At 35.7% G+C, this 72089-nt stretch overlaps 4 protein-coding genes across 10 annotated transcripts in view; 3 read left to right on the forward strand and 1 right to left on the reverse strand.

Annotated features, from left to right (window-relative positions):
* Positions 1-10702, forward strand: part of LOC131927753 (N-acetylneuraminate lyase) — a gene marked incomplete at its 5' end in the record, with an annotated part of 14872 nt that extends 4170 nt beyond the window's left edge. The window contains 6 exons of the mRNA XM_059283548.1: positions 2549-2606; positions 5819-5894; positions 6230-6322; positions 7764-7909; positions 8283-8448; positions 10137-10702. Of these exons, the coding sequence (XP_059139531.1) occupies positions 2549-2606; positions 5819-5894; positions 6230-6322; positions 7764-7909; positions 8283-8448; positions 10137-10282 (685 nt within the window). The remainder of the gene's footprint in view (positions 1-2548; positions 2607-5818; positions 5895-6229; positions 6323-7763; positions 7910-8282; positions 8449-10136) is intronic.
* Positions 10703-11917: 1215 nt separating this feature from the next.
* Positions 11918-19564, forward strand: LOC131927757 (sorting nexin-16-like). 2 transcript variants are annotated; one of them, XM_059283552.1, is made up of 8 exons: positions 11918-11976; positions 14339-14971; positions 15268-15357; positions 15614-15762; positions 16365-16434; positions 17355-17491; positions 17997-18125; positions 18539-19564. In XM_059283552.1, the coding sequence occupies exons 2-8, from the start codon at positions 14411-14413 to the stop codon at positions 18585-18587; spliced, it is 1185 nt and encodes a 394-aa protein (XP_059139535.1). In that variant the 5' UTR covers positions 11918-11976; positions 14339-14410; the 3' UTR covers positions 18588-19564. The 2 variants fall into 2 exon arrangements, with proteins under 2 accessions (XP_059139535.1, XP_059139534.1); XM_059283551.1 differs by lacking the exon at positions 11918-11976 and adding an exon at positions 12457-12618.
* A 17803-nt stretch (positions 19565-37367) lies between these two features.
* LOC131927755 (RNA-binding protein 12B-like) lies at positions 37368-44300 on the reverse strand. The gene is made up of 2 exons (XM_059283549.1): positions 44098-44300; positions 37368-38220 (listed from the first exon to the last, which is right to left on the reverse strand). Exons 1-2 carry the CDS (start codon positions 44298-44300, stop codon positions 37368-37370), a joined length of 1056 nt encoding a protein of 351 aa, XP_059139532.1.
* LOC131927760 (uncharacterized) lies at positions 42212-58637 on the forward strand. 6 transcript variants are annotated; one of them, XM_059283555.1, is made up of 4 exons: positions 42212-42248; positions 45053-45525; positions 54871-54999; positions 56405-58637. In XM_059283555.1, exons 2-4 carry the CDS (start codon positions 45465-45467, stop codon positions 56689-56691), a joined length of 477 nt encoding a protein of 158 aa, XP_059139538.1. In that variant the 5' UTR covers positions 42212-42248; positions 45053-45464; the 3' UTR covers positions 56692-58637. The 6 variants fall into 6 exon arrangements, with proteins under 6 accessions (XP_059139538.1, XP_059139542.1, XP_059139540.1 ...); XM_059283559.1 differs by lacking the exon at positions 42212-42248 and adding an exon at positions 42266-42337; XM_059283557.1 differs by lacking the exon at positions 42212-42248 and adding an exon at positions 42410-42456.
* The last annotated feature ends 13452 nt before the right edge of the window (positions 58638-72089 follow it).

A 72089-nucleotide genomic window follows, 5' to 3' on the forward strand; every position in this document is an offset into this window, starting at 1 on the left:
TCTAAATTTTAATGAGTTCGAAGATTTGAAATTAATTAATTTTTGGAAAATAGTGCTTGCTTAAAATACTTCCTCTATGCTAGACGTGAATTGATATACAGCCACAACCTAAGAAATATTAGCCAATCGTTAGCGAGCTTGCTAGCCAGCAGAAACGAAGCCAAAACTTGAGAGTATTGATAGCTTGCCAAATTCTGTATTCATGCGTTCTTTATGTATAATAATACTAGCTTTTGTCAGGCTTTTCTTTCCGATAGCAAGCTGATTGGTTTAAAATGCAAAAGCCCTTGATGTAAACAAGGTTTAGATTATTTGGATACATTAGATACATTATATATTCTAGTCAAAATAAAACAAGCATAACAATAGCAAAGTAATATTTTGAATATACAGAAATATATATTTATTACAACAGGACAAATCAAGTGTTTTACCGTGGTGGTGTTGTGGGGGGGGGGGGGGGTGTTTGAAATTTATACAAAGACTAAATTGCAATATATAGAGCTGGTGTTTCAATTAATGTACATTATTTTAGTATCTAGTTTCAGTTAAATAAAATATGTGAAGGGCTACCATCCCTCCCGGGGCAAATTTTTTTTTTGTTTCTGGCAATTCTTGATTAATTAAGTTATCATATAGAGTAGCATCTCGCTAAATTGACAGTGGAATCTGCAGAGGAAATAGTATATGAGTCAGCATAGTGGTCAGTACAGGAGTCAGCCAGTATATCACGTGTAGGAGTCAGCTGCTGCAGCATATGTAGGAGTCAGTGAATACATTACGGCGCTAAAATATTTAATTGGCCCAATTTTGACAAAATCAAGTCATTGACAGTCATTTCTGACTGGAAAGTTTCTGACTGGAAAGTCAAGTCATTGACAGTCATTTCTGACTGGAAAGTCAAGTCATTGACAGTCATTTCTGACTGGAAAGTCAAGTCAGTGACAGTCATTTCTGACTGGAAAGTCAAGTCATTGACAGTCATTTCTGACTGGAAAGTCAAGTCATTGACAGTCATTTCTGACTGGAAAGTCAAGTCATTGACAGTCATTTCTGACTGGAAAGTCAAGTCAGTGACAGTAATTTCTGACTGGAAAGTCAAGTCATTGACAGTCATTTCTGACTGGAAAGTCAAGCCATTGACAGTCATTTCTGACTGGAAAGTCAAGTCATTGACAGTCATTTCTTACTGGCAATTCAAGTCATTGACAGTCATTTCTGACTGGAAAGTCAAGTCAGTGACAGTCATTTCTGACTGGAAAGTCAAGTCATTGACAGTCATTTCTGACTGGCAATTCAAGTCAGTGACAGTCATGCCTGACTGACAAATCTAATGTTTTTAACTTGATTGCTGTTATACGTAAGTTCTCTTAAATAGGCGTCACATGTCACCCAGCTGAATGGCAATGAATAGTCTCTAACTGTTTCGTTGGACTCGGTTGAAAGTTTTTTTATATAGGGGGTCGCACCGCACTTTTTTCAGCCGTGTTGTTTTTTTTACAAGCGGTAGAATGTCTCCAAGACCGTTTCATCAAATGAAATCTAGATTTGGCTCGCTTATGTATTTTTAAAACTGTCAGTGTTTGCTAGCAAAGGTATAGGAACATATTATGCGAGTGTAAACTGGAGTGATATATAAAAATTACTACTTTATTAAACAACAGTACTATTTACATTAAACCTATCAATCTATTTCTCTGCCACGTTGGTTGGTGCTTAATACATACATAACACACACACACACACACACACACAAACACACAAACACACAGACAGACAGACACACAAACACACAGACAGACAGACACAAACACACACACAGAGACAGACACACACACACAGAGACAGACACACACACACACACTCACACACAGACACACACTACGTTTACAATAGAAAGACTTGTTTAATTGACCCGGTCATGTATATATTAAATGAATTGTTCCCTTCTCTAGCTTGTACGCGCACAAGGATATGACTTATTTAAACGGCCGTGCACACATCAAAATGACTTTTTTTCATTGACCAGGCCTCCACTATACAACATGCCGTTTTATTGATCTTGTACACATTAAAATGACTTGTTACATTGATAATAGAGAAATAAAATGACTTATTTAATTGATCATATATACATTAAAATAATGTAGTCATTACAATCTTGACTTATTTCATTGATCATATAGGCTAAACATTAAAATGACTTGTTTCATTGATCAATAGGTTAAACATTAAAATGACTTGTTTCATTGATCATAGAGAAATAAAATGATCATATAGGCTAAACACTAAATGACTTATTTCATTGATAATATAGACATTAAACGACTTGTTTCATTGATCATATAGGCTAAACACTTAAATGACTTGTTTCATTGATCATATACACATTTAAATAACTTGTTTCATTGATCATATACAAATTAAAATGACTTGTGTAATCGATCATATACAAATTAAAATGACTTGTGCAATTGATCATACACGCATTAAAATGACTTGTTTGATTGATCATATAGACATTAAAATTACTTGTTTCATTGGCCAGGTTGTCTTCGGTGATTGTACATGTCGGCACGGGCAATCTAAGGGACACAATCCAACTGGTAATTACCACTTATTATAGAATATTATTAGTGGTGTTGTTGTAAATCATTACGTCAAGGTAAACATTAATTGTTGAGTAAATAATGGCGACTCTATACAACAACGTTTTTATCGATGGGTAACGTCGATAACATAAAACAGTCATCAAATATCACTCGTATAAAACAAACTAAAATTACGACAAAGTAACAAATATATAATCTCTAGATGACAGAACAGGACTTTATTTCAGAGGAAAAGCCAAAAGTTCCAATTTAAAAAATTTACCAGATTGATTAGACTTCTGAACATACACTGTCTATTTCGAATTTTAATTTTGACTAGGGTAAAAAAAAAAAAAAAAAAAAAAAATTTACCAGATTTAAAAGAGCCAATAACATTTTCATTTCTTTATTATGAAATAAATAACTTTAAATATGAAATAATATTTATTCATATAAAAACGTACTTATGTTTCGCACAAAAAATATTAAAGTATTTTAGCTAGTTCTGCTAGAATAATACAATCAATCATCAAAATTATATAACTAATTATTGAATTATATTTACAATAATTTTGCCTTGCATGCCGTTTGAAAGTTTGGTTAAATCTGGCAACTTGCTGTTTTCAGTTTCAAGCACACCTCTAAATTTTTATTTGTTAGTTGCCTTCTTTCTTTACTTTTTTTTTTTATTCATGCAAGAAAACGCTTGCTCGCATGAATATGTTGACCCGAAAATCGTCAGCACTCCACATGCAAACTTCTTCCCCTTAAGTGCTTAAACTCTCGCCATTTCTTTTAGAGCTGTCCACTTGTGCAGCGTAACGTGTTTGTTTTACTGGACCTCCAACTATTTTTACTTGCACTTGAGTTCTACGAATTTACCGCTCCACAAATGTGTCGTTTTCAAATCCAGCTATTTCATTTGAAGAGAACCAGCATCAATTACAAACAGCTCAAAGCTAATCTCATTTGTTTTTGAGAGAATCTACTATGAACGTCAGAGTACTTGCATAATAACTTGCATGTTTTTAAATGCTCAAATCTCTCAGTGAACCCATCCTTCATTTTGTTTATTTTAATACTGAAGTAATTAATGTTAATAGTTGCATTGGTTTCATCACATTTTATAAAGATTTTTCGAAATTAAGTAATTTACCGCTCTACGTATCTTCAACAAAAAATATTTTATCTAAAAAAAATTGGGATCAGAGTTTCTTCCAGGCATCACTTCGGGAGCACACCCCCACCCTCCGAAGAGGGTCGACCCTATATAATTTATATAGAAAATACTTTTAAAAGTGTCTCTCCACCCCCCCCCCCCCCCCCACATTTCTGGAAGAAACACTGTTCGAGATGGACAATTTAATAGGAATTCCATTGAAACAGGGAGTAACTAAACATTCTAATAGAACAGCAAGTGATAATTGTTTATATTTATTCTTATATCGTTTTCAGAAAAAAAAAATGAGTTTTGAAAATAAAATAAAATAAGTATTAATATTTGTGCATGGAGCTGAAGAGCCGCATATTGCCATCGAAAGAGCCGCATGCGGCTCGCGAGCCGCAGGTTGCCGACCCCTGATTTAAGACAATATGCCGTGGCTTAACCAGAGTTTCTTCCAGACATCTCTTCGGGAGTCCGCCCCCCACCATAGAAAGTCTACCGCCCCCCCCCCCCAGTGTCCGCCCACCCGGAAAATGTCCGCTCCCCCCACCCCTCCGCAAATAATAAATGTGCCCCCATGGAGAAAAAAGTCTGGAAGAAACACAGGTGTTAACGATGATAAATTTTAATGCAGCATTACGCAACCAATAAAAGGAAAATTTTAATTATTTTATATTTTTTTTTATTGTTTACATAAAATTAAAAGCTTTGTATTAATGTTTTTCATAGACCTACAGGATTTGGTTTCAGCGTTGATTATCTAAGAATAGTAAATATATCTTCTTCGTTCTTTGTTGTAATGTTAAACGGGATTTCATCCAACACTTAAATATTACGTGTCAACATGTATGCGACATATGGCCGTTGGCTCCGATTTCATCCTGCTTTTCTTTCTGGATTTTTGGATTTGCTTCCATATCCTTTGTCCACCCAAGAACAAACTACAACAAAGTAGTTGTTTGATTTTGAAGTTTTCTCTCCTAGATGGGCTGCTGTCCTCAGCTAACGAGCCTCATCTGTCCGGAGATTGACACTTTAAAACATTACTAGTTGAATACATTCGTCACATTTTTGGCACTCATTGGTTAGTTGGTTAGGAGTCAATTTGTTTCTTTCTAAAACAACAGAACTCTCTAGGTTGTTGTCTAGATCAGGGTACAAATCCGTACCGTTTATAACTTTTCCCATACATTAGTTTTATCTGGTCCTATTTAGCATGGTCTCTGGGCTCTAAGATTTGTGAACATTTAAAACAGCCGTGAACACCAGATCATCTGACTGATTAACTAAGTCACTAAGTGATAAAGAAACCTCAAGTTATCTTAAAAAAGAAACAAAGAAAGACAACTGCACTTAAACAGACTGCCTGTGAAATTTATCAAGATGGCCTCCCTTGTTATGTAACACATTTATATTATTTAAATTTTTTTTTTTTCAAATTGAAAATGTAACGTAATTTTTTAAAAAAAATTAAGCAATTGCACCTGTAATTACAAAAAATAAGTTTTTAAAAACTTATTTTCGATGGATAGATCTATACATTTTTCAAACTCCAAGTAGTGATAGTACACCATCTCGGCAATACTAGAAAATTGAGGTGATTTTTTTTTCAAACATACAAATTTATGACCATACATCTTTTTAGATCAGAGTTTCTTTCAGGCATTTATACGGGGACTAGGGAGGGGGCACTGCCCACCCGATGTACGTCCACAGCTCCTCTGAAGAAATAGAGAAAATATATAATACATAATTACATTATTCTATGTAATTTATAAAGAAAATAAATATTCAACATAGTGTCTTCGGCCCCCCACCCCGCGCGAAAATGTTAGTGTGTGACCCCTACCCATTCCCCTCGGAGAAAAACCAGTTTTTTTTTCAAGAGTAGCACGGTTTAGATAACATGGATCCTGCGGTATCCACACCCGTTGGTGGAGGGCAGTAAAGAATATAGAGCCCTACACATTTTTATAGAAAATATATACTTGAACCACCCAACACACTTTTAAGAGTATATTCGCGTGTCTTTTTCATGACATTGTATTTGTATCTATTTCAGGCGCGACATGCAGGGGAGGTGAAAGCAACAGCCATTGCCTGTATGTCGCCGACGTATTTCCGGCCCCAAACCGAAGGTGTGAACTATGTATAGATCTAGTATTAACTGAAATTTTTAAAATGAAGATTTGAATGATAGGCATAATAGAGTATACACGTATAAAAATGTATTGAAATTCTTTTTTTTAAATAAATAAAGGATTTTATTTTGAAACACTAGATTTGAAACACGGGATTCAACATATTTTTAACAGTTATTGATTTTTTGAATTGGTTTCACCTCTGGTATTACATGGTACTAACCCCCCTCCTCCTCCTCCTTGCGTTATAACCGTTTCATAACTTTTTATAGACTGGTTTCTCCACCTATTCAACAACTCACACTGCAATATTTTTGTTTCCATGGTTACAGAAATCATGGTGACATACATGGAGCAAGTCGCAGCCGCCGCCCCCGACACGCCCTTCTACTACTACTGTATCAACTTCATGAGCGGGGTCAACCGTAAGTCATGCGCGGCTGGTCAGTGCTGTCTCATGTGATAGCAGCTGTATGTGTACGTCCTTACTATATCGCGGCTTGAGAGTGTAAGTTAGTAAAGTACCCTTTAGACGCAGGGCAGGTGAAGTAGAGCTCACCTGTTTCTGTGACCAAGAGAAAGTGTGGTCAGCACAATGCTCAACCGTTGTTACTCTCTTTAACGTGAGTCAGGTACCCGTCAGAGCTGAGTGAACTCAGGCTCGTTCTACTGACGCGAAACTGTGATAGACAGTGCTGTATGTTGATATTTTCGATATTCTACTGATCATCTATTTGATTCCACATTTAGTTGATTTATAATTCCTTCCAAATATCAGAATATCTCAACTTTAATCACCGATCTATCCATGTACATCCACTCCTATAACTTATTAATCGATCTCCAATACATAATTTAAAACACACTATAAATAAAAATTCATCAGCTCATTAGATTATCCAGCCAACTATTCAAGCACACAGCCAACCACAAACATAACCGCACAACCAGCCTTAAGCATAACCACACAACAGCCATCGACATACTCATCCTTGGTCTCAAACCCCCATCCTCCTCTATACTATCAACCCATCATTTATTCCACCATCCACCTAGTTACTACTCTTTCTCCCATCCACCCTCTCGTCAATATCCACCTACTCCTCTACCAAACCATCAACAACTCTCGATCAACACCATCAACCAACATTCACTAACCCAACCATCAACATTCATGCACCACTTCCACCCATTCATCTCCATCCACTCATCCATCCACCCCTTCCCCCACCCCATGATCCACCTATCCTTCTAACCATCCATTCATCTACATCCACATCCACCCCTTCCCCCACCCATGATCCACCATCCACCCATCCTTCTAACCATCCATTCATCTACATCCACATCCACCCCTTCCCCCACCCATGATCCTCCATCCACCCATCCTTCTAACCATCCATTCATCTACATCCACATCCACCCCTTCCCCCACGCATGATCCACCATCCACCTAACCACCCATACACCATCCACCCATCCACCATCTACCCACCCATGATCCACCCATCCACCCATCCTTCTAACCATCCATTCATCTACATCCACATCCACCCCTTCCCCCACCCATGATCCACCATCCACCCATCCTTCTAACCATCCATTCATCTACATCCACATCCACCCCTTCCCCCACCCATGATCCTCCATCCACCCATCCTTCTAACCATCCATTCATCTACATCCACATCCACCCCTTCCCCCACCCATGATCCACCATCCACCTAACCACCCATACACCATCCACCCATCCACCATCCACCCACCCATGATCCACCCATCCACCTACCCACCCATCCACCCACCCATGATCCACCCACCCACCTACCCACCCAACCAACTAACCACCCATCCACCCATCCCCAGTCAACACGGCCAGGATCCTACAACTGGCTGACGACCGTATCCCCACCCTCCGTGGCATCAAGATGTCATCACGTGAGCTCCCCTCCCTGTTGGACTGTACCCAGGTCTGTGGGGGCAAGTTTGACATCATGGTCGGCACTGACGAGGTTTGTCTCACCAAAGTTTATACGAAACTACAATACCACCAGTGTTTCTTCCAGACTTTTTTTTCTCCTGGAAGGGGGGGGGGGGACATTTTAGATTTTCGGGGGAGGGGGGCGGATTAAAATTTCCGGAGGGTGGTGGACACTGTTAAAAGTATATATTTTCTATATAAATTCCATTTCTTTCAGGGGGGGGGGGGGTGCGATAGACTTTCTTCTGAGAGGCTCCGCCCCCCCCCCCCCCCCCCTCTACCCCGAAGAGATGGCTGGAAGAAACTCTTATTATCACTTTACCCTAAAGTTAATTATAATTTATACCCCGGATGAACACCTTAAATAAGAACGTTTTTTAGACTAACCACATGCTTTGCAACAGCAACTCCTGCCTGCCTTGAGTTTAGGGGTTCGAACCCCAGTGTTGAATGGCTACTTGGGTTCGGTGTTCAAGAGGATGAGGTCAGCGTTTGACAGTGGCGACATGGACGGTGCCAGGAAGGAGCAGGTTTTAGCCAGGAAGATTTTCCTCGTCAGCACAAAGTATGGTAGGTTGTGTAGGCGTGACACTGGTTGTTATGGGCGGGACACTGGTTGTTATGGGCGGAGCGCTGGTTGTTATGGGCGGGACACTGGTTGTTATGGGTGGGACACTGGTTGTTATGGGCGGGACACTTGTTGTTATGGGCGGGAAACTGGTTGTTATGGGTGGGGCACTAGTTGTTATGGGCGGGAAACTGGTTGCTATGGGCGGGGAATAGTTGTCATTGGAGGGACACTGGTTGTTATGGGCGGGTCACTGGTTGTTATGGGTGGGGCACTAGTTGTTATGGGCGGGAAACTGGTTGTTATGGGCGGGGAATAGTTGTCATTGGTGGGACACTGGTTGTTATGGGCGGGTCACTGGTTGTTATGGGCGGGTCACTGGATGTTATGGGCGGGGCACTAGTTGCAAAGGGCGGGTCACTGGTTGCTATGGATGGGACACTGGTTGTTATGGGCGGGGCACTAGTTGCAAAGGGCGGGTCACTGGTTGCTATGGATGGGACACTGGTTGTTATGGGCGGGGCACTAGTTGTTATGGGCGGGTCACTGGTTGTTATGGGCGGGTCACTGGTTGTCTGGTTGTTATGGGATGGGCACAGGTTGTTATGGGCGGGGCACTAGTTGCTACGGGCGGGTCACTGGTTGCTATGGATGGGACACTGGTTGTTATGGGCGGGGCACTAGTTGCTACGGGCGGGTCACTGGTTGCTATGGATGGGACACTGGTTGTTATGGGCGGGGCACTAGTTGCTACGGGCGGGTCACTGGTTGCTATGGATGGGACACTGGTTGTTATGGGCGGGGCACTAGTTGCTACGGGCGGGTCACTGGTTGCTATGGATGGGACACTGGTTGTTATGGGCAGGTCACTGGTTGTTATGGGCGGGTCACTGGTTGCTATGGATGGGACACTGGTTGTTATGGGCGGGGCACTAGTTGCTACGGGCGGGTCACTGGTTGCTATGGATGGGACACTGGTTGTTATGGGCAGGTCACTGGTTGTTATGGGCGGGTCACTGGTTGTCTGGTTGTTATGGGATGGGCACTGGTTGTTATGGGCGGGGCACTAGTTGCTACGGGCGGGTCACTGGTTGCTATGGGTGGGACACTGGTTGTTATGGGCGGGACACTGGTTGTCTGGTTATTATGGGCTGGGCACTGGTTGTTATGTGTGTAGCAGTAGCTGTTACGGGCGATACACTAGTTAAACACATCTGTACACAAAATGTGATGTTTACTGTACATGGAGACACAATGTAGGCCTACTAAGAGTTGTAAATGGAGACACAATATAGTACGGGTAGGGACAAAAGCAGAGAAAGGTCCTGGGTATTATAGGGTTGGTGTTCCTCGCTTAATCAAAGCACGTAGATGTAATAGCTAGGAATTACAAAAAAAAAATTCATGTTTTTCTCTATATTTTACATATCCTACCCCCTTTACATACAGCATGTTCATCATGTTCAGACCTTGGCATATGAAGTGATAGCATTGTCAGCAATATGCCTAGCCACGTATTTGAACTCGAGACGCTTGGATTAGCAGTCTAGCCGTCCCTCATACAGCAAATTAGCTGGACCTAAATACTAATCTACTTTGTATTGAATTAGCTCTAGACTGCCAGTCTGTCTTGCTGCAATATATCTAGCGGTTACTCCAACAACCGGCCCGATACTTTCATTTGTTTCAGGCGGAGGTCCAGCATTCGTCAAGGCCGCCATGAAGTGTTTGGGGGTGGAGGCAGGTCCAGTGCGGCTCCCCCTGGTGGACATCCAAGAGGACCTCCTCCCCTCCATCAAGAGGGACCTAGAGGAGTGCGGCCTACCGGTCAAGTAACGACGAGATAGGCTGATGCAGGCTTCTACAATGATTGCTGTAAAATCTGCTGCATACAATTAAGTGTTTTTTGCCAGACTTTTTTCTCCGGGGAGGGGAGGGGGGGCACTTAAGAGATGCCTGGAAGAAACACTGACACAATTACCAGTTTTGTCTTAGCGAAATCATGGAGAAAAAAAGTATAATAATACTGCCAGTATTTAACAAATATCCAATACATTTTTATGTCGTATTTTTATGTCACTTAGACTTATTTTCATATTCACAGCGTATATATTATTACTGCATTATTATAATCAATAAAAATAATTATGTGTGTTTAAAAATAACTACACAATGTTTTTTAATTTCTTTTGTTTATTAGAGGTGTTAGACACGAATGCCTAAAGGTAAAGCGGGCACAATTTTATATGTAGGCTTGATCTACGCATTTATTTATTTTTTTAAATTTCAACTGTGCTATAATAGCAGTTTACGAGACTTGCTTTAGACTTGGCAAATAAACATATTTTTTAACAAAGGGCTGTTTGTCATGAAAACCCCAAAGCCTAACATAAGCCAACTAGATATATTATGCTGTTTCAGTTGATCTGAGGTCGTTTTGTACACCTGGGGCTGGGGGTTGGAGGGATCGGACTTTTATGACGGTGTGTAATAAGGGTAGGGGGCAGTAAATGTAACGTCATACCTTTGCATAACCCACTTAACGTTGACCTGCCTTAGTTTTGTGACGATGTGCAACAAATGCGAGAAGAGGGGGAGTAAAAGTGTACCCCCCCCCCTCAAAAAAAAGAGAAAAAAAGTGTGACGTCATTTGTGGACGACCTCTAATCCTTCGATTCTCCCACATATTACGTAAAACCCATGTTCTATAGTGGTTTGGCAAGGGGAGGGCGGGATGGGCGGCCGCCTCGGGCGCCGACCCTAAGGAGGCGCCAAAAGGGCAAGAAAAAAAATTAAAACGCTCAAGCTGGGGTATTGAATTATACACAGTTAAAGTTAAGAAAGTACAAGGCTATATGGCTTTACACAGAGATTTAAATGTTTTCTACATCAGTCGTGTGCCACAACTATAGAGAAACACTTTACGGGATGGGTAGTGACTGATAGAAAGCGCCAGTAACAACATTTCCAACTAGGAGGGGTGGGTGAGCTTTTCACCAAATTGAATAACTACATGTGTAATTGGACGGGGGTGGGGGGGGGGGGGGAATAAGAGGGAGCAAAATTGATACTGAATAGTTTTACCTGGGCGCAGGAATCGGTCGCTTTACCTCTGATGTTCGATATGTAAGGCTACAACTTAAGAATAAACAAAGACGCAAATTAGTTTATGCTAATTTAGAACTTGATTAGATAAATAAGGAAAATTCACATTGTCGTAAGCTTTTAGGCTACTAGATCTAGTAAATCATAAACTGATAGTGTGATTTGTAAACTTGCAAAAAAAAGCCTTCTGTAGGATGTTTGATTTAAACAAGCTAATTTTAAAATATGCATATTAGTTATATCAAAATTATAGTCCTACTTAGATCTAGTAGGCTACAGGCTTACTGATTCTTATGATCTGTGTAACATTATTGATGAAACCAGTGTGACCAGATGTTACCCATTGTGGCTTACGTGCGTATTTAATAAATAATAGGTCAACAGCTCCCGCTTACAATATACTTTAAATTATTTATGGAAAACAGGTAGGTTTATTTAATATAACCTTTATAGTAGGTTATCAGAAATGCAAATATAAGCATTAAAACTAGATCAATAATATTACACAGAAACGGTTTATAAAATTGCGAAGAATCGATAAAAACTGGCACATTGTCAGTATGAGATCTAGATCTAGATCTAGATCTAGATCTAGAACTAGATCTTAGATTTAGTTAGACTCAGCCTATAATAACATTCTACCAACGTAAAGCTCCACAATAAAAATAGAACCTTCTTTTGAAATATTTTATTTTAAAATTATTCTATACTAAACGAATATCAGCTGACAGTAAATATAATGGATGGACCTAGAACTAAATTAATCTCTTATTAAATAAGCAGATTTTAAACTAGGCCATGTTTTTTTTTTTTACTTTTGTACAATTAAAAAATTTTTAAACTGCGACCTGGTTCAGTAACTACAGCAGTACGTCTTATTTTAGTTGACTCATAGTCACGAAGAATAACAATAAACAAAAACGATTATGGCTGTGTTCTTCTAGAAACTAGATTCTAGATCTAGATGTCAGATGTAGATCGAGATTCTAGAATATATAGATCTAGATCTAGATCTAGTAATAAAGACTAGTACTAGATCTAGTAGTAGGCTCAATCTACAGTTTTAAGTAAATTTTAACTAGATCTATCATATCATGATCATGGCTATGGCCCACCATGGCTTGACAAAACTGGACTCTGCACCATATTAATTTTAAAATAATATTAATATTACAATACAAAACTATAATTTTTTTTTTTTAATAAACTAAAAGTTAAATCTGCTGGGTATAGTGCTGACCACACTACTTATACTATACTTCCATATGCTTAGGTCACAAAAACAGATGAACTCTATTTCACTGTGCCCCATTTACTTTCTCTATGAAGTATGAAGAAGGTAATCTATCGTTTTAGGTACGTAAAATCGCCCGCGACTAGTAATGTGAAAAACAGGTGACTCCTTACATTTTAATAATTATTTCACATTTTGAGGAGGATTTATGTTTTGAAAAATACAAAAATGTTTCCTTGTTTCATTTATGTACCTGTTTTTAAACAATTGAATTAAAACTTTTCAGTAATAAATGAACACCAGCGATGTTTCCAACAGATGCAACCATGCTCATTTACTATAGCAGCCATCTTGTTAAAGTTTTATTTTTATTGACATATAGTGCAAGATTCAGGCGGAAGTCACTCTATTTTACAAATGGCCGCTGTTTATATAGCAAATCTTGCTTGCAGGCACTGCTGTTTAAAGTTAATTTCTGGCCTATATTGATATATTTAGCCATTGATTTAGGTTTATTATTCATTTATCTATAATATTTGACACAAACATATCACAATATACTTCTATTACAGCCTTGACAATGAGGTAACGTTTTCGTACATTAATAGCCGCGGGCGATTTTACGTACCCAAAACGATAGATTACCATGAAGAAAGCCTTGACTTGTGTAATTGTGCAAAAAAAAAAAAATTGAGATTTTTGCAAATCTCAACATTTTACACCTAGTTTTGAAATCTTGTCTGTGTGTGTGTATGTATGTGTGTGTGTGTCTGTGTCTGTTTACTTGAGTACTGTTACAGCTAGGTTGATGAAAATTCCTGGATTATATTAAAATTGTAGATCCGTATCAACTTTTGAGCGATTACCGATAACCTGAAGTGGAACTTTTTCTACTTTCAATTTTTCAAAAGCCTATAACTTGATTTCAGATAGATAAATGAAATTTCACATGTAAGTAAAAGATATAATTCTCTGCCTTCTATCATATTTTGAGTAATTTACGTTGACCGGAAGTAGTAATTTTCATTATTTCAGATTTCTCAAGAAACGCATGAGAGTTTATAAAGTACTAAGATTTGCTTTTTTTTTCTACCAGATTATATTCTATTTTAAAAAGTTTAAGTAATTAAAAATCATATCTATATCCCGAGTTGCCATTCCCCGTAATGTTATATAAGAATATTTGAGAAAGTTTAGGGGAGATCACTCCTGGTTTATTCATCATTGTTATGATAATAAGTTTTAATAAGTAATTCAATTCAATTAGGTGTGTGCACAGATTGTTGAATTTTGAATTGATAAGCTTTATAATAGTAATATTAATATAAGTTCATTAACCAGCTGATAAATTAATTGCTTAGGAAAATAATAAGAATATAAAAGGTGTTTTACATACAGTCTAATTATCATTTTCTGAATAATGTAATTGTGAATAATTGTAATCATAAGTAAGCTTTCATTATACTTAAATATTGTATATGAACCTGTTATTTGACTGTTATTGTGTTTTGTAATAAGTTGAAATTTAAAGTTTAAATTAACTTCTCTTTTAGGCCAAGATGCTTTAAAATTTAACACAATTTATCCCTTGATATGAACTGTGTCACTTACTACTTTATGCAGCCATGAGTGAAGAAGGCTTTAGCATTAACACAAATGATACTGGAGAAATCTCTGCATCATTCAGCCCCAAAAAAATGCCACCAGAGAGCCCTGCCACACCCAGCCCTGAGTGTGAGTACACTGAATCTCAAAGTTTGGTCAGCGTGGGACAAGACAAACAGAATTTGTCAGTTTGGCAGGATGTAGATTTACGAGAAGGCCAGAATCTCACAGATAAAAGCAGCACCATTGTAAATGATGAATTTGGGGATCCAGTGTCGAGGTCAACACCTAAAATAAAACATTCCACTTCTGCTGTTCTGTCCACCTGCACATCAGACCGCGCCCCCTTGTTGAAAAGTCGGTCATCGACAACAGATTCATGCATTGGCTGTGATATTGAAACAGAGTCTGAGAATTCCTGTGGTTTCAGTGACCAGCTGGACGGGGAAGGTTCTGAGTGTGGTGGGTTAACTACTGTGGTCAAGGCGCTGGAAGCAAGCAAGGAATATCTCATGATGCCTGGGACAATTTTAGTGCCGATTGTAGGCCATGAGACAATGGAAGCTCGCTCGAAATTCACGGTAAATGAAAATATAAAACAACTAGATAATAAACATGTTAAGCCTTCATATTTTCTATATTTCAGCTTTGAATGCATGGAATTGTAGCATTTTTATGATTACAGTATTCTTAGCCATCTTTTATTTCTCCATTTTAAAATCATGAAATTGCAAAGAAATAATGTTCTGCAACATTTCATTTTTCGAAAAAGAAAACAAATAAAAATTTTATTTAAAAAAATGTGCTTACATTTTATTATTGTGATTTATCAGTTTTGAATTATAAAATTAATTTTTTTTGTTTTATATTACAAAAGGTTTTCAAAATCCATGTAACACTATCAGAAGATGATTTGGGCTGGTTTATTTTTAGAAGATATTCAGACTTTTGTCATTTAAATGATCAAGTAAGTGTCTCATTACATTCACTAGGGTGTTGTAAATTAAGCTGTTTTAAAACATCCTGAAAAAAAACACCTGTAATTGTAATAAGCTTGTTATTAAGTTTGATATTTCTTTTTTAAACTTTGTAAATTTATATTTGTGTTATTCCTTGGATTTATCAAAAGCAGAAGCTAATCAATTATAACTTTTGAGGAAATAATTTCAATATCATCTCCCTTAACAAATTGTATTATTAATAGGTTATCTTTTCTTTTACAGCTTGCTGTCCTCTTTCCTAACTTTCGTCTCGCTTTGCCCCCAAAGCGTTGGTTTCGCAGCAATTTTGATGCAGAATTTTTGGAGGAAAGGCAGCTAGGTTTACAAGCTTTTCTCAACAATGTCACTGGCCATAGGGATATAGTCAACAGGTGACATTTCATTTTTTAATTAAAGTATATCAAAACAGTGTGTTATGCATTTTAATTATGAGTGTAACACCCACATTGTTAGTTAGGAATCCAATACATTTAAAATTAGCTGAAATTTTTTTAACATTCCTGGAAAATGAAGCTTTTTAAGAAATGTTTTTTGTCTACAAATTATTTTAATATAGAATGATTAAAATTTCTACAATTCATCAGGGACTGTTCAGTAATCCTGCACTTCCCCTGAGATGAAATTTTAACCTTAAAAAGCCACATAATTCTCCATAGATTTGTATTATTAGCAAAATTTATTAGATTTGTGTTTAACTCATCAGTTAAAAAAGATATAATTATATCCTTAAATTTCCCCAATTTCATGTTAGCCTACAATATTAAGCTTACTTATAAATTCTTTATTTAATTTTCAAGCATTTAACAAAGATTTTTAAAAAATGTAACACAAATTGAATGTTATATAAAATAATTAAAAATATTTATCAAATAACTAATCAGTCTCACAAAATAATATTCAATTTAAACAAATATTTATCAAATAACCAATCTGAATAGGACACTTTTATTGAGTAAAAGAAACAATTTTTCAGTCAACCTGTCCGGGACTTCTTTTGTTTTGATGACCCACCTGGTCCCCATGATAGCCTGGAGGAGAGTCGGGTTAGTACATCTGATTTAGACATCTTAATTAAGTAGCTAATGAGTCACATCGTTTCTGGAGTGCGGAAAAGCTTACATATGATGGTATTTTTTAAATTTGAATATTTAAAAATTCACTATGTTGCATCAGCACTTAAATTAACTTATTGAGGCATAATTATTTTGATCCGAAAGAAATAAAGTCATACATCAACTAAAAAAAATAGCTAGTATTGTTCGACTAAATAATAAGTAATTTTCAATCTTAATTTTATTTTACAATTATGTACTGTTATAAATGGCCTTGGTTAGCTCTCAATTGTGACAGTAAAAAGTAACACCAACTCATCTAAGTTATCTTGCTGTTTGAATGACTGCTATTTAATAATTTTGTATTGCCATCTCCCTTTTGTCACTTTTGAATTAATTTTTATTGATGAATTTAATATCTTATAAGATTTAAAATACAATTTTTTTGCATTAACACAAAATTTTTTTCTCTGTACCATAGTCTTATTTAACAATCATATTCTGCTAGTTCCATGTTCAGTGAATGGTCCTCATATGTATTTTCTCTCACCCTAGTCTTAATGAACATTCATGTTCTGCTAGTTCCATGTTCAGTGCATGGTCCTCATGTATTTTCTCTCACCCTAGTCTTAATGAACATTCATGTTCTGCTAGTTCCATGTTCAGTGAATGGTCCTCTCATGTATTTTCTCTTTACCGTATTCTATTTAAACATTCATATTCTGCTAGTTCCATGTTCAGTGAATGGTCCTCTCATGTATTTTCTCTTTACCGTATTCTATTTAAACATTCATATTCTGCTAGTTCCATGTTCAGTGAATGGTCCTCTCATGTATTTTCTCTTTACCGTATTCTATTTAAACATTCATATTCTGCTAGTTCCATGTTCAGTGAATGGTCCTCTCTTGTAGGCACATTGTGAAAGCATGGAAGAGATGGTATACAGACTGCGTAAAGAACTGACAGAGAAAGACACAGAGATGAACTTACTGCAGGAGGAACTAGACCTGTACAAGAACCAGGTGGTGCTGTTGACAGGCCGAGTCAAGTTGGTTACATTTTTATTTTTTGTGGCGGTTTAGTTTATATCAGGCAGTCAAGTTGGTTACATTTTTTGGTGGTTTAGTTTATGTCAGGCAGTCAAGTTGGTTACATTTTTATTTTTTGTGGCGGTTTAGTTTATAACAAGCAGAGTCAAGTAGGTTACATTTTTATTTTTTGTGGCGGTTTAGTTTATAAAAGGCAGAGTCAAGTTGGTTAAATTTTTTGTGGTGGTTTAGTTTATAACAGGCAGTGTCAAATTGTTAGATTTTGTTATATATTTTGTTTATAAAAGGCAAGTCAAGTTGGTGGTTTAGTTTATAATATGCAAAGTCAAGTTGGTTACATTTTGATTTTTTCTTGAGTTGATTAGCCTGTTGTCGCTCTGGGCATTAGCTGCCTGCCACTGGTGTTACACAGTCAGGTTTGACTTTTGTTCTCAGTCTCAGATTCTATTTATGTGTGACTCTCTTTTTGTGCCCGCTCTACCTCAAAGTTTTCTTCCTTTCCAGTGAGCTAACCAAACTGTTGAGCAAAGAAAGAACCACTGAAAAGCGACGTGTATCAACTGGCACTCTACGTTATGAGTCGATATATAATTCTGGGGATTTTATCAAGCCAAGCAAAATTGATGAAGCAAAGTAAGTCAGGAGTTGTCCTTGCATTAATCATTATTGATATCCTATCGGTAAAAAAATAAATAAAAAAATAAACTAATAATCTATCTTTAATAAGTTAAAAATATGTAGATCTTTTGATATTTCCTTTGGCTGGCTTGTTTAAAAATATAAACTACATTAAATAGAATTATTAAATTGTCAGTAACTTTAAAAAAAATATGCTTATTATTTTTGTTACTAAATGATTAGTTTAGCAACCTGTTTAGATAAGGGTTATAGCTAATTTTTTATTGATGTATCAATTTAAATGGATAATATGCGTGATACAGCTTTAATAACAGTACTTGAATCCCAAACCATGTAGATCTATCATTGTTCTTTAAGCTAGATCTACAAATTAAATGATCCATTAATGCACTTTTTTCTACCTTCAGAAATGAAGATCTAGCCAGTGAAAGTCCACAAACCACAGAAGTCACCTAACTAACTTGACCTGACTACCACAACAGATTGTTATGACCTCGTGATGAACACAAGCGCCTACAGTTGTATTTTTTAAGATGCTTTAGACTAGTATACAATTTAGTGCCTTGTTTTACACAATCATTCGTCCTTTAAACAGAACATCAGCAACTGCACTAACAGTTTTTTATAGTGCTTTTGTTATGGTATGAAGTATAATAACAGCGTATTGTTTTATATTTTATAAAAAAGTAGTTTTGTTTTTTGGTTGTGACTTATACAAAGAAATTGATGTAGCCACTAACCACAGGATCCTTGAAAATAATTATTTTCTGAGAATTGGCAATATAAATATATACCTAAACTTACAGCTAAATGTATATTTACCGTATATTGTTATTTAAAATTTTTAATGATTTTTTTTACATATTAAGTATATTACCCATGAAAGATAAAAAAAAAAGCAATAGTTTAAAAAAGTAGTAATGATGAGTTTTATTCCCATTTAATATGTACAGCCAGTGTTCATTTAAAATATCTTCTTCAGAACAAAAATCTCTTTAATTGGATTTGATTTTAACTTGACTCTTGACCAATTAGGTGTCAAAAAAATTTTATTTTTATTTTTACATTTCTTGTCCACTTTTTAAAAATTTATATTTTCTATTGGGATTGTAAATTTACCTTTGGTAAGGTTTGGTTTTTGTATTTTTGTAAAAGGTTCAACCCCATCACTCCCGTTCTGTTTGTTTTCTAAAAGATTTGTTTGCTGCTTGATGTCCTTAGCTTTTTTATTATTTCTAGTCATACCAGATACATAACTAATGTACCCATGTTACTTTTTTTCTTCTAGTTATTAAGGTCTAATAATTGCTAACAGAAATTGTATTATTAAAAAAAAACTACTATATTTTTATTAACAATGCATTTACTATATAATAATTATATTCAGATATTAAATATTTTATCTAAATAACATAACTAGAAATGAGGTATAAAAACTAATGGATATAATAGCCTGAAGTTTGTCTCCACTGTGGGACCTACACATTTACAATCCTGAAAGGGATTGGTTCTTGTTAGTTCTTGTGATAGTTTTTTCTTCTCACAAAGCATTCAAATTAGTTGCAGTAGTTATATTGTAATTTATTTGTAGTTACTGATGACATATTAAAAAATTGTAACCCAAGTTTTTTTTAAAGATAACTTTAAGCTCATTCTTACTGGTTATCCTTCCATTTTATCCCAGGAGGCATAGAGAAGCAATCACATTTCTTTATAAGACTTTATGTAAGGGGAGACAACCAAAGCTAGGACCATGTCATTCCAGAAGCCCCAGCCTTTCAACTTCAGAATGATCTTTCTCCTCTTCTTAAACAGTTTAATGTTTTTTGAGGGTTTAAATCTGCAGTTATCATTTTGATTTGTACAAGCTGATCTACTCCACCTACATCTTCATATTTAGTCAGTTAAATTTTTTTTTTGTTTTTCTCTTAAAACTGGCATTGGTAACTGCTTTTAAGGCTATGCTCAGTACACTGCCTTGTTTTACAGAGGTCCCTTGCTGACTACAGTTTGAAATGCACCACTCTCCACAGGAAAGACACTGCATTGTTTTTTAAGCTTCATATTTTTTAGTTTTTTTCTGTCTTCTGCCAGTATATCACATTGTTTTTGTCATCTGCTAGTATTTCACATTAGTTCTGTCTATCTTAAATAAGGCGTGAAGCTGCCTTTTGAATATTTATTTTTTTAATTAACCTTTAACCCTAAACTTACATCACATGGCTAAAAAAATACAAACCAAGGTTATTTCACTTTTCTGTTGTTTTTTCCCGTACCTTGAGTTATCAATGATGCAATACTTGTTTTTGTTTTGTTTTATAAAGATATATGTACTGGTATTATTTTACAACTATAATAACTTTTTTTACATAATCAGATTTAACTTCATTTTACCTTTATTTTTTAACATTATTTTTTTGTGAAAACAAGTCTTCAAGACAACTTTTCTGGCATTATTTTTGTTTGCTCTGATGGAATTTATTTTATACAAATTTTTGTGTGTGAAAACATGGCAATGGCATTGAGTATTTTTATCTGGCATTGAGTATTTTTATCTGGCAATGAGTATTTTAAACATTTTAATGCAAGAAATCCTTTCACTTTTGCGTGTTCAGTATTTTAAAGTATGTGTTAACTTTTGATTTACTTGGAAGTATTTTTTTGTAATCTTTCCAGAACTTTACATTCTAGAAAAGTTTGAGAATTAAATTTTTTTTTATTGTATTTAATGTCCTTCTGCCAACCAATAATATTAAGAATCTAAAATTTAGGATCTTGAATTATTAATACACATATTGATTTCTGGGTGTGTTGTGAGGGATCAACCACATCTTGAATTTGAATTGTTTTAAAAGATGTACTTGTTATTTTTACAAGACTAAATGTGTTGTTTTTTGACTTGCTAAAAGTTTTTTGCACAAATTTTGAAACATGCTTAAGCTTCTTAATGACCTGCCCCCTTTAGTTTGATTATGTTTGATCATATTTGTTGTAGGGCTATAACAGGGTATTAATTATTCATTCAGTTGAATAATTATGGTGATATCAGATAATCATTAAGGTATATATAGTTTGTTAAACCGTAGACTAGAAAAGTAATGAGTGGGTGGAATAAACATCATAATGTGTTTAGTATTTAGCAAAAATTAGGAATGGAGTCTATTTAATTATTTTTTTTCATGATTTTTGAATTGCCTCAAAAGTTTGATACTATGAACTCCTTTATCAAACATCAAGATGTCTTAAAGAAAAAAACAACCTGCGTATTTTACTTCAAGGATATATAGTTTATAAAACACATACATTAATTTCATATTATTATTTATGAATTCAATTTCTGAACTGAGATTATTGAATTTAAATAAGCATAATACTACCCCAACCCCATTTTAAACTGCAGGATATTTCAATAGTAAAATGTGAGCAAGAACCCCCTCCCATATTTCATGAGGAACATGTTTTTACTGGTATAGAAGTCAGGGTTATTTTTAAAGTTTTTTTCTCAAATAGACATGAGAATATGAATTTTGTATGTTACAATTTTCTTCACCTATAGTTGGAGTATAGTCATAAAAAAAACATGCAAAAGATGAGTGTCTTGTTTGTTTTGTTTATATGTTGAACTACCAAAATATTTACTTATTCTATATTCTAAGTCTAAGTGATCGCTACTTGAAATGAAGAAAAATTACAACTGGAATCTTAAAGCAAAAGCACAGTTGAAGAAACTGTGAAACACAGAGAAGTTGAAAGGTTAGTGTAGAATAGTACAAAGAATGAAACAGCAAGAAGAGTAAACCTATGTATAAATAGAAAGGAAGGGACAAAATTAGAAGGCAGAAAGAGGTACATGCTACATACATCTTGGAACTCTAGCTCCAAACTCCTTCCCTCAACTCTATGATGTATGCAATTGTTAAGGACAAGTTTGCCAGCAGTTTTAAAATAACACGTAAATGCCTAAAATATCTGGCCAACGTTAGAAAATAGCTCGAGCTATTTGGTCTGGCATTGTTTATTTGCTTTCATGCCTGGAGAGCTACATACCAGCTGAGCGGCAAATCTCAAGAATTTCATTCTCTTAAAAACTTGAATCGGGTTCTAGATTCTACCCGTTTGTATTTCCTGCAGTCTTGAGAATGGAATCAGGGTGCATCCTACCCGAACGAAATGGAATGTATATAGAAAGAATAAGTTTTACCAGTGTCCGCCCCCCCCCCCCCTCCCCGGGGGAAAAAAGTCTGGAAGAAAGACTGAATGGAATAAGTAAAGCGATGCTTGTAGGATGACGACATTCAGCAAGTTGTTTACATTTTTTAAAGCTGTATGGAAATATTTCGATAAAAAATGTTTAAAACTAAAAGCAACAACGTAGTAGCAAACACAATACGGTAACGGTGTGTGTGTGTGTGGGGGGGGGGGGGGGGGTAATTTCTAGAAAAACAAAGATCATAGCAGTGGCGTAGTGAGGTCGGGTGTCACCCGGTGCGGCGCTTAATGGTGTCACCCCCAGAGGCATAGCAATCCTTCCCGGGGACAAACTTTCAATTTTCGATTTGCAACCCCCCCCCCTTCAAACTTTCGATTCGCACCCCCCCCCCCCCTCCCCCCAAACTATCGACTTGCACCTCTTAAAAGACTATTTAACACTCGAATTAATCACTTAATTAAGTGGGATTATCATTTTTCTCTATATATTTTGCTATTTTTTTGCCTTGGTGTCACCCCCCTAAATGGTGTCACCCGGTGCGGTCCGCACCCTCCGCCCCCCCCCCCTTGCTACGCCTCTGGATCCTAGGCAAAAAGGGAAGGGTGGGACGTCAGTGGTTAAAGATGTTTACGAAAGTATTGGATTATCTGTGGGCTTGCTATCAGGCATCAGAGTTTCTTCCAGGCATCTCTTCGGGGGGGCTTAGCCCCCCCCCCGAAAATTTTTTACCGCCCCCCCCGAACGAAATGAAATTTATATAATTTATATAGAAAATATATACTTTTAACAGTGTCCGCCCCCCCCCGAAGAAAGTTTACCGCCCCCCCCGAAAATTTCAAGTGCCCCCCCGGAGAAAAAAGTCTGGAAGAAACACTGTCAGGCATTAGAACTTCGATACCGTTTCGAAAAGGCGATGAAAATATTTCCATTCAAACAATTCCTTTGCTGATATGGTTACATTTCTGTCCACATTTCGTCGTGCGGTAGAATCTTGTCACATCTGGCAACTCACAGGGTCACAAAGGTCATTTGGAGAAATGAGTTATTCACAGTGATCGCCCCTTCGTGATAGATTGGTCACGTCACCAACAACTAACCACACGCCCTCCGCCAGTTTCCGGTCGCCTTTTTTGGCCCCTGGATTTGGGAGAGTTCACCGAATCTAAATATGGCGCCCTGCTCAAATCAATCTCACGTCGTGGTTTGCCAGTTATCCTTCGGGATTAGCCCCATGTGGTGTAAGCGATGCGCATGCGCCGTTAAACATTGGTATCACAGACACGAACTCTTTAGTTAAATAACGACCCGAGTGTCAATGAACTTGGTATTGAAGTACTGCAAGTGGGTGATGACATTGTTACTAGAACGAGTACTTGGTGGAGGTTGAACTTGGTAAGAAGTAGGCCTATCTTATTGAGCTACGATATTGGTAACTCACAATAAATGGACCTGAATTAGAAAAAAAATTGCTTGAATGGGTAACTAAATTAATTGATAAAATTAAAACATTGTTTGCTAACAATAAAATATAATAATATGCCAAATACAATCAATGTCTGGCTTGATAGTGTACACACTTGTATTAGTTGTTTAGGCCTAGCTATAGAATGACAAGTGCCTTTTAAAATCAAAGTGTAAAATATCCATGTTTTTAAAGGTATGAAATAACAAAAAGGTTTACCCATGAAAGAAGACATGCACTATGACAAAGATATGCTTTGGAAATTATTTCTCATGAAACAAAAATAACCACCAAATGAACTACAAATAATCTAATGACAGACAACAAAGTATTGAATGTGTCATTTGGAAAGTTTTTTTGAACAGGAAGTAAGATTTTTGTAACGTTTCGAACACAACCCAAACCCCTCCCACCTTTTTAAAAAATATATACAGCAGAGCACTTTTGTATTTTGGCACTTAACTTGCACCCTCACGCCTAAAAATACTAGGCAACTTCCTGTTGACTGAACTGCAGCAACAGATTGAAAATTTATTTCGTGGCATCGGACGCTCTCTAATTTTAGAAAGCCCTTTAGAGATTTTATTACATTCCTTGCCCTGTTTTGTCACATTTATAAAAAAAAACAACAACAACAACAAACAACTTTCAGTAGATTTCGAGGGTAGTCCTATGACCTGTACTTCGAGATTCCATTTGGACTGTCGCATACTCTCTACGTCATTCTCAGCATTAAAATAGTGTATCACAAGTTGTGTAACAAAACAAAACGTAACCCTAGTATTCTCAACAACTTAAATACTGTAACACAAGTTGTGTAGCAAAACAAAACGTAACCCTAGCATTCCCAGCATTAAAATAGTCTATCACAAGTTGTGTAACAAAACGTAACCCAACACACTTCCATTTCTTCACGGCCATTGTTGACATTCCAATATCCACAAACCAAACGGATTTCTAAGTATACAGGATTAAATACTTTCTTTAATGTTCAAGCGTAACTTACAACTTACAGCAATGAAAGCGAACGTTCTCGTTTAAGGAATTTTCCGTTTCTTTGGTTCCCCTTAATGTGGCGTTAGTTGTCGTTTAAAACTGGTGCAGTTTCCTGTCAGAGGCTAAACTTTATTTCCACTTGCACCCTTTCTGTGACCTTTTTCTAGTTGTCGTTCTTGTGTTTTGGTTCTGAACGTCATGAGACACATCGCAGGAAACATTATGAGATTGACTTCAGCTTTCAAGACACCAAGAGTTCCGAATGATGTATTCCAATTCACTGAGTAAAAGACTATTGTTTCTTAAAATAAACAATTAAAAAATATTCACTCTAAAAGCGAGTTGTTGCTTTAAATCAGGGGTCTCCAAACTACGGCCCGCGGGCCGGATGCGGCCCGCGAAGTCCTCTCATCCGGCCCGCGGAGATCTTTTTGTCCAAGAAAAAATCGTTTGTTGGTAATGGCTGAGGAAGTTTGCCCAGAAAAATCAAAGACATGCCTGGAAGAAACTGGCCCCGAACTGAAATTTGATAGCTAATGCGGCCCTCGGACTGAAAAGTTTGGAGACCCCTGCTGTTGCATTCAAATAAACAGCTCAATATCCCCGGACTTTGTGTAATCTTTTATACAATCTTTAGAGTCAAACAGTATTTATTAGGGCACACTACCAATTTATTCGCAAATTTCTGACCGATATCAGACCTTAAAATCGATAGAGCTCCCAATCTAAGTACGTCATCAAGTATTAAACTTGTTACTCTTTGATTCTAGAGAGCTGAGAGTCACAAAATTTACCTGATTTACCTGGAGCACCTAACATTAAAACGGTGTCACCTGACAGGGCAGTCGAATACAACCATCTGTTAGCGAGATAGGAGATCAATGATCAACATAAGCTTTACTGCGATGCTCTTTTCTTCTAGATTAAGCTTACTCTATTCTCCGCCTGTTTTCCTGGCATTGTATAGAATGCATAAGACTCTCCAAATTAGGTATTTGAAAGAGTTAGGTCGAATGGTAGAGCGACTGGCTACTAGCCCGAAGTCTCGAGTGCGGATCTTGTTTGGACTTGTGATTGCAGTACGTCCCTGAGTCCACTTAGCTCAAATGGGTACCTCACTTGAAACGGTGAGTAATGTAAAGGTGGCTGGGCATAGTGCTGACCGCACATATGCTGGGGTCAAGAGAAATTTTACTTATACGCATATATATATATATATATATATATATATATATATATATATATATATATATATATATATATATATATATATATATATATATATATATATATATATATATAGCCTATATGTCAACGCACAATCACGCTTCTTTTGAGGGGCAGCTGTTATGTTATTTTGAAAACATAACGGAAACGAATTATAAATTCTAAGTAGATAATTTCACACGTGCTTAATTAAATATATAATTATCAACTTCTCCATTTATTAAAATAATTCTTGAACAAAGTCGCACTAATGTAGGCTACCACACCGAGGAATTTCCTGAATGTTGTAAGAAGCATAATTTATGGCTGTTGAAACTGCTCCACCTTACTAGAGTGTACACGCTCTGATGACGAAATAATTTCGCACGCTGTGACGATTTCTATTGGATAATAAGTTACCTTGAGAACCTGGGTCAGCAGTCAGCTCATTATTTACGCGAAATATTTCCGGTTTTACGTCCGGCTGATCTTGGAATATTCATACTTAAATATTTTTTTTACTTTTAGATGACTCGAAAATAAAAAACAGATAGCGAGAAATGACTTATTGAGAAAATGTAAATTAAAAAAGCAACAGAACAAAACAACAGTAACAACTGGTCACATACAAACAAATATACATACAACTAAACGCAAACACATACACACACACGCATACACTAACACACTGACACCCCCCCCACCCCCATATATATATATATATATATATATATATATATATATATATATATATATATATATATATATATATATATATATATATATATATATATATATATATGCAATCACCCACTTAAATAAATTATGATGATTTAATCACAGGAGAAATTGAAAGCATTTTTTTAAAAATAATGCTTTTAACCCTGCATGGAAAATCCGTATCTTCCATTAGAAATTTCATTTATTGGGGGAAAAAACCCAAATCATATTTCAAAAGCCAGGAGTTCCTATGAATGTAAGAATAAACCCTCCGAAAATTTTTAATTGCGTTTCATTTAAAATTCATAATTTAGAGAATAATTACAAAATATATAGAGATAAAGAGTCAGAGGAGAAAACTTTCAGAATGAGCAGTCTTTGAGCAGTCTTTGCGGAGAATGAAAACAAAACGTGCAACTAGCAATGACAATGTTTTGAAAATTTTAGAACCACTGCTAGAAAAACTGTCCAAGAAAGTCGCAGGGAAATTAATTTTTCCAATTAAAATTCGACACCTGAGTTTGTTGCCAGCTCTTGTGGCAGAGTCGGATTTTTTTTGTTTCCTGAGATAAATCAAATTTAATGTAATGGCAAAAATATATTCAAGTTACTGGGAAAAAAAATAACCTTAGTGGGCGGAGGTATTTTTGAAATGACAGCATTAAAAAAAAAAAAAAATTTCTGTTTTTTTTCTGTTTGACCGAATTTTGAATCTGTTTTTAGAATTAAAATGAGCATAATCAATTCACTTTAAAGAGATAATTTCTAATGTGGTGCATTAACGTTTTAAAGATTTTTCTTTTTTCTTAAGCCCACGAATGCTGACGAAATTTTAAAGAGACACAAGTGCAGTAGCGGAACTAGAAAAAAGGGCCACCTCGCACAAGTTTTTAGCCCCCCCCCCATATATATATATATATATATATATATATATATATATATATATATATATATATATATATATATATATATATATATATATATTAACACAAAATACGAACATAGGATACACATGGCTGGCCTGTTCGGGTATTGAAAAAATATTGTATTTTTTCTCAATTAAAACAAATTACAAAATCATGTCATGTGTGTAAGTGCCATTCGTGTCTTTTTTAAAATCATTCGATAAGAGTTATACTACAAAAAAAAATCATATTAGTGGAAGACGATAAAAAATAGCGCCTTTTTGGTTTAAAAACAAAGGGATAAAGAATATACAAGAGCGCGGGGTGGTGTCTATAGAATAAATATAACTCAACCGTAGCTATGGTAATATTTTTACAAAACAACCATCAAGTCAAAACTGCAAGGATTTTTTTTTTAACTTTAAAAAAAAATTATTGGTCGGCTGTGGTCCCCTAAATTTCGAGCCCCCCCCCCGGGGGTCTGGCGGCACTGTAGTTCCGCCCCTGCACAGGTGCATACATTTCAAAAGAAAAAGCGCTAAATGTTAGTTTTGTTACTTAAATCCTCAACTCAACCGGTGCTTAATTACCTCGCACGGAGGAGCGGTTACAGATTAGGAAAAGCATCTGAAAATTTCCGACTAAAATTTCCGAGGGGGGGGGGGTGGAGGCGGAAACTGTTAAAAGTATACATTTTCTATACAAATTCCATTTCGGGGCAGTAGACTTTCTTCTGGAAGAAACTCTGGTTGCGCTTTATGCAATACAATTAAGAAATTGTGTATTAAGAGATGAACTGCGATTTCAGATGAGTTAAGTTCAGAAATATTTAGAACGACTGCAATGGCCAAAGATAAAAGGGAGATAAGAAATTAATAACTTGATTTCCTTTTTCAAACTCAAATCTAACACCGACTTCTCAAGTGGGTCTGAAGGGTTTCGCTAATTAAAAAGATTTCTTAATTGCTTAATTAACTATGAATACAAATATTCTAATTTCTGAAACACACGTCATTTAATGTAGGCGGTAAATTATCGACGGTAAGGAGTGAAGGAGCAGTTGTTAACATTTCGATATCCAGACTGAATTACATTGATGCCATTTTTAAAAAAAAATTGTAACTGAGTGATTCGGAAAAAAATAGAATTGTTCATTATTATTAAATTTTAAAACTTGTATTAAAAGCTATTTCCAATTTTTAAAAAAATGTGAGTGGAAGGAGCCCGGTGTAGGTTAGATCTGGGTTATCGAACATAACTTGTGAGTACTTAAATCCTCATTCCATCTAATCCTTCGATCGTACCCCCCCCCCCCCCCCCCCCAAAACCTTTCGCAATACGTGATGACGTCTACAAATGTAAAATTATAGCTTTTATCACTTTAAAAATATTTTCTTTATTACAGCTTTAGCATTTATGTTATGATTTCGACATTTTAAAACACACGAACCAGTTAATTAATGTTTAACGTACACATTTATTTTATTATTTTTACGAGCATTTTTATTATAATTTAGTTTTTTTCTCCCTCTCACTTCGCTTACGTCATTGGAATTTTTAGCGAAAATTAATGACGTATCAGTCGAGCATGCGTCACCAAAATACCATACATCACAGCGGAGAAGAGTTATTTCCTCATGGCGAGGTTGACGCCTGCTCGGTAGTTAGACTGACGAAAAGATGGCGCACGAGCTGTGACGTGTCAGCGCTGGTGTCACGGTGACAGCCGTGGCACGCGACACCTGTCATGACCTCTCACCTTTTAGCCGGAGAGATTTGTGACCAGCTGAGGGGAATGTTTTCTTTCAAGGGGTTACAAATTGTGGGCCTATGCTAGACACTGCGCGGTTAAACAAAACAAAACCAAAAAAAATCCGGACTGAAAAAAAAATTTGTTTATAACGTATGAAACATTCACACATCTCAAGATGAGGGGTCATCCATAAACAACGTCATGCTTTTGTGTACGATTTTTACCTCACCCATCACATCCGTCACACATCGTCACAAACGCCAAACCCCGCAATGACGTCACGGCTCAGCCTACAACCCCTAGCCCCTCAAACTTGCGGTTGTATTTTTTTAAAAATCGATTTTTGTCCAGTGTTTTAGTGTTTTAATCAATGTCTTTTACATTTCCAACACTACTTTTTTTTAAATGCGTTAGTGTGACGTCACACTATCTGAAACCTAGGGTCATAAAATTGCGGACCCCTCCCCTCAGGTATATCCTAGAATTTCGAGTCAGCAGTCACTCTCTGTTACTATTTCCATCCTTAAACTTTACCTGTGAAATACTTTTTAAAAAGTGCTTTTTAAAAAAAATATATATGTCAAAATGACACAGAGAAAAGATAAAGAAATACAAAATATGTTGCTTTTCATCTGAAAACTTAATGAGAAATATCTAGATTCTAGCGTTTGTTAAAACATTTATTTGTGGACAGGAAATATATTGTTCTGAACACACACTTTATACATTTTCGTGGTTTTGCTTTAAAAATAATACCTCAAAATCATTTCAAATTTTAAAAGTTTATATTAAATCTCAAGCGCGGAGGGAATATGACGTGTACTCTAGAAAATAAACCGGGAGTGATCTCCCCTAAACTTTCTCGAATATTCTTATATAAAACAACTCGGGCTATAGACATGATTTTTAATCCATTGTAAGTACTTAAAGTTTTAAAAATAGAATAAAATCTCGTAGACAAAATAATTGCACACCAAGTGAACGCTAAATAAATAAACCGGGAGTGATTTCCCCTAAACTTTCTTGAATATTCTTATATAAAACAACAGGGGATGGGAACTCGTGATATAGTTATGATTTTTGATCCATTTTAAATACATAAACTTTTTAAAATAAAATAGAATCTCATAGAAAAAAGTATTGCACACCAAGCGAACGCCGAATAAAGATGTTCATAATGGTGCGCAATATTATTAGTACTTTATAAATTTAGATGCGTTTTTGAGAAATCGAAAATAGCGTTAATTAGTACTTCCCGTCAACGGAAAATACTCAAAATTTAACAGAAGGTAGAGAATTAAATCTTTTACTTACATGTGAAATTTCATTTATCTATCTGAAATAGTCCTCAAGTTATAGGCTTTTGAAAAATTCAAAGTAGAAAAAGTACCACTTCCGGTTATCGGAAATCTCTCAAAAATTGATACGGATCTACGATTTTGATAAAATACTTATATATGAAATTTCATTAACCTAGCTGTAACGGTACTCAAGTAATCGTGTTTACACACACACACACACAGACACACACACACACAGACACACAGACATACGGACAAGATTGCAAAATTATGTTTTTCCGTATCAGTGAGGTGTAAAACGTCGAGATTTGTAAAAATCTCGATTTTTTTTTGCACGACTACAATACTTTCTCTATACTACGTATATACGAGAAAGTAAAAAGTGCATAATAGTGCGCAATATTATTAGTACTTAAAAATTTACATTCGTTTTTTGAGAAATCGGAAGTAGCGTAAATTACTACTTCCGGTCAACGGAAATTACTCACAATTTAACAGAAGGTAGAAAATTAGATCTTTTACTCACTTGTGAAATTTTATTTATCTATCTGAAATAGTCCTCAAGTTATAGGCTTTTGAAAAATTCAAAATAGAAAAAGTACCACTTCCGGTTATCGGAAATCGCTCAAAAGTTGATACGGATCTACGATTTTGATAAAATACTTATATATGAAATTTCATCAACCTAGCTTTAACGGTACTAAAGTAATCGTGTTTACACACACACAGACAGACACACAGACTTACGGACAGGATTGCAAAGCCCAGTTTTTCAGAATGGATTAGGCATAAAACCTCTTAATTTTGATAAATCTCGATTGATAATTTTTGCCCGATTAAAATAAGTCCTCTATACTTCGGATGTGATGAAGGACTGAGGTGTAATACTGTGAAAATTGTTAAAATTTCAAGAGATTTTTTTGCACGATTACAATACTTTCTCTATACTTCGTATATACGAGAAAGTAAAAACAGCACGTGGAACAATGGATTGGTAACAATGATTGGTAACAATGTATTGGTAACAATGATTGGTAACAATGTATTGGTAACAATGATTGGTAACAATGTATTGGTAACAATGATTGGTAACAATGTATTGGTAACAATGATTGGTAACAATGTATTGGTAACAATGATTGGTAACCGGTAACGATTGGCAAAACAACCAGGCTCCTAGCTATCCCTGACTTAAAAGGATTGACGGAGGCTAAGCGTAATCTAACCCAGAGACCGAACTCGAATTTAATCGATACTTTTGAGCTACATTGAAGAGATTCGAACAAATATCAACTGGATTCATCGTGTGTAGACATGCGTGAAAGTGGAAAAAGAATTGTTGCAAACAAGATCGCGCCGAGTTAACTTCTAATGAAACAGCTGTCGTTACTTAAATGCATGGATCGGTAAAAAGGATTTTACGAAAAGATGATACAGTCACAACACATACATTTTTCCGTATGATTTGAGCTAAAAATGCTCCGGACTGACTTTTGTGTTTAGACTGGTTTGTTATCAAGTAATTTATGACAATAACAGTTGAATTTGTTTTCCATTATAGAACTAACTTACTAGCAAGTGACGCTGTAAAAAAAAAATTGATTGATGAGACTTGGGTATAGGAGTTTTCTTTATTCTAACATACTTTGAACAAGCTATATATCTTCTGCTTAACTTAAGCTAATATATATATATATATATATATAATAAATATTTAACATTATAAGTTCACCTAATACGGATTTATGTCAAGGTCCTATACTAAGAACCTAGTTTCCAGACAGAGAAACTCGTGCCTTTGAAAACATTTTAGATAAAGATCGGCACTAAACACAAGACACACATTGGCTCTAAACAGCTGGGAAACACACACTCTAAAAAACGGGGGAATTCTCGCACTAAACAATAGGGGAAATCATGCACTAAAGGAAGAACAAACACATGCACTAACATTCATAACTAAGACTTGATGTGACCTTGTTAAAACAACAACAAACAAACACAAGCATGTGAGGTCTTTATTAAAGTGCAGTTAGACGACAGGAAATACATTGACATACCATAACAAGAAGTTGAGGAATGTGAGTCCAGAGGCGTAGCGACCCTTTCCCGGAACAAACTTTCGATGTGCACCCCTCTTGAACTTTTGATTTGCACCCCCCCCCTCAAACTTTCGATTTGCACCCCCCTCGAACTTTTCGTTTGCACCCCCCCCCCCCTCAAACTTTCGATTTGCTCCCCCCTCGAACTTTTCGTTTGCATCCCCCCCCCCTCAAACTTTCAGGTCGGCGCCCGGGGACATATGTCCCCCCCCCCCCCCCCCCGCTACGCCTCTGTGTGAGTCTTCCTAAAGGATGCACGGTAACAGTGTACCTGTGTAACAATGTAACAGACAGTGTAACATATAATGTAGCAGTGTAAAATATGTGTACGTTTTAGATCAAATAACGATTGCAACCTTTAAAATATATTAGCTTTTTGTTTTCTTTTGCAATTTGACCCCGATTCTCTGTTGCGCATCTTCACATTACCTGACCGCACTGATTGAAGATCGTGTAGATCGTGTACCGCACAATATTTCTTTCTAGATACCCCATCCTCTCCGTTAATCAAATACGGCTTGTAAGTCGGTCATCAACGTCTCGTTATCGTACATGCCAGCTAAAATTTTTCTGTGAAAGTGAATATTTTTAGCGCAATTTCCATTCTGGAGAATTGCGTTTATTAACCCGTCATTTCTGGATGGATGGATGGATGGATGGATGAATGTGTGTCCGCAGCTTTAAGTCGTATCTCCTCCTCAACGAAGCAATATCGATGACTAGTTCCAAAAGCAATTATGTTAAGCCAGTTACGAGGATGAACATAGGCCATAAAAATTCCGGGTTTCTTTCATGGATTTCCCGTAAAAGCCAAAAAACCTCGAACAAATTCAGTTTTTGCTACATATCTAGGCAACCAGACCACTTGGCGACTTGAAACATTTACCAATCGATTCCTGCCATAATTTAAACCAATATTGCCGAAGAAAGTTTTCAAAAATATCCTTTCGTTCGGTCACAAAAAATTAATTAAGAATTTTTAAACTGAGCGTCTTGTAGGTTTTTAGCGCAAAAGCTGAGGATCGAAAGGATTTTAATGAGCGGAGGTTCGAAAGGATTTTTTAAATTTTTCCCCTTTTTTTTCGACTGATACGGGAGGCTACTCTCCCCTTTTTTTTCGACTGATACGGGAGGCTAGTTTCTATTTTGTTTTGAATTATTAAAACTACTTGTGTTGCATTATTTATTTGCTGAATATATGATTTATCTCGATTTAATTTACTTATTAATTCAAACGTTATTTTTGTACCCTATTAATAAGCTGAGGTTCGAAAGGATTTTACCATAGCGAATGAGCGGAGGTTCGAAAGGATTTTTTTTAAAATCTCGTTAATAAATATTTTTTCTATTTTGTTTTGAATTATTAAAACTACTTGTGTTGCATTATTTATTTGCTCAATATATGATTTATCTCGATTTAATTTACTTATTAAATCAAACGTTATTTTTGTACCCTGTTAATAAGCTGAGGTTCGATATAAGGAAATTGCGCTAAAATTGTCACTAGACTTTTTAATTAACTTGTTTTATTAAAACGGTAAAAAAGTTACTTGCGCTTTTGTTAATTTGTTTAAAATCGTAAACAATCTATATATATATAATTCTCTTCTGGGATCCGTTAGAAAACAAGCTGCAAGCGCCTCCTTGCAGTCCCCTCTCTTTCTCTCTATCACTATCACTATCACTACCACCCCCACCCCCACATTGTCTGGTGAGCTGTGGTCATGCTATTTACATTTTACAATCACAGAGACGGGTTTGGTGACGGCTATTAGGGGCAGATAATTGAGTTTGAAACGATTTTAAACTTAGAGGAGGTAACTAATAGGAGGCTGCTTTCACGTGGGGGGGGGGGGGGTAGTGTTTTTAAGCAAATATTTTCAGTGGCAGCATTGGTTCTGTCGAATTCACAAATTATCAATTACTGAAAAGTAGAAAATAAAACAACTAAATAGCGGCGTATGATACGCTGCGGGTCGGCTCGTGAAAATTAATAGACTAACAGGATAGCTTTAAAATATAGCCTAAGTTAAATTGTAATTTTTTTTGGTATAAAGAAGTTATTATTTATTGGTAACAAGTTAACCTGAACGAAGTTAAATATTAATATAATTTGATACTATTGTTAGTACCTATGTTATAATCGTTGCATGTTTTTTTTTTTGTTATCAATTAGAATCATGTTCAAAACAATTAATTTAGTTTGAAAATTTATAAATCTCCCTGGCTAACGAGATTTTGAATTTTAAGCGAGAGAGACCGAGACTTACAAGCCCTATTATGACCTTGATTATTATGTTTTTTTTGTCATTGTGACCGTGGCTAAAGCACTTTAAAAAGTTTTCAAGAAACAAATTAAATAAATACTGTACTAGACGCTAAGGTTTGTGTGAAAAGATGCACTTTAAGTGACCTAGAGTTGACCAAAACTGCATGTGTGTTGTATTCTGGACATGTTACGTAACAGCGCGTGTTGCATCGCTACTATAGGACGCGGCCTTAAGGAGATACAGAAGGGTGAAATTTAAAACAGCAGCCTAAAAAAAAAAATCAGAGTTACCTATTCTTGGTTATCAAGCACGATATGTATTTGCAAGGATGTATATATGACATTTGGTATATATTCCATGTGTTTTATAATTTTGTAAACTAAAGTTGGACTGTCAGTGTCTTAAGTCTAGTCAGTGGCGTAGCGAGGTCGGGTGTCACCCGGTGCGGCACTTAATGGTGTTACCCCCAGAGGCGTAGCGACCCTTCACAGGGACAAACTTTCAAATTTTCGATTTGCACCCCCCCTCCTCAAGTTTTCGATTTGCACCCCCCCCCTCAAGTTTTCGATTTGCACCCCCCTCAAGTTTTTCTCTATATATTTTGCTATTTTTTGCCTTGGTGTCACCCCCCTAAATGGTGTCACCCGGTGCGGTCCGCACCCCCGCCCCCCCCCCCTCGCTACGCCTCTGAGTCTAGTAACTTAGTTAAACATAAAAATATCCTATACAGCTAGTCCAGTGTCGTCAGACGACCTTCACCTCCACATTCACCTATTGAGAGCTACTCTCTAATTCTCCCTTGCCACTGTAATGCTCCTAGAGCAGAGTTTTTCATATAAACAGTAGTCTGTCGTAATTGAGTGCAGAACGTCACACCATATATTAGGTTGGATAACTATAATAGGCAATCGGCTCGTTTGCTTGGTGACATAAAACACGATTTATGGGATCTGGTATAATTAGCGGGCGCGGACGAGTGATTAGGTCAACACGCTGAGGGGTGCGTATGGTGTTTTATTGCATCTGTGGGGTCATCCAAGTCTAGAACCGTCGCTGGATGCGTGGGAGGGGGGGGGGGGGGGTTGCGCATGTTGTTTTATTGCATCTGTGAGGGGGGAAGGGCCATCCAAGTCTAGAAACGCCTAGGATGCGGGGCAGGAGGGGAGGGGGTTGCATGTTGAAACCCCGATCCAGAACCCACACTGCACTCGAAACACACTGTAGAAATAATTGTATATTTAGATATTAGATTGCGTGGTCGAATGATAGATATATCGGCTGCTAACCCGTTGGTCTCGAGTTCGAATCTCGGTCCTGAGTGAAGAACGTGCTTGAATCCACCCAGCTCAGATAGAAACCTAACACACGTTGGAGAAAGTAAAGGCGATTGTGTATAGTGCTGACCACAATCCTTTCATATGCCGAGGTCAATAAACATATGCACCCTACTTCGTCTTCCCGACGAATCGTTAGGTTTGAAAGGGGAATTTTACTTTCTACTTTACCATAATTTAGTAACAAACAAACGTCAAACTTTAGACCAGTGTTTCTTCCACGCTTTTTTTCTCCGGGTGGCACTTGATATTTTCTGGGGGTGGGGGGGGGGGGGGGCACTGGTAAAAGTATATATTTTCTATATACATTTCCATTTCGTTCGGGAGTGGGGGGCTTCGAAGAGATGTCTGGAAGAAACACTGCTTTAGACATTGATTAGAATTAACTTTTCTATTTTGTTTCAGTTTACTGTATTAAGCCCCCCCCCCCCCCTTACACACACCAAGACACGTATTCAACGCCACCCTTACCCCTCCAGTTACTTTAGTATAGTTCGCTTCAACTAGGTCTCGAACTTTTTAAACGGTATTTTAAGTTACGCCAACTCCAAAACCATTTTTTGGCGTGCCTTCCGCGAAGTGTAAACGACATGCTTACCTATTGTTTACGTCGTGATTATAAACACGCTGCTACATTGCTACATCCTGTTTCTATGTGCTAGGCTCCTCCTTTATTTCACAAAAATGTTGAACAAAAAATAGTTTAAAAAAAAACGGGTTGAAAAAAAATGTGTCCTTAAAGGAGACACATTCTTGCACATTGTAAACAGGATACCGAATCAAAGAAGCGAGATTTAATAAACTTTTAATGTTGCATCGAATTAGGGAACGTGGTTGTATTCTGTAAAAACAGACTAGCACATTTTTACCGACATTTAAGAAAATTTTAATGCTGCATTATATTACATTATATTAGGACATGGTGACCGACCTTAACTCGACTTATATTTCTTTTGTTTGGACTATCACTCCTCTTATTATACAACGTTTCTAATAAAAGACTGAAGGTCTGAAGGTCTGAAGATCTGGTGGTCTGAAGATATGAAGATCTGAAGGTCTGGTGGTCTGAAGGTCTGAAGGTCTGGTGGTCTGAAGGTCTGAAGGTTTGGTGGTCTGAAGGTCTGGTGGTCTGAAGGTCTGGTGGTCTGGTGGTCTGAAGGTTTGGTGGTCTGAAGGTCTGGTGGTCTGAAGGTTTGGTGGTCTGGTGATCTGAAGGTCTGAAGGTCTGGTGGTCTGAAGGTCTGAAGGTCTGGTGGTCTGAAGGTCTGGTGGTCTGAAGGTTTGGTGGTCTGAAGGTTTGGTGGTCTGAAGGTTTGGTGGTCTGAAGGTTTGGTGGTCTGAAGGTCTGAAGATCTGGTGGTCTGAAGGTCTGAAGATTTGGTGGTCTGAAGGTCTGGTGGTCTGAAGGTCTGGTGGTCTGGTGGTCTGAAGGTCTGGTGGTCTGAAGGTCTGGTGGTCTGAAGGTCTGGTGGTCTGAAGGTTTGGTGGTCTGGTGATCTGAAGGTCTGAAGGTCTGGTGGTCTGAAGGTCTGAAGGTCTGGTGGTCTGAAGGTCTGGTGGTCTGAAGGTTTGGTGGTCTGAAGGTTTGGTGGTCTGAAGGTCTGGTGGTCTGAAAGTCTGGTGGTCTGGTGGTCTGAAGGTTTGGTGGTCTGGTGGTCTGAAGTTCTGGTGGTCTGAAGGTTTGGTGGTCTGGTGGTCTGAAGGTCTGAAGGTCTGAAGGTCTGAAGGTTTGGTGGTCTGGTGGTCTGAAGGTCTGGTGGTCTGAAGGTCTGGTGGTCTGAAGGTCCAAACGACTTGTCTGAGTGTATGAAGGTCTGGTGGTCTAAGGGTCTGAAAAACGGAAGGTCTGAAGGTTTTAAAAAAATGAGGATAATATGTGAATTCACATACCCAAAGTCTCTGAAAGCCAAATATTTTTAATATGATAATTTAGTTCACGATGTCTGTATTTCTGTCCTTCCTTTTGTTTGTGACAAATATTTTATCTCAATTTTGACCGACTTCTGATGCACCGATTTCGTTTCAATTTACCCAGATATCTTTGGTTTCATTCGGGCAAGCGTTCATTCGGTATTTTTCCGATTCGGGCAAACATCCATTCGAATAGACGGTCTTCGGTCTAAGTGTCTTTCGAGCATTTGTCTTAGACATATAACATTAATAGTGAAGGTATACAAAATACAGTAAGTATTTTTAATATAATTTTTTACAGTGACCCTAGCTACTTGGTATCTTTTGTCAGTTTCTGATCCAATCGTTATATAAGAATACACGAGGAAGTTTAGGGGAAATCAACCTCGCTTTATTTTATAACAAGAATAATTTTACATTTAATTTTAAGGGCTCGTTCTGTAAATTATAGATGTGTTTGGGTGATTATCTATGCTCATTTAGTGCACACTTCAGCTTCAGCGTCTACATCTACATTAGCGTACATATGTATATATATATATATATATATATATATATATATATATATATATATATATATATCGTTCCCAAACTGAAAACCTAGCTACGCCCCTGATATACTGATATGATCTAGAACTGTGCCCTATGGTGGAACGCCATGCTGGATGCCCCTAAATACGCCTCTTGTCCTCTTGATCTTCGTCACATAAAGGACACGCCCCAGTTAGGAAGATCTAAAGCAGTTTTTGCCGTAAATAGCAACAGCCATTTCAAGGATCGCCAGGTTTATAAAAAAAAACCTCTTCGCACCGGAAGTACAAACCATCCCCTGGCTAGACGCGGCAGACGAGACCTGAATGTGGGTCACCGGGTACAGTCTCCTCTGTCCATGAAATGGTTGGTTAAGCCCTGTGCCGCCCCTGCAGATTTCACACTGATAACACATTTTAATAGATCTTTTCACATGGTCATATTTAGGGTTTGGTCTTTTCTCTTCTTTTTCTTTTTCTTTTCTTTTTACTTTTTTAACATGCCGTTAAGGAGCGGAAGTGGTATCTGCAGCTATTTTGGATTTTAAAAAAATGAATATTCTCTTCTTTCATCAAAACTAGAATCGCTTTAAGAAAATCTCATCTGTTCATAGAGGTTGTACCTCATCAGATATATGGGGAAAATAAAATCATGATCGATGGTGGATAGATTAGCAGTAATAATAAAATTATCTGAAATTACAAGAATGTCAGACTTTTAATTCATTTGATGTTTAAAATTTTAAAAAATCGTTTAAGATAGCTGCTTATCAAATTTAAAATTTAAGTTTTTTCTTAAAGTAGGTTTACAAAAAAAAAACCACCAATGTATTAAAATCTATCTTTTAGAAATAAAACTTAATATTATTTTAAAAATACTTTTTGATTTAGAATAATCATTTGAGACCTAGCTTAACTTGAACCACTGAACTATCCCACTAATCTGAAATCAACATGTCGGCCAATTCTTGTAAGTGCCGCAATCCATCATAATCTCACCAGCGTCCATCCGGAGGTAGAGCGGCATCGGGAGCCAAGTCGTAGCAAACGTTGCCAAATATGTGTCTCCTCCATGTTGTGATGCTGCGATGCCAGTTGGTTTTGTAACATCTGCTCTGACAGACGTGGGCACTGTCTTCTGCTACCTTTGCGCACTCACGAGAAAAACAGTCTAGCACCAGATTTAAAACGAGTCTCAAATTGTGTATAGAGCCCAGCCTAAATACGTGTATCTAGATCCGGTCTGCAACATCATGTTTTAGCAAAAGTCTGTATAAACGAACCCATACCTGAATTATAAATTTGACCGTCTTAACTAAATGTGTTAATGTACGGCGGAAATCGTTAACATAATCTCAAGATTTTACAAAGCCATTTTTAAATTTATGGGAAACATTTTGACATTTATAAATTTTAATCGAGTTTGAAAAAAAATCTCTGCTTTTTACAATCGAAGCTCCATTGAAGGATTTTACATAATATAAGTAATGTATTGTGTTGTAAAACAATGTGAGAATACGGGCGGGTGTGTGTGTGTGAAAGATGAAGGGAACCGGTGTGATTGGAAGGGGGGAGATGTCAAGGTTGGTGAGGTAAATGAGGTATGAGGGAGAGGGGGTTTGGAGATGAAGGGGTCTTTAGAGTAGGGTCAACGTTCGGGGGGGGGGGGAGTAGGGGTGAAGGGTATGAGTTGTGTAAGTGAGTCGGTGATTTATCGCGAGTACCTTTATGCCATCTTTTGTCTAGAATTTTATCGCGAGTACCTATAGTCTAGAATTTTATTTCAAAAGGAAGCTTTCCAAAAACAAATGCTGTCGACCACTAAACTATTATTTTGTGTATTTGTCTAGATACATTCCCCATGATGGGTTTAAGGGATTAGGGATAGAAAAAAAGGAAGGATGGGTGGGGGGTGGGGGCGGGTAATGTCTGAAGATAAAGTGACAATACCCAGGTGACACCATACGTCATGACAAGTCCAGTGGTAATGAGAGGAGGTAAACATACAAATCAAAACTTGCGCGCATTCCTCCCCTCGCGGTATGCGCATTTTTTTAGTGGTTCTGCGCAAAGCGCGCCAACTAGCGTACCAACTGCGCGCTAGGGGGTGATGACTTACTGCCGGGCCCGTCCGTGCTTGGCACTTATGTACACGGCATACATCACAGTCGTGTGCCTGAGCAGGTTGTATTCGTTTCCTCATTGGTCGGGTTCACGTGTACGTTTATGGAGAGAAACATGATAATAATAGTCATAATAACAATAATGATATCAATTGCAAAAAATTGACAGAATAATATTATTGATAATGATAGTAATAACAACAACAAAATATAATAAAAGGATGATGATGAAAAGAGTAAAAATAATAACAGTCTTAATATTAGTAATAATAATAATAATAATAATAATAATAATAATAATAATAATAATAATAATAATAATAATAATAATAATAATAATAATAATAATAATAATAATAATAATAATAATAATAATAATAATAATAATAATAATAATAATAAAATAATAATAACAATAATAATAATAATAATAAAATAATAATAATAACAATAATAATAATAATGATAATAATAAACATGCCGATGACAATTACGATGACGATGATGATGATGAGAATGATGATGAGAATGATGAAGATAATGATGATGATGATAATGATGATGATGATGATGCTGATGATGATGAGAATGATGATGATAATGATGATGATGATAATGATGATGAGAATGATGATGATGGTGATGATGATGATGATGATGATGATGATGATGATGATGATGATGATGATGATGATGATGATGATGATGATGATGATGATGATGATGATGATGATGATGATGATGATGATGATGATGATGATGATGATGATGATGATGATGATGATGATGATGATGATGATGATGATGATGATGATGATGATGATGAAGTAAGCCATGACGTTGGCGACGACGACAACAACGACGACCACGCTAACGATAAATTGTAATGGAAAAAAATATTTTTATTACAAATTACAAGACAGGTCAATGTTGTCCAAGACAGCGCATACAGACAGGCAAGCTGTGTAATTACAGACAAGCAAATGTCCAAAGTGCGTGTAAGTGGTCCGCGAACTCTGAGCCTCCTAACACGAGAACCTCGCGTTGTTTACCATCAAGCCTGGCTTGAAATGTTTGAGAAAACGTGGTCAACGTAGAGTCTCTGAGATACGATCTAATAGTAAGGTATATGTGGGGTGCGTGGGTGAGGGTGTGTTGTTGAGGGGGTGGGGGTGATGACTTCCCACAACCACCCACTCACCACAACCATGGCATGGGTCGACTATATAAGCACGTGTTTGCCCACTCTTCTCTCAAGCAAGAGAACGCGCGGAGAAATTAGGATTTGATGCAGGTAACACGACTGGAAAAAAAAACACGATCACAAACGACCCGAAAAGACGTTGGAATTTCATCTATTCCGCTGTTATGTTGTGTATTCGAGTGACAATTTTTTTTTACTGCGACATTGGGGTGGTAAATAAAACTCGCGTAATTTAGACGGTTGAAATCTGAGCTAGACAAAAAGCTGGATCGGGTTTCATTGTGACAGGCGCGCTCGCGTAAGTTAACCAACGCTCGCCGCTAAACTTCCTGGGTTTAGTTTCATTACGTTGTAACAGGAGTAATTATTTGACAGTGGGCGTGGACATGTTAGAAGTTTTTTAATTGAATTTCTTTTTTAAATCTGTTTATTATTAATGTATAAAGTTGCAGTTATAATTGAAAACAAAATTAATAGTATAGTTTTTAATTGAATTTCTTTTTTAAAAATATGTTTGTTATTAACGTATAAAGTTGCAGTTATAATCGAAAAATAAAATTAATAGTAAAAATAGACTGGGTATTTTTTAGAAAAATATAGTTTAAAATGATTGGAATTATTATACGCATAGCGTGGTTAATTCCAAATTATTGTGATATTTTGTTTCGGTTGTTTATTATTTTTGCTCTAGTTGTGAATTTTTGTTTTGGTAAATTATTTGTTTTCCTTAGCTTGGCTATGTCCGAAGGTCAACATTCTATCTTGCGTAGTGAAAACATTAAAAACTCGGCGAAATAAATCGTGTAGATCTACATATTTATATAAGCTATTATGTACCTTGCATCCTCGTCATGTGTGTCTTTCCGTCTGTCTAGATTAAAACGGGCGAGCGAAATTTTGAGCACCAATTTCTCCGAAATTCGGCACGTGGGTCAAGACCAGATTACAATGCAATTTGACATCAAATTTGATTTAATTGAATGACGAATTAATTATTTATGAAATAATTAAAAATGTCTAAAAACTAGTAGGCTGTCCTACTACTATTTCGTACGGAGCTTTGTCATAGTCATTTTGTGCACAATTGTTTTTCGTCATGGAACTATTGTAATACAAATTTTAAAGTAATGAAAAAAGCATAAAAATCGTTTTAATAACAGACTTTTGTGTAATAAAGCGCAAAAAATGAGAAAATAAATCATTTTGTTTAAACATATAGCTATAAAGAAAAACGTGTGTCGCTTCCTAAAGATTAGTAAAGGTATGCAATAAATAATATAATGACCCACGCTTCTCTTTACAGTTATTTAAATAGGAGTGTATTATTATATATTTAAAGAAAATCAGTTATTTTCTCCTTTTAATAACATTATTATATACAAGCTTGTTATTATAACGATTTTTATGCATTTTAAAAATTATTTCACTTCTTGGGTCAATACAAAGCTTTTACACAGCCTGTTCATTTTTTGGTTCACCACCTATATTTCAGTATATCTTCTCCTGCTATCTCTAATGTTGCCATTTAATTTTGTTCCACAATATCCGAAAGTTTATTCCGAGCCAAAATCGTGCGGATAGAGTAATCTATTGTAATATTGTTTGTTAACGTAAAAAATCTGGATCGTATAAACTGATTATCCAGACTCTCTGTTATACAGTGACTTAGACAAACTTTTCTTGCGGATACAGTAATCTATTGTAATATTGTTTGTTAACGTAAAAAAATCTGGATTGTCTAAACTGATTATACAAAGATCTACTGCACAGTGACATTAGACAAAAGTTTCCGAGACTTGCCCTTCGTGGAAACCTAGGCCAGTTTCTGGGGCATGGAAGGCGCTGACTGGGGCATGGGAGGCGCTGACTGGGGCATGGGAGGCGCTGACTGGGGCATGGAAGGCGCGGGTTTAATCCCCGGCTCCGACAACTTGGTCACCTGACAAAATTCCTGCTCTCCAGGTATGTGGAGCAGACGGCGTCAGTCCACCAATCAGCGCCAGGGGGACCCAGGAATGTGACCATTCCAAATATGTATCTGATCTCTTCATAAATTACCAAAACCGTAAGACAGAGACTCTCTGAGTCAGATAATGGGACATCGCTGAAGTCGATCTGAACATTTGTCGTCTTGCTATACATTAATACAAGAATCAAATGTTTCGACAATTCATTTTGAATAACTTTTTGTTTACACTACCGGGATTGTGTAAGGTATCTTTTAAAAATGTGTAAATCGTACACTGTATGAATTAGTATTGCTTAGTCTCTTAAATATGTTTACTTAATCTAGAATTGTCAAAATGTAAATTTCATTTGGAAAAAATAATAATCCATTACATTTTTAAAAATAATTATATAAAGAATCAGATTTTTTTGAGATAAAAAAAAAATCATCGATTTTCTAACCATCCGGTGAAGCCCTCAGCTGTGTGCTAGAAAACATGTTTTACTTTCTTGTATTACGCTTCATAAATTGGTGGAACAAATGTAATGTATATTCAACATACAATTTCCTATTTTAAAACATGTAACAGCCTAAAATTTATGATATTAACAAATTTATAGATGACAACAAGCGCACTGTAATTTGTTGAAATTTTTAAAATAAATTTAAAGCTTCAAAGATATGAATAACCGCAATACTAAACTGAAAATTAAACGTTTCAAGATTTTTAAGCATAAAGTTTTTAAATAAATTGTATTACAGCAAAGCTGGTTAATAGTACAAATGACAGTTAAACTCTTATTCTTTAAACTCTCCACCGATTATTAGAATCTAACAGTAACATAACTAATGTCATTGCAAACATTCTTGGAATTTACCATGTTTTTATTGTACTAAAACGCATACAGTTTTTACAGTCATATTAATATCTTTATTGCATTTTCAGATTCAAACAGGAACTCCAGTCAAACAATCGAATCTTGACTTTGAAATTCTTGGACTTAAAAAAACCCCTACAGCAGAAGTGACGAAACAATCCTAGACAGGCAGGTGGAATGCTGGTACGTGAACACCGTCTGTAGACACGCTTCACTGAGCACAGGGTGCGTCGCTCTAAAAAACAATAAAGTTGATCTTGAAGCCAAAATTATCCATACGACTTGCCAGTTTGGCGTGGTACACGTGGAATATAAATCATTTGTAGTGTGTGTGTGTATTTGTTTTTAAACTGCTGGACTGAACATTTGAAGGCAATATTATTGGAGGTGAAACCTATTGAACATTCGTTGAGGCGTTCTTCTTTTGTACGCTGAGTAAATTAAAAAGTGGGAATTCTAAAACATATTGTTCCGCTAAACATGTCCGTCTGTACAATGATGGTGCTGGCTTGTATGGTCTTCATGGGCCAGATATTTTATGGTGAGTACACTATGTCACGTGTATTATATTTTTAAATAAATTTGCAAGTCACGGGTAGATTCTATATGAAACTTGCTTTAAGTCGTGGGTACAGAGCCTGTCAGCGCATGTATAAAGAATTTATGATCATGAAACCTTATAAACGTGGCCATAAAGATGTATACACTATGGCCATGAAGCCTCATAAACGTGGCCATAAAGATGTATACACTATGGCCATGAAGCCTTATATACGTGGCCATAAAGAAGTATACACTATAGCTATGAAGCCCAATAAAAGTGGCCATAAAGATGTAACCACTATGGCCATGAAGCCTCATAAACGTGGCCATAAAGATGTAACCACTATGGCCATGAAGCCTTATAAACGTGGCCATAAAGATGTAACCACTATGGCCATGAAGCCTCATAAACGTGGCCATAAAGATGTAACCACTATGGCCATGAAGCCTTATAAACGTGGCCATAAAGATGTAACCACTATGGCCATGAAGCCTCATAAACGTGGCCATAAAGATGTAACCACTATGGCCATGAAGCCTCATAAACGTGGCCATAAAGATGTAACCACTATGGCCATGAAGCCTTATATACGTGGCCATAAAGAAGTATACACTATAGCTATGAAGCCCAATAAAAGTGGCCATAAAGATGTATACACTATGGCCATGAAGCCTCATAAACGTGGCCATAAAGATGTAACCACTATGGCCATGAAGCCTTATATACGTGGCCATAAAAAAGCATACACTAGGGCCATAAAGTCTTTTGAAAGTGGCCATAAACAAATGTTCACATTGTACTTGACCCTGAGTCCATGAACTTACATTCGTCATGGCAACAAGACTCTCGTTTTTCCTATACATCGTACATCTGTTCTAGATGGTGGGATGGACACAAAATCCCTCTCTGACTAGTGATGACCACCCCTGATTATAACAACTGACCATATCTTATTTTACTGTTTGCTACACTGCTCCCAGTCATTCTCCGTGACCTCACCCCCAAATATATCACTGATTTATCTCTATAATATTAAAATTACCGCGTCGCTACACTTAAATAAATCAAAATTCAGCCCCAGATCCGCTAGATTTTGAAGCAATTTATTTCATATGTTTAAATAAAATAGTTATTAAAGCGCCGATCCCACCAAAGTTATCGTACCTCGGAATTTGATGAACGATGAAAATTAGCATTTTCAATTTTTTAATCGTATTCCAGAAATTTGTAAGCATTCAGTAAGCCGGATAAAAAACACCATAATCTGAACAATTAACCTTTTACTTTCCGCATCTCAGCGCATGTTATTCATGTAAAAAAAAATCCATTAGTTGTATGTATATAGTGTTGGTCCAATTCAGATAATCTCCTAGTTATTTGGGTTCTCAAGAACCTAACTGATATACTAATGCAAATTAAAATTTAGCCTTCTACTTTACGGTGACCATTAAAAAATATTTTTACATATTTATTGGCAAATAAATAAAATGTACATCTCAAATTAAAAACAGTTGTGTGGTATATGTGAAGTTATCAAAAAATAAACCGGGAGTGATCTCCCCTAAACTTTCTCGAATATTCTTATATAAAATAACAGGGGATGGGAACTCGGGCTATAGACATGATTTTTAATCCATTTTAAATACTTAAAGTTTTAAAAATAGAATAAAATATCGTAGACAAATTAATTGCACACCAAGTGAACGCCTAATAAAAAAGCGGATAATAGTGCGCAATATTATTAGTACTTTTAAAATTTACATTAGTTTTTTGAGAAATCGGAAGTAGCGTAAATAAGTACTTCCGGTCAACGACAAATTCTCAAAATTTGACAGAAGGTAGAGAATTAGATCTTTTACTTACATATCAAATTTCATTTATCTATCTGAAATAGTACTCAAGTTATAGGCTTTTGAAAAATTCAAAGTAGAAAAAGTACCACTTCCGGTTATCCGAAATCGCTCAAAAGTTGATACGGATCTACGATTTTTATAAAATACTTGTATATGAAATTTCATCAACCTAGCTGTAACGGTACTCAAGTTATCGTGTTTACACACGGACACACACACACACACACACACACACACAGACACACAGACATACGGACAAGATTGCAAAATTATGTTTTTCCGTATCAGTGAGATGTAAAACGTCGAGATTTGCAAAAATCTCGATTTTTTTTTTTTTGCACGATTACAAGACTTTCTCTATACTTCGTATATACGAGAAAGTAATAAGACGAGTTATGGGTTGTATCCAATTTTACATTTGAATTGTGTTCAAACCTGCTACGAATACTCCCTCCCACAAAAGTTCCTTTCGCAACAGGCGTATATATATGTTTTCAAATTTATCCCAAGATTTTTGTTTTAAATGAGAAATTTTAAAACTGCAGAGAAAACTATCATTTTTAGTGGCTACGTGAATTAAATAGAATAATAAAATAAAATAAAAACCCAAGAGTTATGACATTGGTAGCTGCATACATTTTTAACAAACGACCAAATCGGCAAACTAAAATACGATTGTGTAACACGTTACTGGTATGTGTTTCTGATACATCGAATTATTTTTTGGCATCGCGTTAAAAGTTTTGAATTTATTAAATCCCATTTGCTAATAAGGGGTCGTACATAAATGACGTCACACTCGTAGGGGGTAGGAGGTCCGTAATTTTGTGACGGTGTGTGATGAGGGAGAGGGGGGGGGGGTTCAGATGGTGCGACGTCACACTTTTGCATTATAAATAAACCGGGAGTGATCTCCCCTAAACTTTCTCGAATATTCTTATATAAAACAACAGGGGATGGGAACTCGGGCTATAGACATGATTTTTAATCAATTTTAAATACTTAAAGTTTTAAAAATAGAATAAAATCTCAGTAAAAAACAATTGCGTACCAAGCGAACGCCTAATAAAGGTGTGTATAATAGTGCGCAATAGTATTAGTACTTTTAAAATTTACATTAGTTTTTTGAGAAATCGGAAGTAGCGTAAATTACTACTTCCGGTCAACGGAAGCTACTCAAAATTTAACATAAGGTAGAGAATTAGATCTTATACTTACTTGTGGAATTTCATTTATCTATCTGAAATAGTACTCAAGTTATAGGCTTTTGAAAAATTCAAAGTAGAAAAAGTACCACTTCCGGTTATTGGAAATCACTCAAAAGTTGATACGGATCTACGATTTTGATAAAATACTTATATATGAAATTTCATCAACCTAGCTGTAACGGTACTCAAGTTATCGTGTTTACACACGGACACACACACACACAGACACACAGACATACGGACAGAATTGCAAAGCCCAGTTTTTCAGACTGGATTACGCATAAAACCTCTTAGTTTTGATAAATCTGGATTGATAATTTTTGCCCGATTAAAATAAGTCCTCTAAACTTCGGATGTGATGAAGGACTGAGGTGTAATACGGTGAAAGATGTTAAAATTTCAAGTGATTTTTGTGCACGATTACAATACTTTCTCTATACTTCGTATATTCGAGAAAGTAAAAAGCAATGTTAAAAAACGAATTTTAGACGTTATTTTGCGTTTTAGAAAACTGTTTTAATAAATTGAAATAACAATTGATGAAAATACTCTATTTTGACAGAGTTCAGACAAGATTTTGGAAAAATATAGCTGTTTAAAAAAATTCAACTGCAATTTTGAGGGAGGGGGTGTTGTAGGCTGAGGTGTGACGTCATTTTGGGGGGGGGGGGGTCTGGCTTTTTGTGACGACGTGTAACGGAGGGGAGGGGGGAGGGGGGAGGTAAAACTCGTCCAAAAAAGCGTGACATCATTTATGGATGACCCCTAAGCGATATTTATATTGTATTTCAACAAATTAAAACAGTAATATCTTTTATTTATTGTAGCGATTACCAAAATACACCCTGTTTTTTTTTAACTTTTAAAATAAAATACATTCAAATTAGTATTGAAAGAAATAGCGTTAGCAGTTCGAGGTCGACGTCTTCTTATGCTTAGTTCTTGATTGTAATTTTGGAGGGGATTTAAATAAAAAATATTGACTGTCAAAAATTGATTATAGTTTTCTTTCCCCGGCCAACAAACAGTGTATCTTTCAGACTTTTTTTTCTCCGGGGGTGGGGGGGGGGGGCACTTGAGATTTTCGGGGTGGGGAGCGGACTAAATTTTTCTGGGTGTCGGAAACTGATAAAAGTATATATTTTATATATTAATTCTATTTCGTTCAGGGGGGAAGGGGCGGTAGACGATATTCGGGCTCTGTACCCCCCCCCCCCCCTGAAAGTAATTCTGCCAACGAACCTCAACAGCCCGCGGTTCCGAACTCGGGACTTTTGGAGTTTGCTATCAAGCGTCCCCCCCCCCCCGAGAACGTTGTCCACATTCGAGATCAGCGATAAACAACGGGCAGCATGCACGTATTAAAGTGCAACTGATAGGATCTTTTTTACAAGCAACTTTCTTTGAGGCAGTCTTTTTTAAAACATCCAAGTTTAATTCTGTAGGGAGGAAATTATTTACGACATCAGGGTCGGGAATTTTTCTGATTTACGACTTGTTTACCTGCCCGAGATTAGGCAGACAGTCAGTGATAAATAAATTTGTAAATAAACAAGTATTAATATATTCATATACATAAATAAATAAATAAAGAAGTATATATATATATATATATATATATATATATATATATATATATATATATATATATATATATATATATATATATATATATGTATATATATATATATATATAAATAAATAAATAAATAAATATATATATATATATATATATATATATATATAAATATATATATATATATATATATATATATATATATATATATATATATATATATATATATAAACGCACGCACGCACACACACACAAACAAACACACACACAGATATATATATACATATATATATATATATATATATATATATATATATATATATATATATATATATATATATATATATATATATATATATATATATATATCTGTATATATATATATATATATATATATATATATATATATATATATATATATATATATATATATATATATATATATATATATATATTTGTGTGTGTATACGCACAAACACAAACAAACACACACACACGCATGCATATATATATATATATATATATATATATATATATATATATATATATATATATATATATATATATATATGAAAATAACTCATACAATAATCATAATCGTTCTAATTTAAAGTTTCAAATTTCTGTTTTCGTGAACGTATTTAGCCACCAATTGCGTTCTGTAAGATCTCGGCCACCTTGTATACATTCCAGAAGTGGTTTCAGTATCTGCCATAGAGCTGATAGCATGCACTTATGAATGGATGATGTTAATTTTAGCCCGAACAGTACCCGGGGGGGGGGGGGAGTGGTGACGGGGGGCGGATGATAAGCGGACGGACACCCTGATAGGTGGCCGAGAAAATTTGCTAGTGGAATTTTTTTTAGTCGTGTTTAAATTTTCCTGAACAATGTTTTGAAATGAGGTCTTCGTTATGAAGGACTAATTAATTTTAACTTCAATCTAATGACATCTAATTAGATTATATCATAACATTAAACTGTTGAATATATACAATTAATTATAGCGCAAACGCAAGTTTCTAAACCAAGTCGCCTCTCAGATTAAAAAAAAAACATTCGCATTTAACATTTAATACAAGCTAGTTTTTAGAAAATGCCCGTATTTTGAATATGATTTGTCAACTGCTATCACGTTAGTCACAAAACCTATTGTTGAAGTACAGACAAAATAAAATAAAATAATATATATATATATATATATATATATATATATATATATATATATATATATATATATAAGTAGCATACTCCACTAATTTTTAAATTAATCTATTTCCTAATTTAATAGCTTAACCTATTTTATTGCAAAGTATATCCGTCCTCAGACAACAAACCAGACAAAAATATGTCCAAACACATTTCGGGCCTGAAATAATCGTATTTTAAATTTTTTTGTTGTATCACATTATTTTATGTTTGCCGAAAATTGAGAAAAGCCGGTCAAAGTTATATAAACACGTAAGCTTGATTTATGTAATGTTTCTTGAGTTCTGTTTATTTTAATGATTTAAAAAAAAATTACATTATTAATTGAAATACATTCCTTTTTATAGCTAAGCCATTCTTTAGTATATTTTATTTGAATAATAATAATCAAGCGAAGCAATTGCTGTTTAATTTACTTAGTGCAAAATTGTTTAAAGTTGTATTATAGGCACCCTAATAAGACTTTTGTAAGGAGGGCAATAAGTAATGGAAGTAGTGTGAACGTTTGTCTATCTTTCACACTACAACTCATGTAGATTAAAAAAAAAATATTTTTCTAAGCAACACTGTGTGTTGGTTACTGAAGAACAATCACTTCTATAGTAGACATATTTGTTTTTAAACAAAACCACTCTACCGGTGCACAAAAAACATTATTTATGTAAAAAAAAACTGCACCGAATTTTTTGTTGGATTTTGGGTCACTAAACGCCCCCCTCCCCCCTCCCACGTATTGCGTAATGCCAACCTCGTAAATTATGTGACACGAACACATTTGAAAAAGTTAATAATAAACATGATATTTGGTATTTGAGTATCTGTAAACAGATCCAAACTATTACGATATGAAATTTTTAATAAAAAAAAGATAAAAATATGTAATGATTAAAATATTGTATTTATTTATTTCAACTAAATCATTCGACCCCACCTAGCCTTCCCCCTCTCCCTGGGGAGTCGCGCATCATAGTTGGGAAACCGTTAGCGTACACTTTCTTTACAAATTATTCAATTGGCTTTTATTATTTTATCCACTCCTTCAACGTTTTAAATTTAATTATCTCGAGAGCCTTTCTTTAATTAATAAAAACATTACACCAATTCTTTTTTTTTGTTGTAACATGAATAATTTTTATTTTCCAACAAGCCCACACATCCAATTTCCACTTACGTTTGAAATGATTGTAGGGCTATAATATTTCAGTTTCTGTACACGACTATTTTAAACGTGGTTTTCTGTCGTGAGATTGTCTCATTTTCCCCTATTGGGGGGGGGGGGGGGTGGGATCTTCGCATGGCAGGTCCAATAAGACTTAAAAATTCAAACTTGTAAAACACGTTCTTCAGTTATTAGTCTGTGGCTGAATAAAGACGTCATTAGTTAGAAAATTGTGTATTTGTGTGTGTGAGGGGGGGGGGGTAGATGGGTGGATAGGTAGATAAATCCCTCAACAAAAGCATTGACTAACGTTCCTGATCACACTTCAAGCACATGAAGACTATTTTATTTCACATCTTTGTGTAGACTATAAGCAGATGAAGCCTGTTTTATTTTATATCTTCGTAAGCAATACGAAAACCAAATTCGAATTTCATCTTGAAAGTACGAAATCTTACGACAAGCCCACAAGCCCACCCCGATGAGGAAATCTCTAGAAATTGGAGGCGAGGAGTGATAAAGATTTAAAGCATATTCATCTATTTTAAAAGCTTACTCCATGTTTCTTATTAAAAAAGACGGGGGGGGGGGGGGGGGGGGGCGGGGGTGCAGCGAGCAATAGATTTAGAATTTATTTCGACAGACAAAAACAAAACCATAGACCTTCACCGGTGAATGTCATTGAAGGCTTGAGCGCAGCCTTCGCAGCCACGTCCGTTCATTCATATCTGCCTGGGAATGCTGTTTGCGGGGGAGTGAGCTTTACGACGCTGATAGCTCCATCGGATGGCACCGCAGGATACTCCGGCAGTTTAACCCGTCCACGCGCGGGGGAGTGGGGATGGGGGGGGGGATGGGGACGGTGAGGGATATGGAGACAGGCGGATGATAAAAAAGATGCCACCCCGCCGTGTTCTTTGATTAGTGGATTAATTCTGGAGTGCGTAGAAATTTAAAGCAGCTAATTACTATTTGGGATATCATCTTTTAATTTAAGAAGGAAAGAAAACAGGAAGGCGAATTTTTTTTTCAACGCAGTTTATCAAATAATGAGCTTGGTGGTGTTGTGATTTAACCGGTGTTGAAAATAGGGCTTAGCAACACTTGAGGCAATCCTAACCTTAGCTGTATCATACCCCGAGTTACTGCCCCTGTCATTACATTAATTCACACACAAACCTAACTTTAACCCGAGCAATTTCTAGGCCTATCGGGGAAGCTATAAGTAAAAGATTCCTCTTTAGACCTGACGATCCATTGGGCAGATGAAGTGGAGTTCATGTTTCTTGACCTCGCCATATAAAGCGATAATGTGGTCAGCACTATGCCCAGCCGCATTTACTTTCCCTAACGTGAGTACTCATAAGAGGTGGGTGGACTCAGGGACGTTCCACTAACTTGAACCCTGATTCGAACTCGAAACTACCGCCGTCCCATATCGGGGAAGCTATAGAACCACTTAAACATTGTTTACTTTGTAAAGGAATTGTTACCCCCATTTGCAAAAGTCTAGCACAGTGTCTTAACCTGGGTTCGGTGAGTCTGTCTCAGGGGTTCCGTTGAGATCAAGACACACACCCGACTCATATTATTCACGGTCGGAATTAGTCAGTGCTGACAATATAACTATTAAGAAGGGTTCGGTGAAGGCGCATATGAGACTTATGGAGTTCGGTACATCCTAAAAGGTTAAGAACTATTGTTCTAGGATTAAGGACGATACTGTTTTGTTTTCTATAGAAATAATTTGATGTTCGAAACTCATTAGCATAGAGAAGCTTGAATTAGCATTAACATTGGCGGGTTGCTGAACGGAATGTCACAAGGTTGGTACCCTAAAGTAAACCAAATGACTAACGTATGTAATGGAAAAAAAGTATCCGATGTATGTGTGTAGCTCGAAGCATTTTTTTTTTTTTTGCACTGTATTTTAAATCAATTTTAAGTGCTGAAATACTTTTGACCGACACTTTGTATACAATCTTTGGTATGGGTTCTACTGCAATGCACGCCGTGGAACGAATATATAAATACCTTTCCTTGTGATATTTGATCTGGTATTGTCTTGATATATGTTGACTTGGAAACATTATTAAGGATTTTTTTTAGATATCGTAATATCTACAATATTAAAACAAAGACTACCAATATCGCCCCCCCCCCCTATTAAAAACAGACTACCAATGTCGTTACCCCCCAATAGTAAAACACATACTACTAATTTCTTTACCCCACCCCCCATCCCCACAATAGTAAAACATACCACCAATATCATTTCGCCCCCCCCCCCTTGTGATAGTAAGTTTAATGAACCACTGCATCTCTCCTCTGGTACAGGTGAGACCCGGATGTGCTCTGTCTGTAGACCAGTCGACCCAGGCTGTGCCGCCGGCAACGTCATGCCCATGGAGTGTCCCGGCAACATTCAACACTGCTACGTCTACCACCTCTACATCGAGGATGGAGGTGAGTACTTGCTGGGCTAGTGTTTATAAGCGACATACACGCACATTCAATCTTTCATGAACATGTTTGCACATACACGACCAAACATACGCATCAACATACGCATTTCTTTTTTATTTTAATTCAAGCTAATAACAGTAATGCATTAAATTGAGATTACTGTAAGTTCGGGAGGTTGTAGGGTCGGTTAAGCTTATTGTTGCTGAACCCAATATTATAATTACGCCGAAATAACATCTCCAACCCAGTGGCGGTTTTTAAGAGAGGGCGGGGGGCTGACCAGACACACCCTAGGGCCCCCGAAATTCCTGGACCCCTAATCTAGTTCATAAATATAAAGAATCGATCAATAACCTACTGGATTAATTGTTTATACACACCTATTGTTCCTTGCCTCCGATTCTTTTCTGAACAGTCTGGTTTGTAATGAACTGATATGGTGAGCATAAGTGCTATTTACAGCTGCCCGTTTAGCAAGTTACACTTATACAATAAGACTTGATTAATGTGGTTTGGTCACAGGAGTGTTATTTTATTCTAGCACTCATTGAAAGCTTGTATAATTCTAAATTTTAAATACTATTTTCTTTTATCAGTATTCCCTCACAACTTAACACTCGCATCATCTTTCATAGAAATGCATTTTCCACCACACCTAACCTCACCATTTCCCCCACACTTAACATTACAATTTCCCCCCACACATTACCTCACCATTTACCCCCCTTCCATACCTTACCTCACCATTTCGCCCCACATCTTACCTCACCATTTCCCCCCACACCTAACCTCACCATTCCCCCCACACCTAACATCACATTTCTTCCCACATCTAACCTCACCATCCCCCACACCTAACCTCACCATTTCCCCCACACCTTACCTCACCATTTCCCCCACACCGAACCTCACCATCTCCCCCAAACCTAACCTCACCATTTCCCCCCACATCTAACCTCACCATTTCCCCACACCTAACCTTACCATTTCCCCCACACTGAACCTCACTATTTCCCCACACCTAACCTTACCATTTCTCCCACACCTAACCTCACTATTTCCCCCACACCTAACCTCACCATTTCTCCCCACACCTAACCTCACATTTCTTCCCACATCTAACCTCACCATCCCCCACACCTAACCTCACCATTTCCCCCACACCTTACCTCACCATTTCCCCCACACCGAACCTCACCATCTCACCCACACCTCACCTCACCATTTCCCCCCACACCTAACCTCACCATTTCCCCCACACCTAACCTCACCATTCCCCCTACACCTAACATCACAATTTCCCCCCACACCTAACTTCACCATTTCTCCCCACACATAACCTCACATTTCTTCCCACATCTAACCTCACCATCCCCCACACCTAACCTCACATTTCTCCCCACAGGTGTTGCTATCTTCAGGGGCTGCACCAACATTACCTTAGAGGGCGACCGCTGCATGCATCGGACAATGAACAACGGGCGCAGCGGCATCGGCTGCCAAAGCACGTGCAGCTGGGAAGCCTGTAACTCCAACTACCTGCCGCCTGTCTCGTCCCTAGACCGGAACAGGCGAGCAGCTGAAAGCGCCGGACAACTGACCGATGGATTCCAGAATTTGTTTTTGAGAAGACGAAGATCTTTAGACAAAGTAAGAAGATTGTTCCGAAAACGAAACCTTCAGATTTTTTAAATTTTGCATTTTAATTTATTGTTTGAGAATGTTGATTTTGACATTTCGATTCAGTTAATTTGAAGAAAAACGAGAAAAAAAACCGCGTCTGTTACGTGGAGAAATCTTGGAACATTTTGAACTTTGTGATGAACTGGGGTTTGACCTTTTGCTTATGTGAACATTTTTTTTAAACGTTGTACATCTGGGTATTCCTTTTTTTGCATTTTTTGCTTAACCTTGCGCAAAAAGCGCAGAATTTTAAAATATATTTCCCCCAATTATGTAAATTTCATGAAAAGCAAAAACGTGAACAAGCGTGTAAATGAGTGTTTTAAATTAATGTAATTTATATTTGTGCAATCTTTGCTATACACAGCTTTAGGCTGACAGTTCCTTACATTGGAGCTTGATTGTAAACTCCTTTAGTAATTAGGCCAACATTAATTAAATCTAGTAAAACTGCAGCATTAAAATTAGGCTTCACACATATTAGTGTAGATTAAAGCCGATAAAAGATACCATTTTGTAGGTTTGGAATTTTATAAAAGCTTTACACAACGTCGTGGATTTAGCTCAGAAAAATCATAAAGTATTCGAAGAATTCTGGCGGACATTTTCTAAGTTCTTCCGGCTTGGATGCCTCGATATTTTGAGAGCTAGCCTGCTGTGTTTCAGCTGCAGGAACAATAACTCCTCAAAGGAATTGGACTTACACCAATAGGTAATCTCCCCTCTATGTGACGCAAGTATGCCGACCTGTCGACACTGCGCGGGAAGACACTAGTCCGAAGTGTCTTGGGCTGCCGACGATGGAATGTTAAGAGAATGATGTACGGGACACAGGGTCCGTTGTTTATCGTCTGCTCCGATGCCAGGAAACAGGTAGTCCAAATGACACCTGAGCGAAAGTGTGCCGCGGATTCTTTTCCGTAGAAAGGTCATTAAACCAGGGCATGGGGCCGACTCCGCTTCTGTCTTTCACAAAATATTACTGTCAAACACACACAAAAATGTGCGATGCGCGGTCACGCACCCTGTTCCACATGGTACCAACCCTAACTCGTACACAGAACTGTGTAATCCACATCCACACTTATCCATCCAAATCCATCCACACGTATAAAATCTTTATATACTAAAACAAACAGCCATAACACAATAAGTTCTCAACACACACAAATTGACTCATTAAAAATATTTAAACTACAAGTATACAGATTCAACTTATTCATTATATAATATATTGTATTATACATCTTGTACATAAGCCAAATCACCAATGTAGTTGTAATGTATAATGAATTGACCTAAGTAAATCATTGGATGGCTTATACCAAATATTGTCTTTTAATTAACAATTTTATGTATGTATACATAAAACATTCAAATTTGAGCAATTGAAAAATAACAATAACATTTATTTTTAAAATGAATAATAATGTTTAATTAAGCACACAGCCTTTAAAATTTTGAAGAGTTTTTTGTTGTTGTAATTTTAGCGCTACAACGTGTACATTTTCCTCCGTAGTCAATGAATTAGCTTTGTATTGTGTATGTATAGAGCTACTAGATCTATATAGCATGCTAGACGTCGTCAGTGCTCCCTGTTCAAAGTCAGTCTTCGTAGTTTGATTCCACTAACTCATGAGAAGCTCTTGATTGGAATACTTTAGCTTGAAAACTTTGAGCCAGCAAGAGTTTATTACTTTAAGTTATTTATTAAATGATGAAAAAAAACCTGTTATATACTGACATGTTCCGGACTCATGACTCTGACTAAAAGCTCGCGACGCTGGACACTGACTCGTAATCTTGACTCCTGACGCTGACTCAGGATATCGTACCTTGACGGCTAGCGCTTCTGTTTGACGATTCCACTGCACGCAGGATGACAGAAAAACTTTTTTCCCGTTTGCTCGGTCTAAAGTAAGGTCAAGGATTCACCCCAGTCGGTTCCCAGAAAAATGCGCAATCGAAAAATTGCGCAAACAAAAAAAAAAAGCGCAGTTTCCGGTCACCACCCCTGTCAATTATCCCTCCCCCTATTCCTTGGGATTCAGAACAACCACCTACCAATTACCCCCCCCCCCCCCACCCCCCAATGTCTTAGACTTAGTCCTCCGCTTTTCAATTACCTACAAAGACATTACCAAGCTGTCTATCCCCCCCCCCCCCCATCCCCAATCACTAACTAGTCTGGCAAACTGATTTCGAAAGATCGTCTTCTTAAATATTTCGTTATTATTTGATGTATTTCAATGTAACATTAATCAGAAATATTTAATGCGTTCCTTTACTAGGCGACAAAGGGGAATGAACTCCATGAAAGAAAAAAAAAGTTTTAGCATATATTTTTAAGTTGGAGAAAAACAAATGGAAACTCCGCAATATATTCCGGAATTAAAGCTAGGCATTTCTCTTTATTGGCATTGAATGTGCGTTATTTTAAGCATGGAAAACTAGTTAAAAATATCTATTTAAAAACTATTTCAAATGTTTGATTTTTCCAAATGTAAACACGTTTAGGGACATAAAAAAGGTTAAAATATACATGGATGTCCACTTGAATTGCTTGTAAAATTATTTCGGTTATTATTAGAAAACGTTTTTTAGCCTTGAAATAACCGAAACAAGCTAATTAAGTTAAGCATTTGATACTTTAAAAATACGCTATTATTTCTGGCGCCAAACACTGAAGTGGGAGCCAGCCGACGGTAAAGCGGAGCCATTCAGAAAGTCAACATAACGTAGTAACTCATTTTTTTTTGGCCTATACTGCCGGCACCCCAACAAGAGTTCATTTAAATCATAAATGTCATAGGTATCAAGGAAAAAACGATAACGAAATCTCCAACCCAAATCTCTTCCTAATCTTGTAGCTGGAGCGAACAAATGGGAACGTGGATATTTTTAAACATGTAAACATTGTCTTGACAATGATGGACATTTCGTCTCATAGGCTTATGTGTGTGGGTGTGTGGGTGGATGTGTGTGGAAGTTTGTTTTCGACTTGTTAATACCACGGCACCAAAGGTTCATGTGAATGTGCCATTGACGTCATTGTTTTTATTTTACGTCTGCTGAAGGCGAACACTCATTCCATTGCGTATTTCCTGTTCGCATTTTATTATTTTATTATATTATATTATTTTATTTTTTAAAATGTAGTTGTAGTTTCAACGTATGGCACATGCGCAAATATATAAATAAATTCTTTTTAGGTTGTTTTTTTTTTTTTTTTTTTTAATAAAAATGATCAAGTTTAAAGTAGTATTTAAATATTTTTTTTAAATTTTACTTAACTTATTTTACAGTGTTGTGAATTTTTAAATTATTTTGTTTCTTAATCTCAGTGTATTAGTAATTATGTTTGGTGTATATTTCATTTGGTAAATATTATATTTGGTTGTAAATTAATATACCTAATTGAGTTAAAAAGACGTCATTGACTTATGGCTTAGTTGCTCACCAATTAAGCAGATGTCTTTCAACCCATGCTAATTAGTTCCATTGCCCGAGCTGTTTATAATTACTAATTTATTCAATTGTTTTTCGCTTAATTGTTCAAGCTAATTTATTTGAAATAAACATTAAATGCAAACTCTGAAGTTTTCAAATTCTTATTTCCTTTTTTTATCTATTTTTAATAATGATATTGTATAATATTGTTATATATTATTACGCATGTTTTATATATATATATATATATATATATATATATATATATATATATATATATATATATATATATATATATATATATATATATATATATATATATATATATGTATATATATATATATATATATATATATAAGGTTACAAGACGTACGATCTCAGGACAAATGATATCAGACAAATTATGTGATACATAAGGTCTCAAGGACTAAATTCTCAGAAAATAATATCTCAGGACAAAAGATCTTAGACAAAAATCATAGCTAAACGTTCCTTAACTCAGTACAAATTTCCGCTTAAGTATTTAAAATCCTTATACATTTTAGTGCATAAACATGCGATTTTTACAGGAAAAGGGTAACAATAGAAATCATTTAAAATGTTCCCAAAATTTATAACCTAGTGCTTTTTTAATATTTTTGCATATAGACATTCAATTATTGGTAAAAAGTGTATTTCCGAAACACGGGCAATGCTGGGTATATACTGCTTAATAAACACACGATAGGCTTTTCACAGAGGCCAGTGCAGGGCCTGGCCGGCTAGTATATATATATATATATATATATATATATATATATATATATATATATATATATATATATATATATATATATATATATATATATATATATATATATATATATATATATATATATATATATATATATATATATATATATATCCGACTGATTAGTCAGAGCGCTAATCTGAGGTAGAGTCCTAATCTCTCTAAAGAAATTATCTGATTAGGTTGGATGTAAGGCCTAGAGATTAGTAAGCCGTGGATATCACGTGACAAGATAAAAGCCCGCTCGTGTCGTGTCAAAACACGTGTCAGGTCGTGCATGTGTCGGAGTGAGCGCTTATTAATACACTCGTGAGTGAGACGCATATACCCCGGGCCTGATTTAGCCCGCGTTAGTCAGAGGATGGGAGGGGGAGGGGGGGGGGTGGGGGGGTTTCGTCAACAACAGTCGGTTAAAATTACATCCGCTGGTATAACGTATCGGGCAGATGTGTTTATGGTATTTGAATTAAAATTACACTGTAAACATTTACATAATATACATTTTAGATTGAATTTTATACCTCCTAAAAAAATATCTAAAAAGCATAGGCTTTTCACACCATAAACTCAATAAGTTTCGGAGATCTTTGAGAATTTTCCAGATTGACCTAAAGTTACAAATGTCAACGCATTCTATTCTTTAATTGAAAAATCAACTTGTAAAGAAACTGCATTTGGATAATTATTATTATTTGGAAGAATCAGACGCACGGGTATTTAAATTTCTCTGCAGATCTTTATTTTAAAACTGCGTATTTTTTAATGTTTACATTGACTTAAAATAAACAAAATAACTATTTTAGCTTGATGCTACATTTCTCAACGCGGTCACTATCCTGGTAGAATTTGATTGAATCTGCTTGTGAGCAATTAAAATATTGAACGGCTGCGTTCTTCCGGGTAACATTATCTATTAATTTAAACATTAAGTCCAATTTATAAACAGCGAAAATTGGTGCCCGAATTACTCTACTCATGTAATCCAACACACACATTTAATTTGGATTTAAAAAGAAACGATCACAGGCACCTTCAAAACCATTTAGACTGGAAAAGTGGTTCCAAAAGTGGTTCCACTTTGTGTTGCCAGAAAGCATATTTTTGAACCAAAATTGAATATTTTAAAATATTTGTGAAATAAGTACAAAGTCACTTCCGGTTTTACTAAAGCTAAAAATATTTAAACACAAAATTACTAATAATATAATAGTAATTTACACAACATTTTAATTTTAATTAGTATAGTCAGGGTGTTGAGGTGAAAGGGGATGTTATATTATTTAATATAAATAAACTACTAGGCTATATTCCATTGTAATAATAAGTAAAGCGTAATTAATATCAACATTTTAATATAGGCCTAATCAATCTAGATCGACCTCTGACTATGGGGTCATCTATTAACGATGTCACAACGATGCCAGACACCCCCCTTCCCCAAAAAAGTAAACCTAAGCCCCCCTCTCCTCGCTATTGCAGCGATTTTCATAAAATATTTAGACCTATGGGCTTTTCCAACATTCAATGTAGGCCTATTGATTAATTATTTTATAACAATTTATAAAACAACTTTTAATAATGCAAATAAAGGCTTATATTCAGTTTCTTAACATGAGTGTTTGTTGAACATTGAAAAGTGTCATCTTACTTTCTGAACCCCCTCCCGCCCTTGACACAAAGGTCCGAATCTCCCCCACCACCTCAAAGTCTGATGGATGACCACTACAGCATTTAGCTATTATTTATAGGATATTCATTAATTAGTCATACAAACCCAATTACATTTGTTGCTGTGATGGTATCTCTGTCATTACAATTACTAAATAGTTTATCTTAACTCAACATTTCCCCTAAGCTCATTTGCTATAGCTGTCTATCCTTATAGAAAACATCTTTTCCTCAAATATCTGGAATGCATCTGATCAGCAAGTCTTTTTCATTTGTAATATATAACATGTTCATAAACTTGCACGGCCAAGAACAACACATTACCAGGAAACAGGCAGTGATTATAGTTTGTTGTATTTGTGGTTGATGGTTAGTTATTAGCCATGCTTCACTAAGCCTGGTCTACATTCATATGCTGGTATGGTTAGAATTGACAAAAACCCATATTCTTGATTCTTCCCTTATCATTAAGTTTTACATCTATGATATATATATATGCAAATGTAAGGCTTAGAGTGGGACTACATATTTGTGAACACATTTGCTAAAGCAAAAGTTCTTGAGTTGAAATTTTAATCCTTTTGGTTGTCTCTGATTCAATTCAAAGCAGCTTTAACCTTAACTGGTACCTGACTGGTTATAGACAGTAAAACTTAGTAAAAGCTGTTTGACATTTTGCTGACCATAAAATTTATTTATATGGAGAGGCAACAAAACTAGGTGAAATCTACTTCAGCCCCATATTCTTAAAAACTATTTATAGTTCACCAGTTTAAGTTATTTGTTGAATTAAGGTAGCAATAATTAGTTTCCGCTTACACCAGCACACACAACCAGTGCTGAAAAAAAAAATAAACATAACAAAGTTTATGATTTTCTTTTTTTAATTACCATATTCATTCAGAACTAACATAATAAAAAATAGTTGTTCAATATGAACAAGTTTTCTTGGGTCCAACATGTATCCTTGGATCAGTTTTTAAATTGAGCTTCATCTTGACTATTGTCGTCTCTGTATGCAGTTGTATAATCCACAGTATCTAAAAAAACACAAATAAATTTCATAAACTGTTATATTAAACTCATTATGTTTACATACTTTCAACTCTTAATGTTATAAATAAAAATATTTGTCCGTCTTATAAAGATCATAAAGCAATGATGTGTATTTATGTATTGGATTGTATGGGCTATCTAACCATTACCATTCATTAAAAATATAGGTCTAATAGTTTACTTTTAATATTTTAATGTAAAGAGTTTGTCATTAAATACAATAGGCCTTCAAAAGAGTCCAAAAGTCATGTATATATCATTTAAAAAAAAAGAAAAAGGTATCAATAAAGATATACTACTTATGTTTAGCCACCTCAGGAATTAGTTGAAAATTGATATTCAAACTAGGCTACTATAACTATCATTAATTCATGCACATACTAAAATAAATATTAGGATAATTAAATTAATTTGATTAGTAAGTTAATCCATCTATGACAAGTGACACCTTTTGGCTTTATCAACTATTCTGCGTTTTAAGTTCTAAAGATCACTACATAAAACTAAGAGTAGACTAAGTCATATATTAAGTTAATTAAGTAGAACTAAAATAAGACAGCTATTTACTAGTAAGCCTACTCTTCTATTCAGTAATTTTTACTATTATTATTAGAGGCCTAAAGTTACTGTTAGACTACTAATCTAGATTGAACTTAAATTTTGGATATTATTTAATGTACTAGTCTGTAACCTTTTATTTAGGCTACATGTAATTTTTACAGTTTAAAATTGTAGCCTTATTAAGCCTAGTTAACTTTGTTTAACTTACATACTAATACTAAATACCTACCCTATCACAGGCCTACTAGACTACTACTAAGCTACTACATGTAAATCTACAGTCTAGATAGGCCTACTGAAACTAAAAGTAATATGACAACTGTAAAAATTAAGCATACTTTATTTTTTTTACAATACTATTTTAAGCCTATAGACCTACTGCTATTAAATATGAATCTATTATTAGTTATTAGACTAACATAAGTCATCGTAAGTCTAATTAGTAATTACCTTTAACTAGGTCCTAATCATAATAACAATCAGAGTTTCTTCCAGGCATCTCTTCGGGGGGGCGAAGCCCCCCCGAAAAATTTTTACCGCCCCCCCGAACGAAATGAAATTTATATAATTTATATAGAAAATATATACTTTTAACAGTGTCCGCCCCCCCGAAGAAAGTTTACCGCCCCCCCGAAGATTTCAAGTGCCCCCCCCGGAGAAAAAAGTCTGGAAGAAACACTGATAACAATGTAATTGAAGTATTAGGACTGTCGTCTGTATCATAGCCTAAATTATCTTAAATAAAATGTATTTTGTACAGATCTAGTAATTTAGTTAGTATTAACTATTAAAATTAAATTAATATAGAAATTATTGGCCTACTATATAATTGATTCACTAATGTCATGATTTTGCAATTATGAGGTTGTGTGTATTATAATATACCTAGTAACTGTATAGAGTAACTATACTTACTAATACTACTACTATAGTAAATATATTTTAACAAGTAGGCTTTAACTAATTAGACTAATCATTTATTAGACTAGGTGTATGTGTAGTGCCCTACTAATTACCAAGGACTAAGATTAACTATTTAATATATGTCAAGTCTCTAAAACTAGTCTATACCAGCTACACATTTATAATATGAACTATGGGCCTAATTTATTTAACTTATCTATTATTACTATTAACTTAAAATACTTGAATTATTTAATATAGATTTTTATAAAATATATAACTTCTAGATCTAGCCTAGAGTAGATCTCTACTCTAGACTTATACTTAATAGATCTACTGACGTACAATATAAAGTTACTTAACTAACTATAAGATCTATAGTATAGATCTAGTTAGTATAGTATTAGTATTATTGAGTATTAAGTATATATAAATTAGAATAGATCTAGATCTGGTATTTTTATATTTAATAAATAATTAAACATATTAAAAAGCCGTAACATCCTAGATCTACTACTAGACTAGATTCTAGATGTCTATATAGTATAGAAGTATATAGTATAGATCTAGTATACTAGATCTAGAATCTAGCTAGACTAGATTCTAGATCTAGAATCTAGATTAGCTACTAGCTAGATCTACTAGATCTAGATAATAGATTCTAATTCTAGATCTAGAATAGATCTCTAGAGTACTCATCCTAGAATCTAGTACTAGAATCTAGATTATCGATATAAATCTATCTAGTCATAGTCTAGATAATCTAGATCTACATCTAGAATCTAGAAACATGTAGCTCTAGCTTACTGCTTAGAGCACTCACAGAGTGAGTAGTCACAGGCCACAGGCCTAAAAAAAAACAATGAAACGTGCGTTAAAAACATTCTACAAAAACATTGGTAACAATTAATAAGAATAATGTTAGATACAAGTAATCTGAGCATAACAGTCATAAAAAAATAAGCCAATTATAATGAAAAGAGATACAAACGAATTTTAAAAGCCTGAATCGAACTGAAAATATTCCCCTGTTCGCCATTTTGTTTTTTTGGATCAGCTTGTTCGTATTTATCATGGACAATAAATGTTATGACATTTATCGTTTCACTCTCCCTGGCCACTTCAGTTCAGTTCAAGGTGGGGTTGAGGGCGGTTTTATTAAATATTTAAATTTATACAATAATTCAAAATCATTTTCAACGGCTTATGTTCAACACAAAAATCTGAAAAGGAGTGCAATCGATGGTTCCTTATCGACTTTAATTTTTAAAATTGTAGCTGTAATTTTATCGCTTGCCATATTTTTAAAAATAATTTTTTAAAAATTTAGTATGATTACATAGACTTTTCCAGTCTAATGAGTAATTTATAACAACATCAATAGAAACGTAAAACTAGAATGTAAATTGAATATTAAGAAACAATTCAACTCAAACAGAGTTGAAATTACCGAGTGTTAAAGAAACGACTGAATTCAATTACAACCAAAGTTCATAACATCGCTTGCCATTCTTAAAACATCCTTGCGCGATGTATTTTTATTACTTCCTTTGCGTGTGTCTGACCTCCATTGAGGCATGTCAACAGTCACTTCTGCCTACGACGTCTAGAACTGGCCTCAGAGTGACATAAACAGTCACGTGACTCAAATTATTCACAGTACGTGCTTTAGTAAAAACGAAATCATGATGGATTTTAAAAAATTTCAAGTGGCTATATTTATGGGTTTGAGAAAAGTTAAGCGATTTATTTCAATTTTATTTTAAGTCAATCGACGAAAAAAAACCAATAATATCTAAATTTCAATATAATTCGGTAGTAAATTAATTGCAAAATAGTTTCAACAACTCTTAAGAAAAAAGGTATTTACTACAATAGCAAAAGAACAGTAGTTTTTTTTTTTGTGTGTGCACTTTTAGCTTATTTCGAAGCATGTTATTGTCAATTTGTTTTTTTTTTGACATATTTTATTTTGAATAATTTGACGCATGCGCATCTAGCACACGCCAATTTCACAGCGTCCTTGTCAGATTACCAGCACCCAGATCTATATCATCAAGTCATTGACCGTGTGGGGTGATTCCGTCTCTACATTGCCCTTTACATCTTATCGTTCAAATGTCCAATATTTTTGCTGCCGTTATCAAGGAGAGTTATTTGAAGTAAAGGTCTATTTTGAAGTTCTAAAAACAGAAATGACATTGTCAAAAGATGTGATAAGGCGAAATCATACAAGCAACTTGAGCATATATTTTATTTTTAACTTGGTGGCTAAATTTGTATGAGCAGAAATATAACCCATGACGCAGTGTCAAGGCCACTTTTAATCTTTTTTTTAAATAAAAATATGTAAAATTATTTTTTTTAAAAGTTACCATGTTGTAACCGACTAAATGACTATATTAATGACTTCTATTATATCTTTTGGCGAAGCTTTTAAAATCAAGATATCAATGCTCAATGCTGGTATTTTTCATACTTTTAAAAAGGGGAAAAATAAAAATATTTTGGTTACAATGCGACATCAAGGAAGTCAATTAAGCCGGATTTTTAGAAAATATTAGTGTTGTTTTACTTTTTATTTAATTTAATACATCAACTTCGAGAAAGTTAAAAAAAAATAGTGCGGCAAAAAATTAATACATCTGGCATTTGACTCATCTTATGATAATATTCTCGTTGTGTGTCGTGCCGTTTGAAAAAGTCTTAACGAATTCGATACGTGTTATATTAAAAACTTAAAAAAACAAAACAACTAGTAGCAGTCATTCCGAACCGGCAGTATTCCGCTATGATCGCTTTTTATATAGCTCAAAAATATCTGGAGAAAAGGCTAAATAGAGGCAAATAAGATAAGTTTATAATACTTGAGAAAATAAAAAAAGAGAAATAATTAGGATTACTTAAGCTGATTAGATAATATTTGAATTTTTAATAAGCCAATACATGGTTTGTTCTAAGTTTCTTTCAGGCATCCCCCCCCCCCTCCTCACCCTTGAAGAAAGAGAAAAAAATTATATGAAAATAGAAAATAAATATTTTTTTTTTACTTTTAATACCCCTCCTCGGGAAGTTTAACCCCCCCCCCCCCCTCTATCTAGCCTTCGGAGCTAAATGACTGAAAGAAACACTGAATATGGGTTGTTATTTTATTGTATTCAAGCCAAATGTCATATTTTGTTTTCAAGTTACTCAAAAGTCAAAATGGAAAGTAACTAGTTCCGTCCATGTCAACAAAAGCGATACTGTCTCTCAAGCAATCAGTCAGTTTTCGTTATTCAGTCATTTGTTTTGTCTCAAGCTTAACGTCAATAATACCTAGATTCTATTTAGAATTCGTCGTATAGCTATCTTTGCGCATTTTTTATACATACATTTTATTTAGAACACCAAATTAGGCACAACCATAAAAAACGGATATGACGTCAGTAACAAAAATGGAGGATATTCAAGAAATCGTCACGTAAAACAACCTAAGTAGAGCAAATAAAAACATCGACACAAAAACATAAGAACGAAATGTTATGTTGAGTACTAGATACCACTAAATGAATTCATTTTATACGCAGTTGATTGTATTCGGACATCCATGCTAGAAACTAATGAGCTTATGTGAAATAAATTTTGACCCCTAAACCTCAGCCCTGAGCTACTAGATCTAGAGCCTGGGGTACAGCATCAAAGAACAGGATGTCGTTTACTCCCCGGGGGGCGGATGGCAATGTTAGTGGAATCTGCAACTGGAGGTACCCTCCGTTCTCCGAGTGTTGCGTCAATAAGGAAAGGCGTTGTGCCAATCGGCCGTTCTTGTACAGGGTCAATGACCCTCCCTGGTGAGTTCCAGACTTGGTTGTGGTCAGTGGTGTATAATGTATGGTCAGTGTTAGATAATGTATGGTCAGTGGTGTATAATCTATGGTCAGTGTTAGATAATGGTCAGTGTTAGATAATGGTCAGTATTAGATAATGTATGGTCAGTGTTAGATAATGAATGGTCAGTGTTAGATAATGTATGGTCAGTGTTAGATGATGAATGGTCAGTGTTAGATAATGAATGGTCAGTGTTAGATAATGGTCAGTGTTAGATAATGGTCAGTGTTAGATAATGAATGGTCAGTGTTAGATAATGGTCAGTGTTAGATAATGAATGGTCAGTGTTAGATAATGTATGGTCAGTGTTAGGTAATGTATGGTCAGTGTTAGATAATGTATGGTCAGTGTTAGATGATGAATGGTCAGTGTTAAATAATGTATGGTCAGTGTTAGATAATGTATGGTCAGTGTTAGATAATGTATGGTCAGTGTTAGATAATGGTCAGTGTTAGATAATAAATGGTCAGTGTTAGATAATGGTCAGTGTTAGATAATGGTCAGTGTTAGATAATGGTCAGTGTTAGATAATGAATGGTCAGTGGTGTATAATGTATGGTCAGTGTTCGATAATGAATGGTCAGTGGTGTATAATGTATGGTCAGTGTTAGATAATGAATGGTCAGTGTTAGATAATGTATGGTCAGTGTTAGATAATGTATGGTCAGTGTTAGATAATGTATGGTCAGTGTTAGATAATGGTCAGTGTTAGATAATGAATGGTCAGTGTTAGATAATGTATGGTCAGTATTAGATAATGGTCAGTGTTAGATAATGAATGGTCAGTGTTAGATAATGTATGGTCAGTATTAGATAATGGTCAGTGTTAGATAATGGTCAGTGTTAGATAATGGTCAGTGTTAGATAATGAATGGTCAGTGTTAGATAATGTATGGTCAGTATTAGATAATAAATGGTCAGTGCTAAACACGGGGCAGATGACGTAGAGTTCATCTGTTTCAGTGACTTCGACATATGAAGAGATAGTGTGGTCAGCACTTTGCCCAACCTCCAATACTTTCCCTAACGTAAGTTAGGTACCCATCAGAGCTGGGTGGCCCTAGGGACGTTTAACCCGGGATTCAAACTTGAGACTTTCGGGTTAGCACGGGTATGCCCTACCATGCAACCACACTGTTCCACAACACAGTTGTATGATCAGTACTAAACACAGTTGTGTTGTCAGTGCTGACCACAACACATTTTTTTTAAAATCAAAATGTAAAGAGCCCTTTTAATATTAAACGAATCCCTCCAAAGATGCCGCTTATCAAGTTATTAAAATGTAATAAAAATGTATTTATATACAATGCATGTAGTATCTGCATACAGTACCAGACAGAACATGAAAACAATGTCTCCGTCATCAACTTGTCATAGTGCCAATTAATTCACACAATTTTTCCTGAAATTTCCAACTTAACCAACGCATTCTATCATTTTTTTTTTAAATCTATTAAAAACTATTTTCTTATTTATTAGTGTTTCATCTACATAATTATGTATGTGAGGAGAGGTGTTGCTAGAAATATATATAATAATTTATTATAAGTTTTGTTTATATTTTTTAATTCACATTATTAATTATACAATAATTTATTAATTAAGAAAAATCGGAATGTTTTTTTAGCTTGTTGTAGAGCGCTTTATAATGTAATCGATGCAACTTTGTAGCTGGACTAATTTTAAACACAGCGATTACGATATCCATATAGAGAGGGACAACTACGGGTGCTGTAATAGTTTAAAAAAAATTCATTTAGATGAATTGGTGGGTGCAAAATGTAATTAGATATAATAATTATTTAAGAAATTGTTATTTTCTTAAAAAAAAAACAGCTGTTTAGAAATATCATTATTTTACAGACTTTATTTAAAGCACTGACTTTCAACATTTGGAAAATGTCAGTGTTTTGAATATATTTGAAAACCTGTCTATAAAAAAACTGACAACCAAAACTTTGAGTAGTATATCAATGGCCTTCAAATTATTTTGTAATTAACAAGCTATTTTAGTTCACCTAATTGATAACAAATGAACCCGCTTGATGACATGCTTCCCATAAACCCACCGACTTCCTGTTATGGCGGCACTCTGACCTTACACCTTAAATTTTAATTAGATCATTAGGCGAAAGGTCACTGACCTGGCTAAAAGTGACATTCTTCTTAGGGTCACCAAAAATTCTATCCGATCACCTGACACCCGTAATGCCTCACATACCTGGTAACCTAATCATCAGCTGCCACAGAACACGTGACTTTGTGGCCGCTTTTGATTGGGCGTTTACGGGTGGTGGCGCGTGGTGGCGCGTGCGGAACAAGACCAGGGATTGTGGGAAGGGTAGTCTAATAATAGCGTCAGTGATAGTGGCAGTGGCAGAAATTGTGACAGAGACAGTGGCAAAAACTGTGACAGTAACATGAAATGTGACAGAGACAGAGACAGGGACGGAGACAAAGACAGAAACAAAGAGAGTGACAGAAACTTAGAGACAGAGACTGTGACAGTATCTTATAAATTATATTCACTAGCTTGTCCATAACTTCATGTTGTGTGATCTAACCTATGTTGGCACTAAACAAAAACAATTCTACCTTATTTTACTCGTTGCCCAGAATGGGGGAGGGCGGGGGTTGCAGCGGCCCCGAACGCAGACACTAGGGAACGCCAAACGGGATAGAAAAAAATATTTAAAAGCTGCATTACTGAATTCTACATTGTCGAAGTTAAGGTAAAAATACTTCTTGGTTTAAAGACTGATTGAACTATTCTTCTACATTCATTTTAATCAATAGCAGGGACACTTGTTGAAAGCATTCCCAAATGTTTAAATAGGATTGGGAGGGTGGGGGTGGGGGGTGCGGAGATGCGGTTGACGATTTTTCGCTAACATGAATAACTATTTATAAACGAGGAGGATGTCAAAATTAATAGTAGGCCTCTTGGTCACCACACTTCTGTTGATGAACTGCAATTATGAGGGAGGGGGGGGGGGGGGATGATAGTTACCTTGACCCCAATTGTAGGCGTACATGTGTATTTTGTGTCATTAAAAAATCTCACACAACTTATCACTTGGTTGTGACGACTCGACGTGCACTGTTT

Source organism: Physella acuta, unplaced genomic scaffold, assembly GCF_028476545.2.
Source record: "Physella acuta isolate Inbredline_101_S28 unplaced genomic scaffold, ASM2847654v3 ptg001439l, whole genome shotgun sequence".
In the NCBI taxonomy this organism is placed as follows: Eukaryota; Metazoa; Mollusca; class Gastropoda; family Physidae; genus Physella; species Physella acuta.

Bases quoted from the DNA above. Each gene is read 5' to 3' on its own strand.
- LOC131927760 (XM_059283555.1), top strand. From the start codon at position 45,465: ATGTCCGTCTGTACAATGATGGTGCTGGCTTGTATGGTCTTCATGGGC. The intron at 45,526-54,870 runs GTGAGTACACTA...CCTCTGGTACAG, and splicing joins CATGGGCCAGATATTTTATG to GTGAGACCCGGATGTGCTCT. The intron at 55,000-56,404 runs GTGAGTACTTGC...TTCTCCCCACAG, and splicing joins CCTCTACATCGAGGATGGAG to GTGTTGCTATCTTCAGGGGC.
- LOC131927757 (XM_059283552.1), top strand. From the start codon at position 14,411: ATGAGTGAAGAAGGCTTTAGCATTAACACAAATGATACTGGAGAAATC. The intron at 15,358-15,613 runs GTAAGTGTCTCA...TTTCTTTTACAG, and splicing joins TTTGTCATTTAAATGATCAA to CTTGCTGTCCTCTTTCCTAA. The intron at 16,435-17,354 runs GTTAGTACATCT...CCTCTCTTGTAG, and splicing joins ATAGCCTGGAGGAGAGTCGG to GCACATTGTGAAAGCATGGA.
- LOC131927755 (XM_059283549.1), bottom strand. From the start codon at position 44,300: ATGTATAGCAAGACGACAAATGTTCAGATCGACTTCAGCGATGTCCCA. The intron at 38,221-44,097 runs GTGACCAAGTTG...TCCGTTTTTCAG, and splicing joins GAGAGCAGGAATTTTGTCAG to ACCCTTAGACCACCAGACCT.